Raw genomic sequence first — 72,089 nt, 5'->3', positions numbered from 1 at the left:
TATCAAGCCAGTGTTGATCTTAATTGCTTTTACTGAAACAGTAAAATTTAGTAATGAGAATGCATTGTAACATACTCGAATATTTCTTGCCTTTTTTTTCTTTTAAAAATTGTATGGCTGTAATTTTTTACACAGAGCTGTCTGCAGAATAAATCCTATTTATTTTTAACATTCTTGAAACCCTTGATTTATTGAGTCTGTTTTAGTCTGCTATGCATTTTCTTATAATCTACACAAAGCAACACAAAACTGCCAGGAGGACTTCCATTGGAAAAGGCCCTGGCCTCTATGGGGCCACAAAAAACACTTTATTAGCTCTGCTGAGCAGTAACTGCTATATTATCTTTTAAGACACAGGGTCACATTCCTGCTGAACTATTGCTGTAAAATGCCAGCATATAAAAATCCCAACCACTCCCCATGCTCTTCTGTTCAAGTTGTAATGTTTTATGTGGCTGCACAAATTAACTTAAAGAAAGTATTTAGTAAGTATAATTCAAAGCTTTGAAAATGCATGCCCTTTGTGGTATTGGGGAATTTGGCTTTCTAAGATCTGCCTGCCATTAAGACGGAAGGGTATATTTAACTGCCCTTTTTCTTGAAAGGAAAAGGAAAGTAACATATTTGCTGAAAGCTGGGCAAAGAGAGGTTAGACATTAAAGGTTTGGGAATTACTTTATGCTAATGCAGACATTCACTTGAAAATTGGTTCCTTTCAGATGACAATCCTACTCTTTAAATCCCATCTGTTCTTTATTTCCAATATTGGATTCTAGAAGCAAGCCTGTTCCATGCGTTTAAACCAGTGTTGAAGCTAATGAAGACAGAGCAGTGCTTACACTGAAGCAGATTCCTTGGGTACAAAGTCATTTTTTACAGGGCTTAATGGGTTACAAATATTGCACACTGCTTCCTTCAGTTTTGCCAGACCACTTGCACATTAAGAGCATGATCCACCATCCATGACCCTCAAAAGTGGCAGCACTAATACTTAGGGTTGCTAGGTCTGGTACAATGATGTCACTCCCAGTGCATCCTGGAAGTGGTGTCATAGCACAGGGATTATTCTGTACATTCACTCAAAACTCTAGGGTTTACTATAGAGTTTTAGATGAACGCTAGAGTGTCACTTGATGTGATGACACTGCTTCTTAATTGTGCTGGAAGCAACATTGTCCCCCAAGGTTGCAGTTACCTCTGTTTTGAACCCAAATGGTCCTTCAATGTAGGTATAAATATCTGTATGGGGGACACTTGGGAGATACTAGGGATCCCAGGTGCCTGCCAGTGTTGGGCAACCTTCCTGAGATTTGCCCACTTGACTGCCAGTTGCCAGCAACCAGTGGAAGGTTGCAAGCTGCCCAGTGATCATCTGCCACAAGCAGGCACCCTGGGCAGAAGTGCAGCGCACGTGCACTTCCGGTAGACAAAACAATGAGACTTTTAGAAGCTAGAGGCTCTGTAGCTACCAGGTTGGTACCGGCAGGGAAAGAAAAGCTGAGGTAAATTTTAATTGTAGAACAGAGTACTTCATAAGCATTAGAACAGAGTACTTCACAAGCATTAGGCGCAAGCATTAGGCACAATAATCTTCTTAAAGTGTAGTTTCAATAGTTATGGCCTTTAAAAGTGAGAGACTCAGGGCAAAGCTACAAGTGACAAATGACGCTTGAACAGCAAGTGTATTTCTCCCTGTTCACTTGCACTTCACTCAATCCACTTGCCATTCAAGTGTCATTCGTCACTTGTAGCTTGGCCCTTAGGTTAATTTAGCAAGATTCTTAGTAGATTTCACTTTACAGCTTTACAGGTGTTCTGACTTCAACACAGCACTCTTTTCCCTTTACACCAGACTGAGGATCCTCCTGAGAGCCCCTCTCCCATTTTAGACACTGGGCATGAATTATTCCTCTCCAAAAGACATAACCCTGATCATTTTGCTGAAGGGGAGTCTCCTTTCACTAACCACTTCCTCTGCCAATAACACATCCTGCCAGTAATTACACAGTTGTCTGTGTAATTAGTGCTGGCTTTCATACTTTAGTAAGAACATAAGAACATAAGAGAAGCCATGTTGGATCAGGCCAATGGCCCATCCAGTCCAACACTCTGTGTCACATAGTGGCCAAAATATCCAGGTGTCATCAGGAGGTCTGCCAGTGGGGAAGGGACACTAGGAGTCCTCCCACTGATTGCCTCCCCAAACACCAAGAATACAGAGCATCACTGCCCTAGACAGAGAGTTCGATCTATACCTTGTGGCTAATAGCCACTGATGGACCTCTGCTCCATATGTTTATCCAATCCCCTCTTGAAGCTGTCTATGCTTGAAGCTGCCGCCACCTCCTGTGGCAGTGAATTCCATGTGTTAATCACTCTTTGAGTCAAGAAGTACTTCCTTTTATCCGTTCTAACCTGACTGCTCAGCAATTTCATTGAGTGCCCACAAATTCTAGTATTGTGAGAAAGGGAGAAAAATACTTCTTTCTCTACCTTCTCTATCCCATGCATAATCTTATAAAACTCTATCACGTCACCCCTCAGTCATCGTTTCTCCAAGCTAAAGAGACCCAAGCACTTTAACCTTGCTTCATAGGGGAAGTATTCCATCCCTTTAATCATTCTTGTTGCCCTTTTCTGCACTTTCCCCAGTGCTATAATATCTTTTTTGAGCTTTGGTGACCAGAATTGTACACAGTATTCCAATTGAGGCCGTACCATTGATTTATACAGGGGCATTATGATACTAGCTGATTTGTTTTAAATTCCCTTCCTAATAATCCCCAGCATAGTGTTGGCCTTTTTTATTGCTGTTGCATACTGCATTGACATTTTCAGTGAGTTATCTACCACAACTCCAAGATCGCTCTCTTGGTCACTCTCTGTCAGTTTAGACCCCATAACTGTGTATTTATATTTAGGATTTTTAGCCCCAATGTGCATTACTTTGCACTTGGCCATGCTGAACCTCATTTGCCACATTGACGCCCACTCCCCCAGCCTCGACAGATCCCTTTGGAGTGCCTCACAATACTCCCTGCTTCTCACCACTGTGAATAATTTAGTGTCAACCGCAAACTTAGCCACTTCACAGCTTACTCCCAACTCCAAATCATTAATGAACAAAGTTAAAAAGCACTGGACCCAATACTGAGCCCTGCGGTACCCCACTGCTTACTACCCTCCATTGTGAATATTGCCCATTTATACTCACTCTGTTTCCTGTTCATTAGCCAGTTTTTGATCCGCGAGAGGACTTGTCCTTTTACCCCATGACTATTGAGCTTACTTAGCAGCCTTTGATGAGGAACTTTATCAAAAGCTTTCTGGAAGTCCAGGTAGACAACATCTATTGGTTCCCCCTTGTCCACATGTTTGTTCACTCCCTCAAAGAACTCTAACAGGTTCGTGAGACAAGATCTTCCCTTACAAAACCCATGCTGAGTCTTCCTCAGTAGCTTTTGTTCATTAATGTGCCTACTCATTCTCTCTTTAATAATGGTTTCCACCAACTTACCCGGTATTGACGTTAGACTGACTGGCCTGTAATTTCCTGGATCTCCTCTGTACTTTAACTAAAAGTCTTCTTTAAATCTAAAGCTGTCCCAGGTAAGGCAAACTTTTCCTTTTTTCTTCACGTAGAGGGTTGTTAGCCTGATCCTCCTTGTCAGACTCCAAGCATCAACCCCTTCAACAATTCTATCAGCACCAATTGCTATCTTCTCACTGGTCAATCACAGAGAGGAGGTAGCAGCCTGTCAATCATTTTTCCTTTAGGTAGTTTTTCTTAACCCTCTCCCTTCCTCTCTTGGAGTGCTGCACTTAGTAAATTTTTCATTTGAAAATCCATTCCATCACAGCTGTTTGACACAAGTAGCAACAAGTAATATTAAAAGCAGTCCTTGACTACATTTCTGAGACTATGGATTCTACACAAATATTGTCTTGGATTCTATTTAAAATACTGGACCAACAACCAGTAAAATCCTGATTCACCAAAGTTTTCCTCCCAAATATCCAAACCCTGATGAGTAAGCTCAACAATAAATACCCAAATTGAATTGCCTGAAAAATCCACATCACCCTGATGGATTTCATGGATTTCATTCCAAGTGGAATAAAACTGTCAACTGAGCAGAATTTAGCTACAGGGTTTACAATGGAATCTTTTAGTTGTATGAACTCTGGCGTAATATGGACATGAGGTACAATGCTGAAGAATACAGTCGTTCCTTGCTAAGTAGTTTATTGCCAGTATAAAGGGCCAAAGAAGGAGAGGGACCATTTAAAAATTTATTATTGAGTACAGCATTATCAATAAGTAATTGGGGATGTTTTAGAAGTAGAAGAATTAGCTTCCAGGCACAGATAGTATGAAATAGTCCTATAAATTAGATTAAAAACGGACATTAGGGAACTGTTAGAAATAATATATTTGTCTGCTTCAGTGTTTGGTATGTAAATAAATAATTAGATAGTTCCTAACACTAGATTAGTGTGAAATCCCTGGCCTCTACTTCCAATTATTAAAACATATTTAATCTGAAGGACAAGGATGCCATTTTTGTGGCTATTTCATACTATTGAAAAAAAGTGTACTAAGATGCAGTATTATTTTATTGATGTAACTGTTCTTGTACAGTGAAGGGAATAGCCTTTTATGTAGCACTTGCCCTCAGAAGGTAAGAAGGATACTCTCAGTAAAAATGCGTATCATCTTCTGTAGGTATGCTTCACAGGATTTTACTCTATGCTACTTAGCTGATAGTGTCATTTCTGGTCTTCTTCCTAGTCCGTGTTTATCGGACAGAGCCACACTTGGAAATATGCTGGAGAGGGGGAGTATCATGGGATATTCATTCCACAGCAGTTCTCATTGAAGAAATGAGAGCTGACATTCCTTGATTTAGAATAATGTGCACACTCCAATACTTCTGATTGATTTGAAATTCAATATAGAATCTGGTAACAAAAAAACTGGTAAAACAATACATGAACTGAGTCATGACATATTTTTTCTTTACAGTTTTTGCAGCAAATATCCATAATTTTATTTTTAGTTCAGGGGAAGCTTAAAGAGCATTTTAATTTTATTTATTGTTTTAATATTTATATCTTGCTTTTTTCCCTCCTCAATGAAGCAATTTCAACACAATTCACCCTTCCTTCATTTTATCCTCGCAATGGCAGCCCTGTGAGGTAGGTCAGAGACTTTACTGATACTTTACTGAGGTGACGAAGCTGATACTTTACCCACCACGATACATTGGTTCCAGTAACCTCCTTTCTCTGATATTCTTATTCACAGCAAAAATTGTATAAGTAGAACTTTGTAGGAACCAGGCATTGGTGTTGACATTCTCATCTCTAACATTGCTGTAGTGATAGTGGAACACTAAAATGCTTGAAGCTTAGTTTTCACTGAAGAAAAAGGATCAGTCAGAAATAATTTTAGATTTATTTTTAAGAATTTATGTGGCAGTTCAATATAGCCAATGTTAAACCAGTTTTATTTCTGGAGGTGGCAGACTTTGACCAAGGGAATTGCAGGCATAACTTGTTAAACTATGAACCTGATACACTGGCTAAGTATATTTAGACTATGATTATTATGAAGCTGCCTGACTCATACATCGAGAAAACAATTCACCTCTTTTTCCCAGTAGTAAAGCACAGTCTATTAATGTAGTTTTTGTTGCTAAAGTCAGCAAACAGCTCTTTGTACCCTACAATTGAAGGGCATAACTTTCTGGAGCGAAGACAGAATTGCACATGTTGCAAATGTTATTCTTGGAGGCCGTGAATATTAGAGTGATCAGCTATACCGCAGCAGTGAATTTAATGCCACACAGAAGAGAAAGTTATTAGCACAGAATAGGATGCAAAACATTCCAGTAAACATTTTGGGATTGCCAACTCAGGATTTAGAAATTCCTGGATATCTGGGAGTGGGGATTAGGGAAGGCAGGATTTAGAGAGAGGAGGGACCTCAGTGGGGTATCATGTCATAGAGTTCACCTTCCAAAACAGCCATTTTCCCCATGGAACTGATCTCTGTAGTCTGGAGATGTTGTTAACAAAGAGATCTCCAGGCCCCACCTGGAGGCTGGCAACCCTTATATATATATATATATATATATATATATATATATATATATATATATATATATATATATATATATATATTGTGGAATAAAAAAAAGTAAAGGTATTTACACATTTCTTTAATCTGTTACTCGCTTTAAAACTAGCTGAACTTCATCAAAAGCAATGAATAAGTATAATTAAAAATACAGATGTTTGAAATGGGAAATGCTTGTAAATTACAAATATTTAGTAGTTTAGCTAGTCCTGATCATTATCCAAACTTTAAGTTAAAAAAACTGTATTATCATAATTGGGTGAGGGAAATACTGATGGTTTCTCACACTTCCCTAAACTGTATGGCCATCCAGTACTTTTAAAAGGAGAACTAAAACTGCATCAAGAAAGGTAATATACCCTGGGGAAAGAGGGAAGTTATTTCTGAGAAAGGAAATAGGCAAATTTATGAAGGAATAGTGGTAAAAAGAGAGATGATCTACTATCACATGGGTCTCTGCACCAAGTGTTTTTAGAAAGAGGGCAGGGCCAGATGTGCCTCTTACCCAGCAGGGCTTCTGATTGACCATTGGAGATTTGATTACCCATGCATATTTTTTTAAATATGGAATTGACCCCATCTTGGGACAGTTATTTTCTGTTTGTTGATTTTATAATATGAACTGTTGTTTTATGAATTGTTGTTTAATATTTTATTGTATTTTTACAACTGTTGTACCTTGCCCTGAGCCTGCTTGCGGGAAGGGCGAGTTAGAAATGTTAATAATAATAATAATAATAATAATAATAATAATAATAATAATAATAAAGTTGCTTTGTCAGCAGCTACCATTGTAACACAAGGATCTTCACTGTGTGACTCAAGGTAAGTTGTGTGTATGCAAAAAAAAAAACCCCTGTAGATCCATATGCATATTTTTAAAAGGATCCTGTTAAACCCAGTTTCTGCTTGAAACATTGAAGATTTATGATTGCAGTTATCCATAATCTCACTTTCTGACATTTTGTGTTTGGCTCTGCCTCCTGCAGCAGGCATATTGTGGTTGTCCATACCACCCCATTTCAGAATGCCAAAGGTGCCCACAGGTGCAGAAAGATTGGGGACCCCTCTACTATCATAATAACAATAGCCTCTGGGACTAGACTCCATACAAAGGAGAATTCCATAGCCTTAGAAAATGGAAATGTGAGACTGGCAGAGGGTTAGAAGCATCATCTACAAAAACTGTTAGAAATCAAAACCATTCAGCCATCTTGGAATGAGAACGTTTGTCGGAGACCCGCCCCAGCGGGGTGCTCTGCCTGCAGATGATTCCTCCTCCTCTGAGGAGGGGCTGGAAGAGCCAGCATGAGACGCACCCCCAGCCCCTGAAGCTCCAGACGGCAACCAGCAACTCGGCCCCTCAGCGCAGGATAGTGGAGGTGAGGGGGTGCGCGGAGAGGAGGCAGAACCAGCGCCTCGGAAGACCAAGCCCAGCGAGCCAGCAGTGAGGTGGAAGGCTCGTGCACACGAGGCGGTGTGGGAACGGAGGAGGCATGCACGGCTGCAGGCACAGCAGCGAGCGGGGCTGACTGCCGAAGACGAGGCAGAGCAATCGGGCAAAGGCGAGACACCTGGCCCTCTTATGCTGCCCTGACCTTATAAATGGGAGCAACTTTGTTCACACTCCTTGCGCCCGGCGGCTCGCCTCGTATCCTGCCTTGCTCGGAAGGATTTCCTGCGACCTGACTTCGGCTCCATCTCCGACCACCCCTTTCCTGTGTCCGTTTGTAACTGACTCTCCGGCTCTCAGACCTCGGTACGGCTCCTTGACTCCTCGCTACCCGCACCCCTGACGGACAGACTCCCCGGCTCGTGACCTTGGCGTGTTCTGGACTCCTGCTCGCAGCCTGACACTCAGCTCAGCCCTCACCTCACCGGGAGCCCTTGCCCTGACCGTGACACGTTGCTCCCACCCTCGCTACTACTGGCAGCATGGACGCAGCCACAGCTGCTGCACTAGTAGCTCAAAACCAGACGCTGCAGCAGACGGTAACCCAACTGAGCAACACTGTGGCCCAGCTTCAGCAACAGCTCCAGCAGCAAGCTCAGGCAACGCCGCCACCAGCCACACCCAAGTGCCCGGTAAGCCTGCCCGAGAAGTTTGCTGGTAATGTGTAGGAGTTTCCTGTCTTCATAGCCCAGTGCCAGCTGTACATCAGCCTGCGCCCATGAGACTTTCCTGATGATAAGACCAATGTAGGCTTCATCCTGAGTCTTTTGAAAGATCAGGCGGCCAAATGGTCTACTCCCCTCCTCCTGGAACCATCACCGCTGCTGCAAGACTACACCAGGTTTGTGGAGCAGTTCCAGCAAGCCTTTGCTAACCGTGTCAAGGCTGAGAGCGCCAACCGGCGCATCCAACGGCTCCGCCAGGGGCGGGGGTCTGTGGCCGCCTATGCAGCATAATTCCAGCTACTGGCCCAGGACCTCGCGTGGAATGAGGCAGCGCTGCAGGACCAGTTCATGGAGGGCTTGTCTGATGAGGTTGCAGAGGAGCTGGCCCAAACAGAACAACCTGGTTCCCTTCAAAGCCTCGTGGTGCTGTGTCAGTGCATTGACCAGTGCCTGGAAGCCTGGAGACAGGCATGCAGCGAAGGCCCCCAGTGGGGAGGGTTGCGCCGGCCGGTACCTGAAGGCCCCTACTCCTCCCCAGCCGCTCCAAAGGGGGCAGAAGGCGAGGAGCCCATGCAGCTGGGCGGCACCCGACCCCGCCTCACGGCTACAGAGAAGGCAAGGCGACGCACCCAGGGGCTCTGCCTGTACTGCGGCGGGGCTGGCCACTATGCCAATGCCTGCCCAGAAAAGTGCCGCACAGGAGGTGTGGCAAAAGACAGGCCCCGGCTCGTGGCCGCCCATACGGACCGGGGCAAGAGGTCTACACCAATGGGGCCCTCGATGTCAGAGGGGGACACCTCCTCCCCCCCTTAGAAATACAGTTGCCAGATGGGCAGCGCTTGGAAACCAGCGCTATGGTCGACTCCGGTGCTTCCCGGAATTTCCTGGACCAGCAGTTTGCCCGCCAACACCACTTCCCACTGCAAGAGAAACCTGTTTCTGCCTTGGTGGAAGCCATTGATAGGCGTCTACTGAAATCTGGTCCAGTAGCCCATGAGACTGAGCTGGTGGAGGTAGTCGTGGAAGGCCACCGGGACCGAGTCCAGTTCAACATAGTCTGCATGCCGCGCTTCTCAGTGGTGCTGGGCCTGACCTGGCTCATGGGCAGCAACCCGCTCATCGACTGGAAGCGCCAGGTAGTCCAGTTCCCAGCCGGGGGACCGGATCCCTCCCAGAAGCTGCTTGCCAGTGCGGATGCCAATGCCCAGAGAACCCTGCTGCCTCCCCGCTATGCTGAGTTTGCAGACATGTTCGAGGAGAAGGGGGCTGATCAGTTGCCGCCCCACCGGGCATACGACTGTGCGATCAACCTGATGCTGGACAAGCCCCTGCCTACAGCCCGCCTCTACTCCCTGACCGAGCCAGAGTGCCTGGTGCTCCAGGAATTCCTGGCCAAGAACTTACAGTGGGGATTCATATGGCCCTCCACCTCACCCACATCAGCACCAGTCCTGTTTGTGAAGAAGAAGGGCGGGGAGCTCAGACTGTGCCATGACTACCGGGCCCTGAACCAGATCACGATCCGGGACTGCTACCCACTACCCCTGATTCCGGAGCTCCTGGACCGGCTCCGGGGAGCAACCCGCTTTACCAAGCTTGACCTGCATGGGGCATACAACCTGATCCAGATCCGGCAGGGGGACGAGTGGAAGACAGCCTTTGGGACTCGCTATGGCCAGTTCGAGTCCCGAGTTCGGGAAGAGGTGGAATTCTTGGGACACCGTGTTTCTTCCCAAGGCCTCCGGATGGACCCAGCCAAGGTAGAGGCCGTGCTCTCCTGGCATGTGCCCAGGAATCGGAAGGACATCCAGCAGTTCCTGGGATTCACCAACTATTACTGGCAGTTTATCCCGGGGTTCGCTGAATTGGCGGTACCCCAACCCAGCTTGTGAGACCCCGAGTTCCCTTCACTTGGTCCCCGGCCACCCAGCGGGCCTTCCAAGCCCTCAAGTACCGCTTCGCCACTGGTCCTGTCCAGTGCTACCCGGACATCAACCAGCCGTTCATCGTCAAAGCCAATGCCTCGGACACCGCGCTAGGTGCCATCCTGGCGCAGCAAGACTCCCCTGAGGGCCTGCTACACCCCTGTGCATACTACTCCCGCCAACTCACGCCTGCAGAGCACAACTACACCATCTGGGAGAAAGAGTTGCTGGCCATCAAGGCAGCCTTCGAGACCTGGAGGCACCATCTAGAAGGTGCACGGCACCCCATCGTGGTCCACTCCGACCACCACAACCTGGAACATCTACAGACTGCCCAGAACCTGAACCAACGCCAGATCCGGTGGGCCTTGTTCTTTGCCCAGTTCCAGTTCAACATCCACTATGTCCCTGGTGCCCAGAATAAACAGGCGGATGCCTTGTCCCAGAAACCCGAGTTCACCAAACCTGACGGGAAGGTGCCAGTAGTCACCGCCATCCTTCCGCCTGAGGTCTTCGCCATGTCGGACGAGCCAGGCTCCCTGAGACTCCGGATCCAGCGTACCCAGCAGGAAGACCCTTGGGCCCAGCGCATTGTCCAGCGCCTGTGCGACCCGGCCCAGACAGACCCACCCAGGTACCGCCTCCAGCAGGACCTCCTCACACACAATGACTGGATCTATGTACCCCCGGGCTCCCTACGTCGGGAGGTGCTGCAGTTGGTGCACGACACCCCAGCCGCTGGGCACTTTGGGCGATTCAAGACCCTGCACCTCCTCTCCCGTGAATTCTGGTGGCCTCGGGTGCAGGGCGATGTGGTTTGGTATGTGCAGTCCTGCGACGTGTGCCGCCGTGCCAAAGATGTGCCTGGGAAACCAGCCAGCCTGTTTGAGCCCCTGCCAACCCCAACCAGACCCTGGGAGTCGGTTTCCTTGGACTTCATCACCGACCTTCCCCTGTCATGGGGACACACCTGCATCACAGTCATAGTGGATCTTCTCACCAAGATGGCGCACTTCATCCCCTGTCCTGCACCACCCACGGCTATGGAAGTCGCACACCTGTACTTGCATCATATCTTCCGCTTACACGGAATCCCTCAGCACCTGATCTTGGACCGAGGAGTACATTTCACTTCCCATTTCTGGCAGGCCCTCCAGGCCCTTCTGGGCGCCCACGTCCACCTGTCCTCCTCACATCATCCACAGACCGATGGGCAAACGGAGCAGACAAACGCCATGTTGGAGCAGTACCTGCGCTGCTACACAAACTACCAACAGGACAACTGGGCCAACCTCCTACCCTTGGCTGAGTTCGCGTATAACAACTCTGTTCACTCCTCAACCCGGCAGACTCCTTTCATGGCCAATTATGGGCACCACCCCCAATATTTCCCACAAGCCGCTCCTGAGTCCGCTGTCCCGGTGGCAAACGCCTTTGTACAGGAACGACAAGCCTTGCACCAAGTGCTCTGTGAGCAATTGGACCATGCCAAGCAGGCATACAAGGCCGCTGCGGACCGTCACTGATGGGAAGGGGAGGTCCTGGCGGTGGGTGACACCTTCTGGCTCTCCACAAGGCATATCCAGTCTCAACGCCCTTCCCAGAAACTGGACCATCGGTTCATCGGGCCCTACTGGATAGTGGAACAGGTCAACCCCGTGACGTTCCGCCTCGAACTACCTCCAACCCTCTGGATCCACCCGGTCTTCCACCAGTCCCTGCTCACCCCGACGGCGCCCCTGCCCCCGCTCCGCGACCGGCCTCCACCGCCCCCACCGGGGCTGCTGGACGGCCAAGAGGAATACGAGGTAGATTGGATCCTGGACTCACGTCGGCACTGGGGACAGCTCCAGTACCTGGTGGAATGGAAGGGGTATGGACCAGACGACAGATCCTGGGAACCTGCAGTCAACCTCCATGCGCTGCGTCTCCTCCGGCGCTTCCATCAGGCATACCCCAACAAGCCAGGACCTCCAGGGTGCTCACGGGAGGGGGGCCTTGGGGGGGATGCTGTCGGAGATCCGCCCCAGCGGGGCACTCTGCCTGCAGGTGATTCCTCCTCTGAGGAGGAGGGGCTGGAAGAGCCAGCGTGAGACGTACCCCCAGCCCCTGAAGCTCCAAACGGCAACCAGCAACCCAGCCCCTCAGCGCAGGGTAGTGGAGGTGAGGGGGTGCGCGGAGAGGAGGCGGAACCAGTGCCTTGGAAGACCAAGCCTGGCAAGCCAGCAGTGAGGCGGAAGGCTCATGCACGCGAGGCGGTGTGGGAACGGAGGAGGAGTGCACGGCTGCAGGCATAGCACCAGGCGGGGCTGACCGCTGAAGACGAGGCAGAGCAATCAGGCGAAGGTGAGACACCTGGCCCTCTTATGCCGCCCTGACCTTATAAGCAGTGGGAGCAACTTTGTTCACACACCTTGCGCTCGGCGGCTCGCCTCGTATCCTGCCTTGCTCGGAAGGATTTCCTGCAACCTGACCTCGGCTCCATCCCTGACCACCCCTTGCCTGTCTCCATTTGTAACTGAATCTCCGGCTCTCAGACCTCGGTACGGCTCCTTGACTCTCCCCTGCTCGTGCCCCTGACAGACAGACTCCCCGGCTCGTGACCTTGGCGTGTTCTGGACTCCCGCTCTCAGCCCGACGCTCAGCTCAGCCCTCGCCTCACCGGGAGCCCTTGCCCTGACCGTGACAGCGTTTTCTTCAGACAAGGACTTAAAGCCACAAACAGGCTGAAGTTTGATGTATCAGCCCTTGCATAGTGAGGCTCCTTTTTAAAAAAATCAAATAATTAATGCAACATTTCTCATAATATAATTAATACTTCCTCAGTAGATAATCCCAATCAGGAACATTAACGGCAATACTGAAAATAATAAAAGGTTTGCTCAAGTCACATAAATTATTCAGAAAGGAATATTAATGCATTCTATATATAATTAGTCTCCTTTCTAAGTGCAAATGCCAAGAATTATAGTCACAGCAACCAAATTTCATCCCCAAATAGCTCCTTTATTAAGTCCAGCCCATAGTAGGTTGCCAACTCTTGGAAGGCACAAATCTGACAGGGATTGTGGAGTCTCCCCACCACCAAGAGATGGGATTCATCTACCATTAAGTGGCTGCAAAACAGATGTAGGAAAAAGAAGGGGACAGGAAAAGCCAAGCCTGCAGTAGGAGTAAAGACTTGGTAAACCTGCCTGCCATCCCTGCTCATTTCCATTCTGATCAAACAAACATGGATGGTTTGAGGTGAGATTGAAGGGGACTCTCTGCTCTCACCCCAAGTGATACAAATTGATTTAGATATGAAGAAAACAATAAATGATACAGAAATAACTGGCCTCCCTGATATTCCCTCCATTATAAGGGAAAATACTCATTGGCAGGCTACCAGACAGAGGGCAGGAGACTTATCATGCCAGTGGAAAACTAACCCATTGGCTATCTCAGACCATGGAACCTTTCATAGTAAATTGCAAAATTGCCTGGAAATCAGCAACTGAATTCTACAGAATTAAGGATTACCAGGAACTGTCAATTTCTTTGTCTGCAACACTGATGCCTTTGTTGATGTTCTTCTAGTCACTGGTTAATTTGTTATTTATTTATTTTGACTTAGATACAATGAGCTACAAGAAAAGGTTTGCTGGTGCCATCCCACAAATGCTTATGCAAATTCTAATGTCAGCATAACAATATAATAAACACGCTTAATAATAGTTCTCGAGCTTCTACTCATGTGCAGGTGTAAGAATGCTCATCAGCTGTAGCATAAAAGAAAGAAGTCTGTCCATCAGTGAAGATACCTTCTATATTCAGAAGGATACTCTGGAACTAATCTATTGTTTTTATAAACGTTCTGCATTATAGCCAGGTTTTTAAAAATGATGCTGTTGCTATTTTAGAGTGTGGTTATTTTGGAGAATTAGCTCCTTTATTAAGTCTGAGGCTGAAAGAAAGAGATTTCTTTTGACTTGACAAATGCACAAAGACATTAAGGAAACCACTGCAATGTGGTTCCCAGTCTGTAGGGCTGGGACTGATTTGTAGCAGTCCCAATTTTAAATAAGGCACAAAAGCACTATTGGCTTTTGATGCGCCATTTACCCTCTTCTTGTGTTGAGCTGACAATCAAGAGGATGCTGGATATGTTATGTGTTCTGCCTTACTTTCTGCAGCAGGCTTTTGCTGGGAGTTGGCAAACACATCCTTTCTATGGATAAAGTGGGGAGTAGCTTGTCAACTTTTGAGGGGCCAAGCAGGAATATTTTTGGCCCTCTTGCAAATTGGCTGTGAAGGGGGCATTTTTTTTGCCTCCTACACAGTATCCTGAAGAGTGGTGGTATTCTTTAAACAGGCGTGGTCTTTTAACTGGTTCAGCCACATCGTAACTAGACATGGGCACGAACAGGAAAAAACCCCAAACACTCTGTTTGTCATTCGTTGCCATCCACGAACAACGAGCATAAACTGTTCCCGGACATGTTTGTTGTTCGTTGTTCCTGGGGGTCAGAACCCCCCCCCCTTAGCCCCTCTCCCCTCAAACCCACTTACCTGGCCCTCTAAAGATCCTTTAAACTATCAGCTGGCAGGCAGTGAGGGGGATTTCCCCCTGCCCCCTGCCAGATGATAGTTTAAAGGGCCCCATCCTGGCAAAAACAGCAGTGTCTGCTGGCAGCTAGTTTGAGGGGTTACAAAAGTGACCTTCCCAATGTCCAATACCCACCAAATTTGCAGGGGACATATTCCTCAGTGTCTTCTGAAGACCACCCAAGTTTCAGAGAGATTGCATCCCGGGAAAGGCATGATCCACGGGTCTCCCCATTGGCTGTCATTTTCTCTTCACAGTGGCAAAAACGGGACTCTGCTGGAAGTACTTTGAACGGTTAAAGCCAGAAGAAAAGCCAGAAGGAGTTCAGACAGAGTTCCGTCCCTCCCAGTTGCCAAGGGGATTGATTGCAGGTGCCAGACTGTCTGGCTTGATGAACGGCTGCTGAAGGCAATGAACGAGGCTTGCAACGACCACCTGTTTGTTTAGAATGGGGCCTCACGAACAGCTTGTTCGAGAACAGCAGATTAGGCTGTTTGTGGGGGTTTTCTGTTCGTAGTGCTGTTCATGCCCATGTCTAATTGAACTTGTCTGGTCAGGATTAGTGCAAGTTGATACAATATAGGTAGGGATAACTGGCAAGCATCCTGAGCCATGTAAGGATGGGAAGGGGAGCTGTTGCCAAACTAGCTCATCATTGGCTCAGGAGTCCTGGAGAAAGAATGTCCTTGACATCATCAATCAAACAGCATACAGGAGATGAGGCTTAACACCTCTCAGCACTGCTTTACATGCAGGTGACGATAAACAAAGCTATGTTTGGAGCTATGGAGGGCTTGCCCAAAATGCTAGTAGCTGTGGAAAGCTGCTTGTTATCAGCAGCTCACATTAATTCAGGGATGTCTAACTCATCCAAAAGCCATTGATAAATTAATTAACCCATATATTGATGTCTTGTGTCATTTGGAGATACTGGTACAAATGAACCCTACTTTCTAGTCCTGGTTAGGAGACTTCTATCCCAGCACTCTAGAGGATAGTTACATGGTACAAAATATATAAAAACACAGCTTAATGAGAATGGGAGTTGACAACAGCAAGCATCATCCCGTGCCTTGGAAGGGCACGGGATGATGCTTCTCTACAGATAGAAACTGGACGTTTGAATTTGATGGATATTTATTACATAATTGGCCTGAAGAAAGAGAAACTCTCTGAAACGAGTGAAGAATCGAGGCTGGCACGGCTCGTTGCCTATATTATTGACTTTGGAGCCTAATTTATTAACTTGTTGATCTTGAAAACCACTGACGACGCTACTATTATTTTTCGTCAACACCTTGACGTTATGCAACCATCAAGCAGCGTAATCTTATGTTGGAATCATCTTCTTTGAACTTACTTGTGCGAACTTAGTTGATAACTTATGTTTATGATATATACAGCACTTGCTTATTTACTAATAATATAATTCGCATGGTTCATAAAATTTGGTGTCTATTGCCTTTTTGGCGCGCTTCCTCAAGCCTTCTTCGGCTCTCTCTTGTTTTGTTGCTTGCTAGAGGAAGCCTTTCCTGTTCAATGCCTTTTTCATGCCACTGGAAAAGATCTCCCCCTTCCTGCTTGGACTTATGGGGTAAACACATGATGCAACAGGGATGGTGGGAGGGCCATCTTGTGACATAAATCAATTGGGCTTTTCTATTATGGGGGAACAGAAATCAAAATCTCTTCATTTTCTTACAATATTTGAGTATTAGAATATATCCAAGTTAGTGCTAATTGTTCTATCGGAGTGTGGTGGTAGAGAGTGCCCTCAAGTCAGAGTTGACTTATGGCAACCCCTGGTGGGGTTTTCATGGCAAGAGACTAACAGAGGTAGTTTGCCAGTGCCTGCTTCTGCAACCCTGGTCTTTGAGGTAAATATTAATTGTGCTCTTGAATGAAAAGCATAGGTCTTATTTAGTTGCCTAGATGCATACACTTTGTTGTGGACTTGACATTGTTTACTAAGATTCAGAAGAGCTTGGATTCTAGCCAGAAGAATTTTTCTAAATGAAGACTTTTATAGAAAGTAAATGATAACAAAACAGGACTGGTTGACTTATAGAGACTAAGAGCAGAACCACAAGTGACAAAAGGCACAGATTGGACACTTGTCTGCTTCCCTCAAGTTTTGATGGGAAATGTAGGCATCCTGGTCTCGCAGCTTCGCTCTCTGACTGCTGTCCAATGGACTTTTCAACTGTCACTTGTCCAACATTCTGCCAAGCTGCCTACATTTCCCATCAAAACTTGAGGGAAGCTGACAAGTGTCCAATCTGTGCCTTTTGTCACTTGTGGTTCTGCTCTTAGTAGTGTTTTTGGAAACTGAAGACAAGGGAAGAACTATTAGCTAAAGGTTATAAGTGTAAATGGTTCTTTTATGTGCAACTGCTAGAAAGGTTTAAATTGGATTAAAAAGAATGGGGATTTCAGCAAGAGGGCAGATTTTGAAAAAGAAATATGTACAAATGATGATCATATAATTACAAAAATGTATGAATTGTTGCTGAAACTTGATGCGGAGGAAGAATCTGTCAAAAAATGTATGACAAAATGGGCAAAGATTTTTGGGTATAACATACAAATGGATCAATGAGAAATATCTGGGCTAAGGGCCTCAAATTTACTTTGTATTCCACTCTCAAGGAGAATTTTTATAAAATGATATATGGGTGGTATATGTCTCCAGACAAAATTGCAAAAATGGCTAAAGGTATCTCAAATAACTGTTGGAAATGTAAACAATGTGAAGGAACATTTTATCGTCTTTGGTGGACCTGCAACAAAGTGAAAACAAATTGATTACAATTGCATATGTTAATGCAGAGAATCTTAAAGGTTAATTTACAGTTTGAACCAGAGTTCTATTTATTGGGAATTATGGATAAAAATTGGAAAAAGAGTATGGTATTTTAATTCTATATATGGTAACAGTGACATGGCTTTTATATGCTCAAAAATGGAAGTACAAGGATCTACCTTCATTGGAAGACTGGAAAGATAATCGACTTTGCTGAGATGGCCAAACTAACAGCATTAATCAGAGATAAAACATTCTCTATATTCATGGCAAATTGGAAACCCTTTATGGACTATCTGCGAGAGACGAAGAAAAATGAATTAATGATTTGTGGTTTTGATTTTTAAGAATAAGGATCTGAGATATCAAGAAGAAGAGATGTAGAAAAAAGATATTAATTAGACCACAAGCTGATTGATACTAAAGGAGGAAGTGTTGTAGACAAAAAACTACATACTTTGTATGTAGGCCACTGTTGGTTCTTTGTAGTTGTGTTTTTGTTATGTTTTATTTTCCTTTGCTCTATCTTTTAACTTTTCTACAATAGAAATAAAAAAAACCCTAAAAAAAAAGAATCTTTCTAAATGATTTAAGACTGAGAAAATTCCTTTGGCAATCCCTTCAACTATGGAAGATAGTTTAGTTTGAACTTAAGCCCCATCATTCTTCTAATGATGGTTGAAGGTTACCTGTGACAGTACTTAAGCACAATGCACTTCTTAGAAATGGTTGTTCTAGCTTCGTTCATCTGTGCAAACTGTGCCATTCAGAAGGAATATTTCCTTTTACAATATATGTTTATAACTGATGTCCTTAAATGTCTACCCTTCTGTCCTTGACTGAACCTGAGAAGCAGATGGTACAAATGGTTCAACAAATACTCGCTGGGTCATTGAAAAAACCTGCCAGACTGCTAAATTCATTGGCAAAATGCCCTGTGGCATCAATGACTGCTTCGATGGAGAGCTGCTGTGGTCTTCAGATATAAGGTAATATGCAATATTTTATCCTTTTTTCTTAACAGCCAATGTCATAATCTGTCAAAACTCCAGAATTAGAATTTATACTAAATATATTTTAGAATAATTATTTATTCTTTCATAGAAATCAGATGAAGATATAGGCAGAGAAGGGGCAGCCTGTCTATGAATCTCCATGCATGCCTGAGTTTTTCTGTGGTTGCACATTTTTGTAGCATACAAAACAGACAGCAATAATCCAGGAATCTAGACTCACAGAATGCTATTTACTGTGGTTGCACATGGCATCTCTGTAGGGAATGTTCTGATACAAGACACTAGAGTGAAAAAAAACCCTAGTATAGTCTTTTGAGTGGTCCGTTCACTTACATGCCTGTGCCTTGTGATCTGTAAAAATGTGTAGTGTTGATGTTCCATAGGCAAAACAAGCACCGAGCAGGAAAGCGGGGACCAGATGAGCAAATTATGAAAGGACTGAAAACATCTGCTCTGAGTGAGAAGCCAGACCAGAGGCTGACGAAAACTTGCTTATCCACTTCTGTTACCTAACAACTGCAGCAGCTTTCTTCTGGCAAGCCATCATACCGGCACTAAACGTAAGGCACTTGCCAGAGTCACTGGTTCATCTCTTCCTTACACACAGTTTATTATGTGGTATAGGTAGATCTTTTAGGTTTAAACTATTAAGAAATTATGGTTGCAGTCTGATTTTCTTTTCACAAGAATTTGAGTCTTGAATCATAGAATCATAGAATCATAGAGTTGGAAGGGGCCATACAGACCATCTAGTCCAACCCCCTGCCCAGTGCAGGATCAGCCTAAAGCATCTCTGACAAGTATTCATCCAGCCTCTTCTTGAATCAGAACAAAGGTCCATCTAGTTCAGCATCCTTCAAATTTCAAACAATAGTTGACTCCAACTAGCTTTTCTGCTGATGAAAAATGAAGTAGTGAAGTATTGACTACTAAAAAAAAAGGCTAAACTGGAGATCATTGGACCAGCATATATAAAAGCCATGAAGGATGAGGGCTGCAGAAATGTAGTAGTAAACTTTCATTGATCTAGCATGGTTAATAGTTGTTGATAGACATGTCCGTGTTTTGTTTAATCCTGTTTTAAATTTACTGTTAGTAGCTTATCTTATCCCATAGCAATACATTCTATCAATTAACCATGAGTTGCATGATGAAATAGTGTTTCCTTTCCTTCATAAAGAATCTGCTGATGAGCAATTTTTTGGATGATTATGAATTTTAGCATTATTAGAGAAAGGTCTTCCCACCCATCTTTACAAAACCTTTCATAATGTTTTTGCAATCTTTATTTTATCTCTGTCTTAAATATCTAAGCAAAAAATTTCTAATGGCCTTTTTTTAGGGCCCTAGAACAACCTGTTTTTTCAGAGCTGGCCAGTCTTTCTCAACAAATTAAATTAGCCAACAAAGTCTAAAGCACAAGTGGTTGGATGAACAACTGCAAAAACCTATTCCACATCCTCAGGCTCTAACAACTGAAACTCATCCAAGTCACTGGTATAAGAAGAGGCTCTGGCAGTTCAGAAGACTGCTGTGAAACCAAGTGGAGTTTGACTTAGTGCGAGTGATTTAATCTGAACCATGCTTGGTAAATACATCACAATGTGTGAGAGAGAGAGAGTGGGAGAGGAAATTGTATCACTGTCTTTTCCAATGGCTTCTTAACAAGTGGCAGCTCTTTTCTCTCTTTCTTGCCTTGTGTGTTTATAAGAATGATGTAGATTCATATATTCACACACACACACACACACACACGAGATCTGGAAAATGGTGATACACAAAGCACGTTGAAAAATACTGAAGATTTTATGGCAAAAATTCCGTACAAGAAAACAGAAAATGACACAAAAATGAAAAACAAAAGCAAAGTGGAAATAGAAAATTTCAAATCAAAACAGTAAGGATTAGTAATTCAGAATCACCCCTACCTAAACTAGTAAAAATAAAACTCATGCATACTTTTGCACCAATAAGCCTATCAAGAAATTTCACCAGTATAGTTTCCATTGAATTCTGTTAGAGTTAGTGAGGAGAGGTCCTAGAGCCTGTAAGTTTTGTTTTGTTCATAAGACTGGCAAAAGTGTCATCAGATGCAACCTTAAGAACACTTTCCTGGGAGCAAGCCCCATTAAACTAAAATGGGACTTGCTTCTGAGATGATCTACTTAGTATTGTTCCCTGAGTTCTTGTAAGCTTCTAGTGGCTATGGTTAGTTATACTTTAGTGCTAACTAGTTTGAGACAGTGAGACTTGCCAAAACTTAAATTTCTTCAAACAGCAGAGTTTCTTCAAAAGCAGGCGAAAGATGCCCTTCCTCATCATAAGATGTGAAACATACATAAATTGTTTATTTCATGCTCCTATTGCCTTGGGATTATTAGCAAAATTAGATTTCATGCTAGCCTGACCAAGCAGTTAGTGCCCAATTAAGAACTTGATCACATAGGTTGGTGGATTTTACATATATTCACACAGTCTATTGAATATATTTATATCAGCCAGCATTTTTATCATATTTTGGTGGTTTTTTAAAAATTGTCTAGATCTCAAGAGATTAAAAGAAAACATACAGGCTATGATACTATAACAAATACAGTAGATAAATGAATAAAAATGAGCATGTCCACATACTCTAGCAGAAAATGGAATTTTCATCAAAGCAGGAAAAATAGAACAAAGATCTGTCTACTATTTATCCACCTGTCTATCCACCTTTCCATCTTTACTCATTTTATTGTGCAATCCTAAACAGCATTAGATCATTCTAAATCAGTGAGCTTAGAAAGGCACTCCTCTGGTTGAGATGGCACTTGTAATGTAGGGAAAATGGCAATATTGAGACAAATGAAGGAAATCTATCTGACAGTGTACTCTTTAGAAAGCTGTACTATTTTTTCTTTGTTCTTATACCAAATTATCATGAAATAGTACTTGAAATCAACGTGACTTTAAAGAGCTGGACTTTTTCTCATTCAAGTCCAGAATAAATGTCAAAAAATAGCTTATTGTGAGAGGGTTTGGGGCACCTCATCCCCTTCTCTATGATTTGCATTCATTGCCCATTTTTGTGGGCCTTGGAGAGGGAAGGAAGTGGGTTAGGCCACATCCAAATGCTTCTTTCCCCAGTCTTGCTCCTTCTGCCCAGAAGAGAAGGGCTGAGACATCCCCACTGGCTTCCTCTTCCACCAGTCTTTTCAATCCAGTCTGTCACTGTTGTTAGCTTCGCTCCTATAGCCAACAGTTTACTATGCGAGAGGGGGGGGGGTCTTTAACATGTCTCCAACCGAATCAGAGTTTCCCAAATGAGAAGAGAGCAAGGATACAACACAGGCCTGGACATAAATTTCAATAAGTTTTATTTGAATCATTCTGCATAGGTTACATAGACTCTAAGTATCATGATACAGCATGGTCTTAGCATTGCAATAGCTTGATCAACAATACAGCAAGAACAAGACATAGTGAATCATCTTACCAATCCTGGAGATGTCCCAGAGATTCTCGTTGATGGAAAGAATGGGTGAGCACCTTACCCGACCTGCAAGGAAAAGGAGAGAGCCAGCAAGGAGGTGTTCCTTCCTTTCTCTCCTCCTAGCTTCTTAGACTCCATGGTTTTCTTGCTCATTTTTATACTGTTTTGGCTCACATCAACCCATTCAAATTCACCAATGAGATTCCTCAGAGTCATTCCTGGCATTGGAAATCACCTAAAAATTGCAGCATTTGCAGATTTTGCGCTGAGATCGTGACATCTGTAAAACGGTCAGGTCACTCTGATCCCTTAGTATTTGCTATCATTACTCATATGAATATCATGTATCAGCGAAAATCACCTAGATCTTAGCTTATTGCCATGTCTCCATTCAAAGTTCATTTAGACTCCATTTTGTTTGGTTCAGTATATCTTTGGTTCCTTATGATTGAGCTTTTGTGATTGATATATGCATGGTGATTGCTGAGTTATTTCATGTAGAGATATAGTGAGATTGATTGAACTGTGAATATATGGATATATGCATGCATGTGTATATGTTTTCCAGTAATGCAATCATGTAATTCGTGTCAGCGTGATGTTACAGCCAAGACAGTGTCTCTTAAGTGTCTCTGAATGGTTTGAGCTGAGTCTGAAATCGGTCAGTCAGTGATTCTTTTCCTAAAACCAAAAGCTCTTTAAAAGAATCTCTCTTGCTGTGGATTTTCCTCATGTTCCTTTCTTTAATTGTGTTCCCATGATTGTTAGTGTGTGCATAGTGTCTTCCTTCTTTGGACATAAGAATAGATGTATGAATTACTGTGTTTTAACGTCTTTGAATCTTAAAAGAGAGAAAAGTTATCCGTTTAAAGCAAACCTCTGAGTTTTTGGTCTGTCAGCCCCTCCTTTTCTGCTAGGTTTCTGTGACACTGAGCGTGATCAGGTTCTGGCCGACTGACAAGATACTGACCTGCTATCGATTTTTGCTTCTGTACACTGGCTAATGCAAACAGCAAAAGCAAACACTTCGTCCTTTCACGTTCAGAATATGTCATATTGGAATTCGTCCAAATGAGCATAGCTGTATGTCAAGTAAAATAGTCTGATGCCTTCCATACTTAAAATGGATTCCAGGATCTCAGAAAATAGGCCGGTTTCACTCATACAGGAATACAACTGTGCATATTCCCTGCCTTTCTACCTGTGCATATTCCCTGCCTTTCTACCTGACTTTCCATGGGAACTGGCCTCTCATAGGCTGATCACCTCTCTTCCCCCAAGCCCCACCCCAGGGCCTAGCCCTTCCTGGGCTTCTGACTGGCAATTGCTTTCTCCTGCCCTCTCATCTGTGGGTGGATCAATTCTCCTCCTCTCCATCCTCAGCTGATGTTCAGCTGAGTATCAGCTGTACATTTAAAGGTATGAGCCCCAAAGCTGTGATGACACCTGGCTCTAACCACTGTTCCTCACTTTGGTGATCAACTCGATAGGCTGGGTCTTACCATGGTGCAGACCAGCCCCCACCTTCCCTGGGTCAGCTGGGCCTGGGCCTTGGGCTGGAAAAAAGGAAAACCCACTTGCAAACAATTGCTAAAGTGCATTGAAAGTACATTATCCAACACACATGAAAGTAGCCTTTATCGTTGAACAGTATAGTAATGAGGTACTTACTTCTAGGAGTACACAATTGGCACTTGTTCATGGAAGGCTGCGCTAATCAAATGATTGATTACTATGGCCCAAGTCATCATGGGATGCCCCTTTTAAAAACAGCTAAATTGTGTGGTGCTTTTGCACCTGCACACATGGCAGCAATACACCCTCTTCTCTTCCCTTGCTGTTTACAGCTAACCCTTTCCTCTTTTGTTTAGAATATTTCTATATATCCTGAAGTGTGCAGCCCCAAGAGAAAGATGTGCTTAGGTATAGAGCTGTGCCTTGAACTAATACACTGCCAATGCAAACCTAAACAGGGTTACACCCTTCTAAGATCCAAAAGAGACATGATGAGTGACACAACTTGAGGTTTGGGTGCCCAACTTGACTCTCTGTCCCACAGAACAACTTGTATAAAGTGGTTTATTCACCTAAAAAGTGATCCCTTGCTCTTTTTGGTTCTGGGGTGCTACAAGGAGGGGTGAGGAGCTTACAGCTTCCCTACTGTACCATTTTTGCTCATAGAAAGAGCTACAAGAGGGCCTGTTTTCCTCTTTCTGTGGCTTTACGTGTCCTGACTAGAGATGGGCATGAACCAAAATACGAACCAAAGTTCATGACAAACCAGGTCGGTTCGTGGTTCGTGGTTCGTGAACCAGCAGTTCATCAGAACCCATTTCGGATGAACCGCCACAAACTTTACGTTGGTTCATTTGGTTCATTTTTTAGTTTGTCATTACAGAGAGCCTGGTGCTGATCAATCAGTTTCCTAGGCAACAGGATCGACTTCCTGCAGACCTTCTGCTGACATGGAAGAGGCTTTCTGCTGCCTGGAGGTGACATTCTACTGACCCAGAATTGACGATTTGCTGACCTGGATGTGACATTTTTACGAACCAAATGAACCAGTTCACGAAACGGGCCAGGTTCATGAAAGTTTGTGGTTCATGGTTCATGAAATGCAATGAACCACGAACCACATGGTTCATTTTTTTCCGGTTTGTGCCCATCTCTAGTCCTGACTCGTGTCATTCATAAAATCTAGTTTGGTTCTAAGTCCATTGATGTAGATTGAGCAAATAGATTTCCATTAAAGAGTAAGAAAGCATTTGTGATGGAGCATTAGGACAAGCAAGCAGAAGCATACACAATCTAGCAACAGACTAAGAACAACTTTGTTATGGTGTCTCCAACATTTAGAATCAATAAATAGGATTTAATGAGGCTTATACCTGCAGAGCACTTTGAGAACTAGTATATAACTTACTCCTTCCTGTGAACACCAAAAGATTGTTATTCTGTATTCCTTTGTGTCTTCTGGTTTAAAAAATCAATGAAAAGGGCAAGGAAAGCTTGTTCTATTTATAGGGAACACCATCAAACTTGCTTTTAGGATCTCAAATCAGCATTTTATCTACAGAGTATCAATGAAAGGGCAAGGTGATAAGCACAAAAATAAAACATCATGTCCTTAATTGCATCATTAAGGGGCACTTCTGTTTTTTTAAAAAATTAAAATTTAATAAGGTTTTGTTGCAAAGACGGAAACAATTGTTGACTTTGGGTTGTCCGTCGCTGCTGAGTATTCTGTTTAGCTGCTGCATTTGGGAGGGGAATGTACTGGAAGATAAAACAATTCTAGCAGCTGTACTTTGATTTCCGTCCCCACCCCTCCCCGAGCAAAAGGCAACATAAAGCTTAACATTAAACGTGTTGGCTCATAGTAAGTTCCATTTTTACTAAGATCGTTTAGGGTTAACATGTTAGCATATACAGCAGTGTGGCAAAGAAAAGGCATCATGTCTATTGGAAGGTCAAATGGAATTTCTGATGATTATGCTTATACACGTATACTACTTCAGTAAATGTAATATTTTGGTCCCTTGCCCATTCAGCCAAAAAGATGCTGAGGTGCTGTGAGTCACATACTATAAGAAGAATCTTGACTTTTGCTTCTTTATATTGTGATCATATAACCATAAACCACATGATTCCCACTTTAAATTTTGGTAGCATTAGCTGCTTGGAGGGACAGTAATTTGGTCTCATAATAAGCCATGTGTTGCTGGTTCCCTGTGTTTCCAGATTTCCCTGAAGGCACATGCTGCAGCCCTATTGTTAAAAGATATGAAGATCTGAACTTGTAAAACTGTTTGAAGAAAGGTTGGAAATCACAAGTAAACTACTATAATAGAACTAAATTCCTTGATCTGCAATAAATAAATAAACAATAGAAAATTATGGTCAACTTTCTGTGCATAGAACTATCCATTACGTTTTGAGGCAACTACCTTAATGCTAATGGTCATCTGATTACAATCTCTGGAATTTCACTCATATGCTGTAGAAAAGTATATTATTAGGAAATGAGGATGGAAATGAGGAACCTGAACTGCTTGTGAGAAGATTCGAACTTCTACGAAGTTACGCTGATCAGCCTGTACTTTTTTTCAATTTCATAGTTACCATTAAAATTTTTCTCCCTTGTCCGGATATCCTGGCTTCCGTCAACTCCTGCTTTACCTGCTTGCAGGCTCTTCAAAGGAGGGGGGAACACTCATGAAAGATAGAAATTACTGAACAGTCTCTATTTTTTTTGCTATAAGCAATACATAAATTGAGAGTCAACAGAACAAAATTTTATTTAACCATTTTATTTGCACATAGTGCTCTAGATTTCTAATCTGAGATTAATTTTACTGTATTGGGTCTGAATGTCCTATGCCCTTCAAAATGCTGTATACCCACAAATTCTTAGCAAATTAGCTGACAGCATATGATTTGCAAGAAATTTTGAGTAATTTAATTATAGAAGCATTCCCTACCATGCAAGAGAAGTCTGAGAGTTCATCAAAAAGTGTTTTCTTCCTTTCTTTGTTTCATGAACCATTCTGAACACATATCTGACAGGTAAACTGCTGAACTTTCCATATAAACAGAGTACGATATAGGAGAAATAGAATATTAGATTTAGATTTCAGATTCTAACAGTGCAATCCTAAAACTCACCTCCCTGTTGTTGTGTGGGCACCCGTGGAACCTTGGTACTGCTCATTCCCTCCCAAAGGACTTTTGCAAGTATGCAACGCTGGCATGGCAAGCTCGGCTAGGCATGGCGAGCAGAGAATGCTCCCTAGTTTTCCTGGCAACGCCAGCAGAACCCACCAATTGCAGGAGGACAACAGTGAAAATGGCAAGGAAAATTTGACCGAGGGGAGTCATGAACTCCTCTTGGAATTATATTCCAAACTCCCCTTGGGATTATATTCCAAAAGGAATATAATTTTTTTAAAAAACTGTGAATATTGCTAATGTATCCAGCTGGTTTGTTGCCCATCTGCATAGCAAACAGATGGTCACTTTTGGTCAGTGCAGACAATGAAATCTGATTGATGATTTATGGCATTTGCTTGGGGTTTCCTAACACCTCACTGTGACAGCTTTATTCAGAAACACTTCCTGTGATCCCAGTTTTGCTATGATGTGCCAAACCAGGAACCCAAGTAACTCCAAAGCAGATGTACAATTATATAATGGCAGCCTGTCTCTGTGTGAGGGACATAAAAAAGAGAAAGGAATGGAAGTGTGTGTGTGTTTAGTTCCTATAGAACAAAGCAACACTCCTCCATTGTAATTATAGGTGTATTTATACAGCGAAAGAGGCATAACACAATGCCCATGAACTCAGTATTACAGCTTTTACTTATTCTGTCTTTTCACAAGTTGTAAATAAAGGATGAAATGAGAAAAATATCTGGCCTGCTAGCAAAGAGAATATTTATTCTGCACTTGCTCTTGAACTGATTCATGGTATATTATTAACAATATAAGCCAGAAAAGTCAAATAAACCTATGTGTTAATAATACAAGAAAGGAAGAAAGAGTGCTGAACTGTTTTGCTTTTTATCTATGCTTAATTATTTCTGTTATCTATAGGTTCTAGTTCAAAGCTAAAGCTTTTGGGACTATGTTTCCCCCCACCTACTCCCCAAAACCTCTGTTTTATTTCAGTTTATATTTGTTCTTATCCCAGAGGCTTTGGACTAGTTTATTTTAAGTTATTAAAATATTCAGTGTTTTAGGAATTCTTAGCTTTTCATTCCATATCCCCTTGTTACAATCACAACATGTCCACAATTGTTTCTTATTAAAGCGAATAGCAAGTTAATTCAGTCTCTTTTAGCAGGAGACCTCTCTCCTTATGGGTTCTTCTCCTGCTTACGGACTCTGAACTAACATTTTCCACTGCATAACAATCCAATAGATTTTCACAGTTGTTTTCTCCATTTCTATTTTGTTGGGAAGTTCAGATAGGGTTGAGGTCCCCGTACTCTCCCAGTGGAAGGAGGAGGGGGCTGACACTCACTTTTGTTGTTGTCTTTGCACATGCAAAGTGCACGCTCCCTGAGTGGTGCAATGATGTCAGTTCCAGGAGTGATGTCATTGTGCCACCCCAGGAACACACCCAGAAGGCCTGTTCCCCTGCCTCCTCCCGCCAGCCAGGTGAGTGATGATGGGGGACAGATGGTGGGAGTAGGGGATCCCCCGCTCCCACCAGGAGACTTGGCAGCCTTAAGTTCAGATGACTCGTACTGTTCAGTGATGTAATCAGTAGAGAACTGGTGAAAGCTCCAGTTATGGCCAACATGGCTGCTCTTGTGCTGGTCCCTTTAATTTAAAAGAGGCACAAGGAGGTCCCTCCCCAGCTCCCTATAGGAGAGCTTATTAGTGCCCCTTAGGTGAGGAAGTCTGTCCTCTGAGTGAAGGTATTTACTGCTGCATGTTGTGGACCCACCAACCATCTTGTAAAAAGAACGTGGGATTATTCAATCATCTCTGGGGCCAAGCAGGAAATTTTGGGATCTCCTATGATTGGCTTAGGTTGCTTCATGTTGTTCCTGAGAGATGTTAATATATAGGCTTGGGTTTTAGACTGGTTAAGCCATAAGTAAATATGACAAGAACAGGAAAGGTTTCTTATTATGGGTAGGGCAAATTGGCAAATACTCTGATGTATTCTTGGGTGAAGGGCTTTTCTGAAACAGCCCATCATTCATTGTATGGTGGGGTGAGGTGGGAAAAGGAAGGGAACAGCTTTGGTGCTAAGCACTATCAACCAAACCCTCAGGTATCTGTATAGCACTCTGGAGAATGCAGGTGATACTTGTCATCTCTTGGCACAGCTGGTTTAGGCAAGGATAAACAAAGCTGTAGGTTATCATTATGATGTAAATCTCCCTGCAGTTATGGATTAAATGCATGATATGACTAGGCCAATAGGGTCCTACACAAGTATAATAGGCTCCTCAACATGGTGCCTTCTGATGCTTTTCCTGGTGCCAGCCAAGAGTTTTTTGAAATGTGGCTGGGACTATGTGGGGCTCTTGGCTAGCAAGGCTTCTGATTGACCACTGGAGATCTAATTGTCTGTGCAGATTTTTAAAAGTGGTGTTTCAGCAGCGGCTGTTGGTTTTATTCTCCTTCATTCCCCTTATCCGGTGCATTCTTAAAAAAATTACACCTCCCCCCCACACACTTAGCCTCTGTGTGTGTGAGAAAGCTTGAGAATGAGTAAGAAAGCAATATCCTTCCCCCTCCTATTCAAGAGAACTTCAGCCAGAAATGTTAAAGAGCTGCTATCAGAGTTATACATAATCTCACTCCCTGACTTTTTGTGGTTGGTTCTGCCTCTTGTGGCAGCCATTTTGTGGCTGCGCCCACTAATCTCTATCAGAATTCCAAAGGTGCCTGCAGGCTAAAAAAGGTTGGGGACCCCTGAAATATACAAACATTCTGTCTTTAGTGTTAAGGAAAAGAGGCTGGGGACTGAGCTGTCATGTACATTTGAGACTTTCTGGAACAATGTAAGTTGGAGTTCTATTTATCACAATCTATTGTGACAACTTTATTCATCTATGTTTCTTGACGTGCACTATTTTTAATCAACATTCTGATCCTGTCGAAGAATCCTACCTCTTATCTATCATGATAAACTACATTCCTGAAATGACTTTTCACTAGGCCTTCTGAGAAATAAACTACAAGGAAAAAGAAAGGGATTGTCCTGCTGACACTGGTGTCATACTGAGCTCTAGTAAAGATGGAATCCATAACACAGAGGGCCATTTCACACAGTACGTGGCAGAACACCCAAGTATGCCATTGAACAAGTAGCTATACTAAGAATTGTTTCTCTGTAGTAGACAAATGATGACAAGCATGCATTTGTTGCACTTCCACTTTATATTTCTAGCTATAAGAACATAATGCATGAAGAAACTTTCTATACTCCCAGGGCCAGACTGGAGGCCTAGGCAAAAGTCCAGGATGGGGCCTCAGAATCACTGCCACCACATCACCAGGGCAAAACAAGGGGTGGCAAAGCAGGTGGAAGCCTCTACCACAGCATCACCGGTTTCCAAAGCCCTGCATGGAGTGGGTGCAAGTGGGGAGTGGGTGAAGGCTGGAGTTGTCCCAGAATAACAACTGATCTCCAGATGACCAAAATCAGCTCCCCTGGAGGAAATGACAGCTTTGAAGAGTGGACTCTATGGCATCACATCCCTGCTGAGATCCTTCCCCCCCCCTAAACGCTGACCTACCCGGGCTCCACACCCAAATCTCCAGGAATTTCCCAACTCTGAGTTGGAAGCCTAGTGAGGATGTGGGTGGATGCCCTCTTCAGTGCTGGATCTGGGCCACTGCCCTGGTTGCCCACTGGCTCAGACTGCCCCTGAATCATCCGCAAAAGCTTCTATTCTTTGGATCCTAAATAACAGATTTCAGTGGATCGTCATTACTCAGCAACTTCTATTAAGACATGGATAGACTGACCTTATCTATATTCGTTGCCTTTTCTCTATTTTCCCCCGAGCTCCCAGTGCTCATCAAATACTAATCTTCATACTAAAACCTCCACTCCCTTGTGCTATTTCTTATCTTCATGATTTCTCTCTTGTGGCTCCTTATGTACAGACCTCTCTCCCTAAGGATATTTATCAGGCCTCTTCTTTTTCCTTTTTAAAGAAATTATTAAAACCCCTTTTTTCCCTCTAGCATATCCCTCTTGATGTTGTTCTGTTTCGATCCTTTTTTTTCTTTATCTTTGATTCAGCTATTGTACAAATCTCTTTTTATTCTGTTCTTAGTATTTCATCTAGTATCACCCAGCAAGTGAAAAAATTTCCTCTCTCTTCCTATTTTCATATTTTTATTTAGTAAACAGAGATGTGTTTATTTTAAAGTTCAGTCAGTAAAATTTAGTTTTGTGATATAATCATATTTTGAAATGTTAAATAGTTATCTCTCTACATTGAGACAATCTAGTTGCTTTGTCTTTATTATCTCTTTCCAATATTTTCTAAAACATATTTTGGTTGCTGTAATCCTATAAATTAAGTCTATTTGTACAAATGGGAATTTTGACAGAATTTTCACTCCAGCCCTTTCGCTGTATTTTTCTTTTCCTTTACTCACCTGGCCAATAAATGTCATATATTTAAAATTTATAAAGGTAAGGGGAAGATAAGACCAAAGAAACCAAATGAGCTCAATAAAGTGAGGGAATGGTGTAGTGGTTAGTGTATCAGACTAGGATCTGGGAGACCCAAGTTCAAATCCTCACTTTTGCTGGGTGACCTTGGGCTAGTTATACACTCTCAGCCTAACCTACCTCACAGGGTTGTTGTGAGGGGAAAAATGGAGGAGAGGAGACTGATATAAGCTGTTTCGGGTTCCCATTGGGGAGAAAGGCATGGTATAAATGAAATCAATGGCCATTTCCACACACGTTGAATAATGCACTTTCAATGCACTTTCGCAATCCTTTGGAAGTGGATTTTTTGTTCCACACATGGAAAATCAGTTTCAAATGTTCACTAAAGAGTATTGAAAGTGGATTATCCAATGTGTGTGGAAGCAGCCAATAAATAAACATAGCAAAATTATGATCCAAAAACCTAACAGCAGTTATTAAAAAAAATCGGAATATTTAGGGACCAATTACTATGTGTCATGAATTCTAGATAGTCTATTTTGGACATTCTGTTACAGATTTTGATTGTTTAAAATTGACAATTTGAAGCACTTATTTTCATATAAATTTCATGACATTATAATATTATGAAACTAAAATATTTCATAATATTTATGATTTAAATATTTTTATATAAATATATATTGTATGAGAAAAGAATAAAATTTTTAAAAGTTGTGACATCTTTTCAAGAAGGAAAAGCTGATGAAGCTGTGACCTTGTCATTCGAAGCAAAGATTACATTTAGGTATAGATTACATTCATAACATTTCTTTAAATCGGGTTCAACCAGTTTTTGCACTGTTAAAAAAGGGAAAAAGCAATCCCCTATGATGTCCAAAAAATGATCTAGGAGGAGTCATAGTTCGGTGGTAGACCATCTGCTTTGCATATGTAAGGTCCTTTGTTCAGTCCCGGGTATCTCCAGTTAAAAGAACAAGGCAGTTGGATTGAAATACCTCCACCTGATACCGTGGAGATCCGCTAGACAATACTGACTTTAATGGACCAGTGATCTGATTCAGTATTTGAGTGCTCAGCTTTGAGTGCTCAAGGCACCTGCATGCACAAAAGTCATGAGGGATACGGCTCTATTAACAGAGGAGAGACTGGCTGGATATAAACCTATGTTTATTATTTATTTGTAAAACATGTTTTGCTTTTCAGTCAAACAAAGCTGTACCAATAGCAATATAAAATCCCTAAAAACCATATAAGCTAAAGCAATGGTGCTAAAGAGAAGCATGACAGCACAACTGTTTAATATTTTAATAGGCCTTCCTTAATCAATCATTCTTTATTACAGCTCATAAGCCATGTATACAGTAAAACATTACTTCCTTATTCATAACAATGCGCAGAACAGTAAAGAGAGAAAATATTATCTGCAAAGGAACTGGAACTTGTGGCCATCCTGTGAAATACTTTTCATGCAATGGCAACTGACATTCATTACCCTAAAATGTGGTGCTGGCTTTTTAAAAAAAGGATTGACATAATCAGATTGATATAATCATAAAGACAGTGCTCAAGGGGCAGCCATGCCTCTCCTCGGTAATCTAGTAATCTAGTAATCTGTTATGTGACATTATCATATTCTGAATTTCTCCACCAATGGCTGCCAAAAAGTAGAGGGGTGGGAGGAGCAGTGATACTTGCAGTATCATTTGTTTTACATTACTAAACATTACAGAAGTGAGAAAAGGAAGAAGAAACTGTAAGGCCTCAGATGTGACCAGGAAGGTGGAAGGTCACCTTTTTCTATACACAATGGAAAAACATTATGAATTGTCAGGAATGGTTTATTTGAATAGTGTAGCATGAGCTTGGGAGAGGAGGGAGACAAAACCTTTGTGTTGCTGGTATAATATGAAAATTTCTAGATTTCCAGCAGCAGAGACCAAGAAGGGGTTATTCTGAGAAAACAGTTTCGAATCCCCAGATTCTCATTTGAGATATTTCCCATTTGATATTCCTGCTTTCGGGATGTTCTGGGTGGTCCTGGCTCTGCCCTGTTTTTTTGTTTTTCTGGAGGACCTTTATCTTTGTTCAAATCTCCACACTGCCATGAAGTTCATTGTTAAACTATCTCAGTCGAATGCACCTCTCAGGGTTGTTATTGTGAGGGGAAAGCTCTATGACCTTCTAAAAGGAAAGGCAGGATAAAAATGATATATGTGAATTTTTGTTTATTCTTTCAAAATGCTTCTGTTCTCCCTCTATGTCCACCCACCAAGCAGGATCCAAGGTGCCTTAGTCTAAGTCACAATCAATCAACAAACCAGTACAATAAAAGCTCTCACCTTTCAAATATAAGAAGGCTCAGGGAGGTCAAGTCTGAGCCCTTTCCCCAAGCGCAAAGGAGAGTTCTGCATAGGGTTGCCAGGTCCCCCAGAGATCAAATCAGGGGGCCTTCACTTCTTTGTCGCACTGGGGGTGATATCATTCCTGGCATGACAAGGAAGTCCTCCAGAGCATGCATGCATGTGCTGTGGGACTCCTAGGGCCATTCCCCATGCCTTCTTCCCTCGCTGGCCAGGTGAGAGGTGGCAAGTGTGGAGGTTGGGAATGGGGGGTCCCCAGCCCCACTAAGGAAATGGTAACCCTAGTTCAGCAGCCATGGCTAGAAGGAACACTCCTCTGAAATCAACAACAGGCATGTTATAATGGCTCAGGCTTCTAAAATACCTTAGATGCAAGCAAAAGATGGACTTCATCAGTCCAGGCTAGAAACACTTTCTCTCCTCAAAGCAGCCATGTTCACTTTGCTTTACTATACTGGTGCACAGTGGAAGAAAGAAATAATTTAACCTCTCTCCTATATTAGTCAGAATGGATACACATCAACCACGGATCATGTTTAAATAAAACTGAAATACTCTTTATGAACAAAAATATACAGGAATCTAATGGTATCTGAAGAATCAGGGACCACAGGAGTTGTTGAGAAAATTGGTAGATGAAATGTAGGATTTGCATAATGCTGTAAAATTTGCACCTTTCAGTGGTCACTTGCAGGACATTTTCCCTTGAATGAAAGTAATTGCTGCAATTCCAGGTTTGTTATTCACTTATTTTAATTGGGATGAGGGAAAGGAGTGTAAGCATGCTGTGAGTATTCACAACAACAATCAAGAAAAAAAGACTCAGGGTTCTATTTCAGTCCCACTGGTGACATCTATATGAGGACTACGTAGGGCCATAAAGACAAAAACACTTTCAAATCCCAACTATTTAAATTGAATGGTGAGTTCCAATTCTTCGTTTAACTCCCCTGAAAAGTAATGAGAGGTTAACGTAACTTTTTCGACTCTACAAAGTGATTAGGAAGATCAATTAATTACAGATCCTACATCATTTTACAAAATGGAAGGCACTAGATGACTTCAAACAGCTATTATTGGAAGCCTTATTAGCAGAAGTGGTTAGTACAAAGCACTGTTTGGCTTCACAGTTATTTACAAACATTAACTAATTAAAGCATACACCTGCAGGAGGACAGCTAAAATCCCCAAAGATACATAAACATTTCTCTAAAATACAGGCTATGTCTGCACACTAAAAAAGTGGAGATTTTCTACATTATAGGGAACTTTTCCAGAAAGGAAACAGCTAAGGCACAAACCAGTGCAAGCTGAGCATTTTAAAGTCCTCATTTCAAAAGAAGAGCTAAGCACTTGCTGAAATCTACCCCACTGACAAAAATGGGACTTGACAATGCTTAAATCTGTCTGAATTGGGTAGAGGTTTTAATCCATCCACTCCCAGGATTTAAGGAATTAGTGTTAAGTCTAATGGCTCTGTCAATATAGGATTTCACAACACGGCACTGTTTCCCAGCCTCCCTTCAGTGTGATAGATCTAAGCTGAAGACGTAAAACTATAATCAAGAATGGGAAAATTGTTGAGTCTTTATTTGTGTGTGCGTGTGTGAAGTAGGAACTACAATGCTTGGGCAAGTGGAAGGGACGGGAAAAAATGCCAGAAAGAGAGAAAAACAACAGTTTCACTTGACTCCTGACACAAGTAGGTGAACCTTAATAAAAGAGAAAAATTGACTACTCATTTTGATTTTGTGTTGAAGCATTCATAGTACATTTCTAATAATACTATTTGACATTTAGTAACAAGAAGTGAACAGGAGAGAGAATAATAGTTCAGCCAAGTGTCACATCCATGATGCAAGTGAATTTTGAGGCAGACAAGTTGAAAAGGAATGAGCTATGAACTGAGTCTGCTCCACTGAGAGATGTGACCACCGTCCTTCTAGTTCAGAAGGCTTAGCTCAAACTCTTACAAAGCTTTGACTAGACCCAGGATCAAGACAAGAAAATCCATTGAAGAACAAGCAAGTGCCTTAAAGTGCATACTGGAACACATTTAGAATATAGACAGCGCCGCTTGTTATGTGCTTAGAACAGCCTATGGCTTTCACTCTCGGCTAATGGATGTTGTTTCTCTAATGCAGAATCCATAATTTAGAAGGTTGACTGACACCCTGTTTGTCAGTCAGTTGCTCTCAGTTGCTCTGGGGATAACATTGATAAAGCTGGTGTATCACACTCACAATGAAATCCTAAGCAGAGTTACTCCAGTCTAAAATCAGTAGGTTTAGATTGGAGTAACTCTACTTAGGATTTCACTGTCAGTTATACTTCAGGGAAACCAGAACATGGGCTGTAAAGCTGGTAAGCTGAAAAGAAAGTACAGGAGGGAAGAGATGTAAGAAACCTGTTTTAAAAGGTTCTGTGTTGCAGGCATTTTTCTTTTGAGTTACTAACAAGATCATAGGCACTTTAAAAACCATCCTTCCTCCATATTAAGAGAACTGACTATCTTCAAAAGATTTGCTAGTCTCATAAATTCTTTACAGTGTTTAAATCATAACAGAAGTACCTACATTTCTGTACTCTTACATGCCAAATTCCATCTTCTTACCTTCTTCTTGTCTTAGTCCCATTCCCTGGACGCAACATTCCATGGATATCTCAGTTTCTCATTTCTTAAGCCCTGAGATAAATCCTCTCCTCACTTCCTTGGCCTGTTCACTCCCAAGACCCTGTGTCTTTCTACTCTCTTTAAAACAAACATCAAAAATCCTTTCTCCTCTTTGGTCCTGTGTGTGAAGCTTTCCTCTAAATAACCTCTCTGTTTCTTATGGCACCTGTGTTGATTTTTACAGTTCATAATAAATCCCATTCCCAAGTTTTACTGATAACTTCATCCAGTTGAGAAGTGTATCACAGACAGACATTCTCATAACAGATCCTATCTACTATAGAATCATCCAATAGCAAGACTAAAATCAATGTTTAACTCCAATAATTGCAATTAAGCACAACTGAGTTCAGTGGTGCTTACTTCTTAGTAAGTGTATTTGTGATTGCAATCTAAGTATATTATCTCTAATGAATAATCATTGATAACACAGAACATTTCCATTCAACACTACGGTTGCCAGTCCCCCACCAGGGGTGGGGGATCCCCTGCTCCCATTGTCCACCCCCACCCCCACTTACCTGGCTGATGGGGGGAACACACCTCCCGGGTGTGCTCCTGGGTAGCGTGGCACACTCCCATGCACCACTATGGCCCAATTTGGGCTGGATTCAGACTGAATTGAGCTAAATTGGGCTGCTGCAAAGCCTGATTTGGCCCCTTGCAGAGCGTGAGAGCACTCCCAGGGGCAGCTGCCACCCTGCATGATGACATCACTTCCTGGACATCATAACTTCCCGGAAGTGACATCACCACACAGGGTGGGAGGGCATGCATGCACAGCACACACACAAAGGGACACCAGACAGTGAATACCAGATCTCCAACCTCCTACTAGGAGGGTAGCGAGAACCTGGCAACCCTATTCAACACACTTGAATTTGGGGGGGGGGTCTATATTTTATGTAGGTACTGCCAATTTTGCAACAGACATGTTTGACATGTTCTGTTGTGGCCTCTGAGTCCTCCCCGAGGTCTTCATCCTCTGAGTCCTCAGAGGATGAAGACCTCGGGGAGGACTCAGAGGCCACAACATGTTCAAAGGTATTGATATCATGTAAGTAATTCATTTGATCTGTTTAATTTATTCCAAACAGCCCTAAATACCTGTCAAACAGATTTGTGTTCAGTTTTTGTAAAACTGCATACATAAAGTCACTGACAATTCAAACTTATCATTAGCCATCAGCCATTACCATTCATAAGATGAACACCAAAGAGTAAGATTTTTTATTAAAACACAGCATTTATTTATGACTGATTTATATGATTTGTGACTTATGTCATTGATTACTTAAACAACTGCTTGTTTAACAGAGCAGTCATACATAAAGGATGGGGGATTAAAACAACTGGGCTGAATGTGTATGGGTACAAAGCTGATTGTGCTGTATTACATGATTACATACAGCCAAACAGTCAACAACCAGTCAAACTGATAATCAAAAAATCTGCTTTTTGTTCATGAATGGCATATAGGATGTGAGCCAATATGGTATGGGTTCGAGCATCTCTAAATAAGACTTGAAATAATGAATCAGACAAAGGCCTATTTCTACAGTGAGTAGCCAGGTGTCTCATAAGCAGTGCACTGAAATAATAATCTTGTCTGTCTTCACCTGATATTTAGAAATATATTGCTTGTGCACATGGATGCTACATTTAGCTGTAACGGCTGACAGTTGGTGATAGAGCCATCCTCTACGTAAACTCTGCATACCCTCCACTAAAAACTCCAATAAAATCTAAATAATGGATAATAGTTATAATTTCTTCTACATATAGGTCATCAAATTAAATTTGACATTAGATTTATGTAAGGTAGACTTCATGGAAAATCGGCCATCTAGCATGTTGTTCAGAATGAATGGAAACTAAACTTCAAAGCATAAGGTTGTAAGGCTCCTTGATCTATTGTCAAGGAACTAGGAATGAAAATAAGACTTCAAAATAGTACATTTGGGCCAGATGAGTAACATGGCATTTTTCCCTTTCAAACTCAGTCAGAGCTTTCTTTATAACACTCAGCAAGTGGTTTCACTTCAAAGAGGAATAGCAGATTTCTCAGCTTCTTCCTCCTACTCACCTTGCTAGCACAGAGCAGGCAAGGCAGCCATTTTCACGGTTCAAAATGTTTATCTAAAAAATGTTACATGTGAAATATATTAAGTTTTGCTTATAACTGCTTAAACAGATGCTCAGAACACAGTGTGAGATCTTCACATATAAAGAGCCAGTGGTAAGACAGTTCTTGAAGATCTACTTGTAAATGAATAAAAAGGTCACATTTAAAATCTAGCTATATTATTATTCCATATATGCTAGGTTTCACCATATCTGATTCAGTCTGGGCCTTATCTTCTTATACTCCATCTAGTCCCAACATTATGTTTCTCAAAGTGATTCTGGGAATTTCATTGGCTGGTCTTTAGTTCTTTTGTTATAAATCTCTAGAAAGAATGTCTCTATTTATACTCAGTTTTACAAGCTTTCCTCATATTTCTTTCTTTCTTTCTTGAGTTACCAACTCTTAAGTTGCAAAGTTCCTGAAGATTTATGAGTAGAGTCTGGGGAGGGAGACATTTAAGAAATGGAGGGACCTCAGCAGGGTATAATGCTATAGACTTCACCGTCCTAAACAGCCATTTAGTTAAGCAAGACTACTACATTTTGTGCCTTCAAGCCATGCCCTGGGTCCAACTGAGTCAACTAAACCAAATGCTTTAGTTTTTTGTAGGGAAAGTTACCTAAACCTTTGATCATTTTGGTCACCCTTTCCTGCAACTTTTTTACAACTCTATGATGTCCTTTTTGAGATGGGTTATACAAATGCAGCCATGTTACAGACAAAGGCTATTATTTTCAGTATCATATCTAATGATCCTGAGCATGGAGTTTGCTTTTCCATTGTTGCTGCACTCAGGATTGATAGCTCTGAATCGTTTGTTGAGGTTTTCACCATGATTTCAACATTCTTCTGGTAAATCTCTGCCAGTGAACTATATGTGGACTTTAGGAGGATTTTTTTTTGTTTTAACATTTATCTATCACTTTAAACTTACACTGAAACTCATTTGCCTTTTAAAATCATTTTTACCAGTTCAGAAATAGTCTTTTGATACTTGTTGTAGCTGCTGCATTTTTCGCTGTCTGAGGTAACCTGGGCCCTTTCTAACCATCCTTAAAGGGATGGCCCACTCACCAAATGCTGGTGGCTTTTCTCCTTGACTCCAGACATCTCTGTTTTCAAAACTGTTACAGGCTGTTTGGATTCCATTTTTTCGGTGGTTTCAGAAAAGGCGTCAAAAAAAATGGAAGACAAACAGTCTGCAACCATTTTGAAAATGAAGATGTCTGGAGTCAAGGGGATAATCTGCCAGCATTCAGTGAATGGGCCATCCCTTTAAGGACACTTGGAAAGGGCCCTGGTGTCATCTGTAAACATAACCACCTCACACAGAAAATTTATTGAGAGTGTTTTTGAACAATTTTAATACCCGGATAACATCCCTACTTATTTCCTTCCATTTCAAAGAACCATTGCAAAGAACCATTGGAAAAATTCCACTATTTCTCATTTTAATTTACTGCTATGTTTTCTATTTTTTAGTTCTCTGGAAGAAAGTCAATTTTCATGACAAGTTGCATATTTTTGTTAGGAGATCTGCAATATCTTATTTGAGATATACATTATACCATCTGTAACCACTAACTTGTTCATCTTTCATTTGTAAGTTAGGCCTAGAACTTTGCCTCTTTTTAGTGGATATTTAGGTAGATCATCTACCAAAAACCTATTCAGATGTTGAAAGCCAAAATACTGGCAATGAAAACTAATAAAAAGAATTCATTTACCTTCTTGGCAATTTCTGCCTCTCTTCCTTAAATAATTTTTCACTCCTTTGTTGATAAATGGTTTAACAATCTGTCTCAGAGTTTTGGCTTCCTGCTTCCATTGTATTTAAATAATGCACTTCACCTTTTATACTTTTTTTCATGGATTTCTATGAATGACTTTATCACACTATGTCTGCCTTGGGCCTTTGGTCTGGCAATGTTCTTTAATTGCAGTGGATATTCCCTCAGTGTGAGGGGCTAATCATTAGTGTAGCTTTTGTATGAGACACCCATCAGAACATTAAAAGGTTAACCTTCTTTGGGCTCAAGGAAAAGCCAGGCATTTGAAGAAACTGCCATTTCAGAGTTTGGAACTCGGAGACAGAGAGAGAACACTGTGGCCTGGCTGAAGATGAAGCACCTTAGGTGCCTGGCCTTTTTCTCCGGGGATCTGACATGGCCTAAGAGCTACCGCCTTGTAAGGATATTTTGTTGCCCCCATCTGTGTCCTGTAAATATTGCAAAGACAGCCTAGTCTTCAGAGCTCTCTCCTCCAAACAAAACCAAATGTTGCAAGTGTTGCCCTGGAACTTCCTAGTACTTAGGAAAATAGGGAGAACATTATTATTAACTTACATTTTGCCAGAATCTATACTTTTTTTGTTCTCAACATTTGAGCGGGAATTTCATGTTTTGAAAAGGAATATTTTGAAAATCTATCTCCTTACAGCAAACTGTTGCAACATGTGTTTCCTGTTCTGCTTTTCTTAGCCTGCTACTCTTAAATCAATAGAGAAGCCTTGAGTTACCTAGATTCACCATTGAAATGTACATGAAAGTTCTCTCTTAAGCTCTCTTTTTGGTGCTTTCAACATTTGGTACAATTGGTACTGTCATAGAAAAGCTTGCCACTAGTTATGTGAATGCAATTAGCACAATTTCAATTGGAATCATGATGTGTGAAACAATGTATGTTGTGCAAAGTTGCTCACTAAGTTTTGGAGACATTAAAGGCAATACTAGAATCCTGAAAAATATTGGATTCAAGTGGATAGAGTAATATGCTCAAACATAGAAGTTATGTTGGAATGAAAAGATTATCCTGAGCCTAAAGATAAACAAGTCTCCTTACATTCCTAAGCCTGAGAGTATCCAATCTCTTGATTTTATCGCTTAATCTCCCAGGCAGCCTTCTAGCTCTTGATGCTTCCCCTTCACTTGTCTTTTCTATAACTCCCCATCCTTTATCCCAACTGTTACTCACTATAGGTTTATACTAATGATAACCACATTCAGTGAAGGAGAGAGAATAGGTGCAAAATGCTGATTTTGTTCCTGCCACTCCCTTTTCTGCTTTAGCTTTTTCTGCTTTTTCTGTTTCCTTCTTCTCTGATCTGTGGTCAAACAGAAAAGGAGGAACAAGTCTCTCTTTTCCTATTTTTGGAACTGCTAAGAAGACAACAGAAACAACATGGTAAGATCTGCATTTTAAATAACTTTGTTTTTAAAAAACATTTATAGCTTGTCTTTGCTCTTGGCTCAAGGTAATCTGCCTTGAGTATCAGTGAGAAAGGTGAACTATAAATAAATAAATAAATAAAACATCACCGATTAAAACCAAAGTAAAATCCCAAATATCCCCTCCCTAATCATTTGTTGAACCCCATCAAAAGCCTTGGCAAACAGACAAACCTTGCATTACCTCCTGAAGATCTCCAGCAAGGGGGCTCCCCTCACCTCTTCAAGAAGCCTATTCCACAATGTGGGGACTGTGATAGAAGAGGCCTGGGTTCTGGTCAATACCAGATAGGTTTTCTTGAGTAGGGGGACAGCCAGTAGGTAGCAGTCTGAAGACCATTAACTAGTGAAAAGACCATAACTGGACCATAATTGGTCCTTTAGATATGTGGGCCCTAGGTAATGTAAGGTTTTAAAGGTCATAACCTGCACTTTGCATTGGAATCAGAAACCAACTGGTGAAAATTCTACTTTTGGAACATGCTACAGCTTCTCCCATTCAGTTAAATTGGTAGCAGTTGTCAGATGGATCAGGATCCAGGCAACTTAAATGGAACTCCTGAAGAGTAACCTTAATATATCAGTTCCATGAGAGCATTCTACATTTCAGCTTCTTCTACTTCTTTTGTTGACCTTCCCAGGACTCTGTGAACATTTGGTCGCTTGGCAAGCCATTCGTACTCTGCATTTATGTTTATGAAAAGGTAGTATAGAATTCATATAAGATGCTTGATTTTGTGCTTACAGCCACCTACCTCTTCTATAAATAGAATATAAGTGCTTGATCAATCAAGCTCCGTCTGCTGTTTTCATTGCAAATGATTTGTTCAAAACAAATACATGAGTTTCATTGTACACTTTAATGACCGCTGCCTTGTTATTGCTAAAATTATTAGCCCACGCTAACCAAAAGAAAACTGAAGCAAAAATAATTGAATGGAAACCATTTAATAACACCACCAGATTGGAGTTATTTGGGTTTATAAAATTACTGAGACCAACAGCTAATGACAACATGCAAGCATAATATATACTGTTGTATAAATTTACCCCATCAGGCTATTTGGTAACAAATGAAGTCACTGCGTTTATTCAACCCTCTGTATTTAAAACTAAAAGCATGAATTGCAAAAGCAGGACTGTTAGATGAACCTGGACTTCATTTAGCTACCAATGGTCCATCAATTGTGACTTCCTGTATATCTATTCCTTTAATAATGGACCCAGTGAATATGCAGGACCGTGAAATCCGCTGTCTGTCTTGAAATTTGTTGCCAGTTTTAATTGTTTTAGCTGTATTTCTATTTATTGTATATTGTATATTGTATATTGTATATTGTATATTGTATATTGTATATTGTATGTTGTATATTGTATATTGTATATTGTATATTGTATATTAATTGGGTTGTGATCCGCTCTGAGCATGCATTATGGGGAGAGCAGACTATAATTCCAATCAATCAATCAATCAATCAATCAATCAATCAATCAATCAATCAATCAATCAATCAATCAATCAATCAATCAGTCAGTCAGTCAATCAATCAATCAATCAATCAATCAATCAATCAATCAAAGAAGTCTTTGTAATGCATGATTCAGCCAAAGTTGAACACTTTGATTTAGATTTGTTGATTCAGTGGGAGAGATAGGAGTTAATGCTTTTCATGCACCAGAATTAGGATAAATTTGGCTGGATATACCAGTGGCAGTAAATTCTTTAATACACCTCACTTTTCTTCTCAGTGGGAACCCAAAGCATCTTAAAACATGGTTCTCTCCTTTCATTTTATCTTCAGAACGACCCTGGAGGTAGGTTAGGCTGCAAGTATGTGACTGGCCCAAGGTCACCCAGTGAGTTCCATGGCAGAGAGTGGATTCGAACTCTCCCAGAGCCTAATCCAACACTCTAACCACTGCACCACTCTGGCTTGGGTGGGGGAGAGGATGTTACCTGGAATAGGGCTCCTTGTGAGTAAGTGGGGAAATTAGCGGCAAGGAGGAAGGCTATGCGAGAGGAGTAACTATGGAATAACTCCACCAGTATTTACGAGGTCCTTTCCCCAAGGTAGCAGATGAGACTTGGTGCTTTTAAGGTCAAAGAGTATTTGTATTTAAAGAGGAAAAACCAACATACACATAAGAGTCCTAGGAAGCTAGCCGGAAATTGGAATAGAGTGAGGGGGGGAAATATATTTAGCAATCTCAGAGAGTAGAGTAGTCCGTGGAGGAGGAGAGCTTCAAACATCCAGCGTTCTTGGCCAGAGAGACTTAGGGAAGTTGCCCCAGGAGAGCAGTGCTTGGATCCTGTAAGCATGCACAGTTTGAATGGGGCAAGAGCCCTAGTTATTATAGGACAAAACGTCCTGAGGCTGGGGAGCCCCGTCAGCTGTTGGAACAAAGACCGTAAAGGTCAGTTCCGGGGAATTACAAAGGTTTGATTACTTTGATTACTTGCTGCCAGAGTGTGTGAAAGGAAATGCAAAATCTCTCCTGTTGCCTCACAAAGGGGTAGTTTGTTAATGAATCTCCCCGGAGCTGAGTTGATGAATTTAGATAGGGATGGCATCTTCCCAGGGACAAACTTATCAATGCTGGTTTATTGCTCCTTGATCTCGGGGGTGGGGGTGGGATTTTATCACAGAAGGAGGGTACCAGAATGGGCTAAGTGGGGTGACACAATGAGACCCTGTCTTATCACAGCTCATGCCCGCAGCTGAAGAGGCAGTAAATTCAATCACCATCAGTCACTCTGCATTAGCATGAACATTCCTTTCATGCCTTGGTCTCCCAGGCGGGTCTTGCAACACTATTGCCCAGCCGGCTGGAATTCCCCCTGATGCAGATCAAGCTGGATTTAATCCAGGGGCCCTATGGTTTTATATCATAGGCCTGTATCAAATATGGCAGAGGCCAGGGCCGACTACTTACAATTCCCACCCACCCCTTGAAGAAATCCAGCAGTGCTGGGTGAACTTCAAAGTGCATCCTGGCCTGAGCCGGATTCAAGGGCATGGGTCCATATCAAGGAAAGAGGGAATTGGGAAGAGGATTAGAGGAGAAGCCATCAACCATCACTATAAGGAAAACTGGGAAATTTGGAAGCCACATACAACAAAAAAATTTGGTAGCTGAATAAAAATGTTTTCCAGGTCAAAAAGAGAGAACACAGTCTTCCTCTGTTTCCTAAAGTCAGGAAGAAACGGAAACAGGAATCTAAACTAAGCATTCTATCTCTTCAGCAAGGCAAATGAAACAATTTTACTTAAACGGGGTAACTGGCAAACTAAACTAAAACATTGAATGAAACAATTTCAAGATGATATGAACTTAAATAAAGCAATCAACAAACGCAAGCACACAATAAATGAGAATGGGGGCAGAGGACTGCCAACATTGTACACGCGGGGAGGTGGAGGGCTTGTTATGCCCCCCCCCCGTAAATCAGAGCCAGAAGATTCAAACAGTAAAGCAGTTCGAGGGCTCAGGGGCCCAAGCAGCAAAATCTTCAGAACCAGCCAGCTTGAGTTTTAAAGGAGTTTGTCGCAGCTCCCCCCACCCTCGGTATCTAAATGTAGAAGGGTGGCTGTTGGCAGCAAGCAATGAGAGTCCAAAGGCTCTCCAGGAAATCCAAAGCACTGGGGCTGTAAGGCAGGCTCACTTTCCTGATCACAGCTCGGGCAAAGAAATTGTGGGCAGCAAACTACTGGTAGGAAGCAGTTAGGCTGGAGCAGTGGGGATGTGCAAGGCAGCAGCTTGGGGCAGCAGCAGGCTTGGAAAGGCAGAAGACCGAGCCTGTGGTCTGGTTAGGTGGGCAATAGGCACAGAGAAGGCATCTCAGGTCAGTGCAGCACACACTGCATCAGGGGCAGGTGGTATCGCTGGAGCGGTAAACCGCTCTTTCTCTGGGGGTGCAGCATACCAGCTGTGACTTCTCACCTGTCAATTTAAATAGCCCAGAGAAAGGTTAGGGGGGCTCTGTGCCTCCTGGGGCATGAAGTGGAGTAATTGGAGCTCTCCAGGTCGATCAGCAGCGAGGTGAAAAGAGCACCGGCTTCCGAATATTAATGAAGGCGCCTGGCACCACTAAGTCTGGGGCAATCAGGGCAGTTGTGCCAGCACAGGGCATTCTGGCTATGCAAATGAGGCACACTCCTCACTGATTACCACAATTACAAATTCCAGGGGCATTATGTACAACAAACAAACAGCATAAATTTAGAGGGCACAAAAAAGTGTACTGGGGGGTGGCAAGGAGTTTTCCGGTCACCATGACTGTCTTAGACAATGGAAAAAGAAGGGGTGCTGAGTTTTTGCAGGAGCACCTCCAATAGAGGGCCCCGGCCTTTGGAACCAAGGCTGGCTGCTCGCAGATGGGTGGCTGGTGAGGTGGGAACCCTGGCTCTATGCGGATATGGGACTCCCATTGGCAGTAGTCTATATCTGATTACTGTTTTGTTTTTTTGAGGGGCACCAGTTATATTATCAAAAATGGAAAGGACCTTGATATCAACCTCTGCTTATTGTCTTAATTAGTTCCGAAGAGTCAATGTGCTCTAAACATAGGATCCCAAATTGGGCCCTGCCCATAATAGTAAAAGAACAGAAAAACAAAAGAAGAGGGAGAGAAGCGGGAGAAGAGGGAAGGACTGGAGGCAGAACAGCAGCAGCTGTAGCCTAGGCAGTTCCCAATCTCCCATAGCAGGCTACGTCGCTCAGAGTCTCTATGCCATGTCTGTACCCCTGCACCCATGCCATTGTCCTATGTGTTGAACCATTGCTAATGCTGTACCTTGATTTCTTTTTACAAATACTCTAACCATCACTTTCATTTCTTCCTTTAGCAGTCTGAGAATGCAGCTGTGTTGTCTGTTCTTTCTTTGAAGCTCACAGAAGTGACCTTGCACTGTCTGAAATGTTACAGTTTACTCTCATGCATTCCCAGACCCTTTCCTGCACAAACCTGTGGTCTAGCTGGGAGGGGGAAAATGAGTGGGTATTTAGAGTTGTACTTTCCTCAAGTCCCTATTCCTATCAAGGAAGCATGTACTACTGAGATGCTTTTTTGCCTCTGAGTAACTCTATGGAAATATATATGGAAAAGATTGGATTTCTGAATAAAATCATTAACCAAGAGCTTGGAATTCTTGTTGCAATGGTACAGGGACCTGTCTACCATATCCTGTCATCCATAGTCTGACACTCTAGACAGATCATCGGGCAGCAAACCCAACAAGTTTAAGTGATGAGACCAATAACAAGCAGAATATCAGGATTACAACAATGGCTGAGCATGCCGCTGGTGTGTTCTGACCAACCTAAAAGTGTTTCCCACCAGGCATGTTGTCTAGTGGCTTCAGTGGCAGTGGCCAGGGTGGCTACCCTGGCACCATTGTGGGAGACTGTGAGAACAGCTTTCTCTCCCACTTCTTTAATCTTTGGATGAGAACTTGTTCCTGGATATCTGTCTTAAGGATGAGAACTTGTTCCTGGATATCTGTCTTAAGGATGAGAACTTGTTCCTGGATATCTGTCTTAAGGATGAGAACTTGTTCCTGGATATCTGTCTTAAGGACGTGAGAGCCAACTATGGAGGATGCAGCTCTTTTCAGAGATTCTATCTTTTAGATCAGGGGTGGGCAATTGTTTTGGCTCGGGGGCCACTTTGTGGGAGTGGAGGTTAGCGGAGGGCCGCACCTTTTAAAATGATTGCATTCATTAGTTAACTTTGCATTTCAGAAAAGGTATAAATTGTATCATAAAAATCAATAAATATACATTAAATAAAATAGTGGTAGTTTTATTCAATTTATTTATTGTGCTAATTTCGTATCATCTATATCTCGGTTCAAGGCAGATTTTTCTGACTGTCTTGGCGGGCCACAAAAAACTCTGTAGCGGGCTGCATGTGGCCCGCGGGCCGCAATTTGCCCACCCCTGTTTTAGATCAAAGGTACGCTGGGCCTTTAATGGTATGGGAGTCAACCACTCGGATTGTGCCATAGCCTGTTCTGGGGCTGCCAGCAACATGGAAAGAGGATCCATCGCAGAACCAGCATACAAAGTGCTGTAGCTGTGCTTCTGCTAAGGAACCTCCCCAGACTGCAGACCACTGAAACTGCTTGACCGGGGGATGGGGGCACTCATGCTGCTCACCCAGGACAATGAGGCCATAGGGGGCGATAGGCTCGGTCTGCTCTCGCTTGAAGCCAACCCCTCTGTTAATTAGGGCAAGTGTCCACTGCGCAATCCGTGCATTGGAGACATGACCATTCTGGATCTTTCCAGACAAAATATACTTAAGGGGAGTGTGCATGGTCCGGACCTTCACACCTCCAATAATAAATTTCAAGTGGGTTAAACTCCAAACGAGGACAAGGAAAACCTTCTCACGAGGGCTAACCATTTCAGCTGGAAGAAAAGCCCAGTCACACTTTGTATCGCACTTTTTGCGTTATGGTATGTCAGACTGGAAATGGGACTTTATGGCCTCCTGCTTATTTTTTATGATTTTGTGGCAAATTGTATTTTGTTCTGAATCCATGAATATGAATTGTTTGCTGTGATAATTTCTGTGCATGGGCATATGAAGAGGCATTATGTCATCCGGCAAAAAGTGGAACTGAATGAAATTGATAACAGCAGCTACAAGTTATTTCCGTTTAACGCTTGACACTTGCCTATCAGCTAAAAACTCTTATCACTTAGCCTGTCAAAAAGACTATTTAACCTGTCCCAGGCTGCCAAGCTATCGGATTCCTTGTAGCATATACTTAATGATTACATTGATCAAAATGTTAATTTATGTTGATTTATCAAGACATGATGATTATGGTGATAAGCATTTTATGACTGGAACTTCCAGGATAAGTATATGTGGTGATAAATACATATTTTCCAGGCCAAAGGAATGATTTACAGCTGCAGTTAATGCTTCATACGGAATACAAGTTCATTAAACACAACTCACTCTGCTAACAGCATCATGAATTTGTTTCATTTTATCAAATTGCATTAATTAGGTAAATGTGCTGAAAGTTGATTGCGAAGAAATATACTTTCCCCTCGAATAGCCCCTCCCATGGGTAATTGTATTAATTTGTCCTTTTCATCCCGATTAACTTGGATTGTTACAGATCATTTCTTGGCTTTATGGCATGAACTGCCTGCCTTGTGTTTAACATGATTCTCATTAACAGTTTAATTATAGGGGTTTAAAATAGGAGTGCTCATTGGGTGGCCCTGTGTGGCATCCCCCTTTTCACTATCACAGTAAATGTCACTAATTCAAAATCACTGGCATTAGCTAAAGACTTGAATTACTATTTTTCTTGCCCATGGCAAACAAAACGACAACAAAAGACTCGTCTCAGAGTTACATAAAACCATCTTTCACCAGGATCTCTTTTATCAAAGCCAAATGTTTTGAGCAATATTGTTGTTGTCCCAGAAGTTCCCTTCTGTATAATGTTGCTCGGCAGGAGATGCGTGATTCACAGTGATGCCTCCATGCTCTTAAAAATGTTGTACTGCACTTAATTATACGCAGAGACTGCTCAAACAACTTAAAATCATGTCATTTGCAAGTAATTATGGATATTATGGAGAATGGGAAGGGATAGGTAGCTTTCATTAGGCAGAAAGCAGAGGTCTTTCACATTTTAAGGTTTTGTGGTGCTTTGTTCCTAGTAGTCAATCACATCAGAAAACCAGCTTGATACAGGCAGTCTCACAGTTGTTATTAGTTTATTCTGTTTCAAGGAAAGAGAGACATTGTGCTTGCCTGTGATGTCAAAAACAATCTTTTCATACAGTAAAGATAGCTATGGGGTTTAATGCTGAGATGATGGCATTGAAGACGTGAGACCGAAAAGGTTTATTATGCAATAATCCCTATTAAATGCTTCTCGTTGCTTCAGGGAACTAAATTACTGATCGCTTTTCCTGCACCCAATTTCACTACTTTTAATTTAATTTTCCTTCTGAAGGCTCATATGGAGTAACAATGAAAAGGGCATATAAAGCCACCAAGAATGCCTCTCTGTGAACCTTTCCTCTCTAGTCCATAGGCAGCATTATTAAGTGATGTTCTGAGTTAATCCAATTTTAGTATTCAGGGATTCCTGGTTTCAGAGTAGGGTATCCCACTTCACCAGTGGGGTTTTCCCATGGCTACACAGCTAGGCAACTGGGAAAATGGCAGGAAAAAGGGGGGAATGCCAGCAGCAGCATACTGAAAATGATGTCACTTCCCTTCCGCAAGGAAATGATAGTACATTGAGCTAATATCACTTCTGGGTGCACAAAGAGTGACATCAGTGCATCAATGGAGACATAATGACAAACCAGTGAACTTCGCCCCAATCCAGTAAGTTAATCTGTTTGTTGTCTACTTGTGGGTCCTCAGAGTGATCAGAGCCCCTGGAAGCTTGTTCCCGTAGTTCTTCCTCCCAACAACCCTGCCTAAACAGACTACAGCTTGACAACCCTGAATATCTTGACTCATTCCCTATCCCAGTTTCCAAGTGTTCTGGTATCTCTTCTTTCTCATCTGCCCAGCCCTCAGCCTCCTTTAAGCAACCACACAACACCTTTCAGTCATATGTAGGAACGTTCCCAATACAATTGACCTTCAGCTTCATTTCCAAGGGTTATACTCTTTGTGATCATTTTCTTATTAGCATTCTCTTTCCTCTTGAACATTCCATAATATTACAACAGTTTATCCAAAGGAATTGTAATTATATGTTCCTCTGATTTCTTTCAGCATTTGTAACTTTTTCTGTACAAATAAGAATGTATCTATGTCTTGTGTGGGTCTTATATATTATCTTCTTGTACCTCTGTATTTTTATAAATTAAAAATGCTAATATATATATTTATCATGGAATTATAATTTATGCAAAAATTCAACAGCTTTAAAGCAGATTTTGTATTCCAGGTATAAGTCACGGTTATCAGAGAACATCTCATGGCACAGTGTATTCCTTATCCTCCTAAAAAAAGATGATTGATGTGTTATTTATTTCCAGACAGATGAATAATTCACAAGAAACAAAGCAAACGGTTAACATTTGTGCTTAATGTTTCTGTCTTTTACCAGATCTATCCATGTTGCCATCATCTTTCCTAATTTTATAGTGACAAGTTTCAATGAAATATTCATGTTGACATTTTAAAAAACCACAGGACCCACATGTTGCTGAATCATCCATTTCAGAAACAGTATCTTATGATGAAAACTGTGTTGGTTCCAGAAATGTTGATCCCTTGCTCCCAGCGAACAGAAAGTTATCTAGCATTCTTAGTTCGGAAAGCAGGAATGAAAAAAAATAAGACATGAAAAAGTTAATCTTGATTGCTTCCACATGTAGATTTTTCCCTGAATGGAAAGCAGGAAGCCTCAGAATTAAATAGGAATATCACAGGACGTCCACAGGTATTCCGGATGCTTTGCCCTTTAAGCCATATGGATGCTTCCATCACCACTACAGGGAGGGCACTGTTAAGCTCTTCCCTTTTAAAGGACCTTCTCCCCTTTCCTGACTGGGGGAGGGGGGCCTAGAACCATCCTACAGGATTTTTCCTGTTGCAGTTTTTTGCGTACCCCTGTACATTAAGGTTCTAAGGGAAAATGTAAAAATGATTAAGGGGATATATTCTGATCCTGGGCATAAACCCACTCAAGCCTGGATGAACAACTGAGGAAAATTGATAGGCACAAGATGGTTTGCTTTTTAAAGTGAACCAAAATAATGTTTATCCAGAAACACACAATTGAAGAAAATGTTAACAATTGAAGGTGTGGGATGTTAGGTTTATCACAGAAAAGTTTCTCTCTGGCAGGTCTATCACATACAGATAAAGCCCTCTGTTGCAACTAAGTTATCCAACAGACCCTGCAAACCCTGCTGGAAGACTGGAACACCTCAGTTATCCTAGGTAGGAAGCTTAACCCAAGATTTGATATTACCACAGATCTTTAATTCACACTCCTGTTAAACTAACCCTTCTCTCCCACTCATAGTTTATAAGCTCCAACTCTCAGCCCCCAGGCTCTGCTTAAGGACACACAACTAGACATGACAGTGTCTCTTGGTCCGACCCAAGAATGCCGGAGCCATTTTTAGCGTCTAACTGGGTGATTGGATCTGCAGCATGGCAGGGCCAGACATTCTTGTATTCCCTTCACTCCTTTTCAAGTGCCAAAAGAGTCTCTGGGGGGGGGGTGGAGGGAATTGCACACTTGAACAGATAGGGGAAACAAGGGTGCCTGATGCTGCTGTGCTGCGTGCTCAATCAGGATCAGGTCCTCATGGCAATTTTAAATCCTCTCAACCTTAAAATGGCAGTGGTATTCCTGGGTTGGACCTGGGGATGTTATCACATCTAGTTGTGCCCTAAACCTTCTTGTGTCAGATCTTAAAATTTCCCAGTACACAGCTCCTATCGGTTTGCTTTGTTCTCCTTGACTCCTGAGTTGCTGGAGTACATTGGTACCTATTATATCCTGCTGAAAGGAAAAGGAGATTGTTGCTTTGCCTGTACTTTTGTGCAGATGTGATGAGGGAATAAGGGGAGGAGCAGGTCTGGTGGTTATTCCTGGTTTGTGACTGATTTAAACCTCTTCCTGTAGCTCTACCTTGCTGTTATAAAGAACCCAATGTTCAAAATCTTATAGGTGATAATATCTAAATTCTATTTCAAGCAAAGCAGAGGAAAGTCTAAGTCAGTACAAGGAACACACAAAAAGGAAAAAAGTGAGGGAAGTAAGGCTTCAGGCAACTGAAACCCAACACTAATGTCTCATCATGGTACAGGCTCCTGAAAAATTATTCTTAGAATTTCTTCAAAAAATATGTGAACACAATACCAAGGGAGATGGTGCCATTTTCTTAACCTAAAACATTATCCTGATTCTACTATTTTGCTAAGTGCAGCAAAAGAGGCTCACCTTCTGTTTTTATTATATCACTATACAGACATCACTCTTTTGATGTGTTTCATTGACATGTAAGGAGGTAAGTCAAGTTTATGTTCTGTTGGTAGCTGGTCTTTTCCAGAATTTACTCTGGCTACAGCTGGAAGCTATTTATCAACATAAGATTAATCTGCTTCAGTCAGGCCTAGCACCAGCCTGAGGCAGTACAGATAAATAAAACCATTATCCATCCTCTAAAAGGGAACCATAGCTGATGTAGCCCATTTTATTTGAATAATGCTAAGGGTTATTTCCCATCACCAAATATTTCTCAGTTCTACTCGCTGGTTAATTACTGTTCTTGGTCATCTCAATGATGGTCATCTCAATCTCTGTGGGGCTGTTTCCTTTGTGAGGATCTTTTCTGGCTCCAACTATCTTCCCACAATTTCTAGAGCAACACTGCTAGTGCAGGATACCACCAATTCTGTGAAATGTAATTTATCTGCCTCCTGCCCATTCCAGTCATAAATACATAAGGTCCATCTAGTCTAATTCTGTTTCCATTGGAAGCCAGCCAGATGCCTCTAGGTACTCACAAAACATGATCATACTTCTTGTGGTGAATTGCTATCAATGCAAGATCGATTACCACTCAAAACCTTTTGTGGTTAGGATTGCCAACTCTGGCTTGAAGAAATTCTTGTAGATTTCAGGGCAATACCTGGGGAGACACTTCTGCTTCTCCTAAACTCTATGTATACCATAGAATCTGCCCTTCAAAGCTGGCATTTTCTCTGAGGGAAGTGATTTCTGTTGTCTGGAGATCAGTGGTAATTCTGAGAGTATGAATGAAGTGAATGAAGAGAGTTTATTCAGGAACTATAACTTTGACAGAAAGGAGAGAAACAGAATAGATACTAACTCCCTCTGTAAACAGGGAGGAGGGATTTCTGGGAAGAAGCAGGAAGTAGCCTAAGACTACCAATCTGGAGACAAGCAGGCAGGACTGAAGAGAGGAGGAAAGAAGGATCCCACTCTGCCAACTAAGTATCAGACCCTCTGCCTCCTGCAGGTATTCTGTATCTTCTGCCTTCTCTGTACACAAGACATTGTATTACCAACACAATATACAATTAAAATGCTATGATGATATAATTTTTGTATGTTAATTCCTGCATCAAGACACCAAGAGCTGAGAGATTCAGGAACTGTAAATAGTTGTTAATAGTCATGGTTGAGGGGGAGAGGGTACTCTGATAGTGGAGACACAAAGCAGAGAAAAGTCATTTTTTTTAAGTTTTAAATTTTATTTGAAAGAAAACCAATAAACAATAAAGACAATAAACAATAGATGAAATAATGTAAGCAAGATATATAACAATGCACAGAGACAATAGAAGCAGAATATATAACAGCCTATTATACTACCAATCTACACAAAGTCATCACTCTGCATCCTCATAAACCACCGCAAGTTCATCAACATTTTGATTGCAGAGACTTCTACTGGTAGCATGATGACCAATGACACCTTCATGCATTATCCTCTTCCTGACATTGGTGACATTGATAACAATGGGAGAGGAGTTTATGATAGTTGGCAAAGTTTTGAAATCTCCTGCCTCATCAAAGGTGACAAGGAAACCAATAATAAGATCTGCTATCTTCCAAGCAGCAAGACAAAGCTGGATTGGGCCAAGTTCTTCCTTTTGAAATAGTTGAGAAAAGATAATACCAGGCTTGTTGTCCTTGCATTCCTCAGAGTCATGATGGCAGAAGTGGCAATAACACAGGCAGTGATTCTCCAAGGTTAAGAACTAGCAGATGCTGTAACAAAGCATGGTGTAATATGAACTTTGGTAGTGGAGCTGAATCACTCAAATACATAAAATAGAGAACGTTTTTATTGTTTCTTATTAATCAAAAGAACACACACTTTCAGGAGAATTTAAATGATCTATTTGCAATTTGTTCTTTTGCTGAAAAACAACTGTCAATCACGTGTATCCAGGCATGCAGTTCATCCAACTGAATGGCATTTCCTGTGGAAAAGAGGGGTGGGATTTCTACCAATCCCTTTCCCCCTTGCAGATCCACACTTTGCGGTTCTTGAGAATTCACTGATCCTTGCCTCCTGGAATAAACTTTCAAGGGGCTGAGTGGACTGAAGTGGGAAGTGGAAGCACCAAAGTCACTCTCTACAAAGTCTGTAGAAGCTTGGGTAATGGGGTACTGACTGCAGTCAAAACCTCATTATTTATTTAGTTAGTTATTTATTTGTGTCATTTATAGTCCACCTTTCTCACTAAAACTCAAGACACATTATATACTGTGAAACAATTTAAATCAACAGGAATGAGACATCCAATAAACAATACAATAGAGGTTTAGATTGCAGAAATCTAAAAATGACCAGAAAATCGGAAAACAGCTGAAACAAAGCATAAGCATTATGATATGTGAAACACATGCAGAAGTTAATAAAAGCATCATACACACAATATGTTCTAAACACCATAGTAGGTAAGGTAAAGGTAGTTCCCTGTGCAAGCACCAAGTCATTACTGACCCATGGGGGGATGTCGCATCTCAACATTCTCTTGGCAGACTTTTTGTTACGGGATGGTTTGCCATTGCCTTCCCCAGTCGTCTACACTTTACCCCCAGGAAACTGAGTACTCATTTTACCGATCTTGGAAGGATGGAAGGCTGAGTCAACCTTGAGCCGGTTACCTGAACCCGGCTTCCACCAGGATTGAACTCAGGTCGTGAGCAGAACTTGGGCTGCAGTACTACAGCTTACTACTCCATGCCACAGGGCTCCTTAAACCTTTACCTAAACAGTATAGTACAGACCACATTTTTAACCTGTTACCAAAACATGTTTCTGAAAACATTTCATTACCATATAGTCATATTACTTGTGTAAAAAAGTCCTCCTGAATAATTTAGTTTTGCATAGTTTCCAGAAAACTAGGCGGGTGGGAATTTTCCTGACCTTATCAAAGCTTCTGTAACATAGTGGTTAAATGGCTGAGCTATGAATTAGCACTCTGCTAGTTTAACTCCCACTACTGCCATGAACTCTGCAAGTGGCATTGAGTAAGCCATTCCTCTCAACCCCAGCTCCCCAGCTGTATTGTGGGGATAATAACAAGACTGACTTTGTTCACCACTGTAACTGTGACACCAATCTGTTTGGAAGGACGGTATATAAACACACTGTTGTTGTTATTGTTGTTGTTGTTGTTGTTGTTGTTGTTGTCATCGTCATCAAGTAGGCCACTCCACAATGTGGGTGCCACAACAGAGAATACATAGATTTTGCCCATTTGTAGGGTGGCACCTGTAGAAGGCCGTGCTGAGTGAAACTGTTTTAGTGGAGCACACTGGGAGAGACTGTCCTGTAGATATGATGGACCAAGCCATGAAGGACTTTGTACATGGTGGACAATACCTTGAATTGAGTCTAGTAACTGATAGGCAGCCAGTGGAGTGACTGCAAAATAATAGTGATAGGGATGCTTCCCCTGGCTCCTGAAAATAACGCAGTCATAACATTCTGCACCAGGTAGAGTCTCCAAGTTGATTTTGAAGAAAGATCTATGTAGAGTGCATTGCAGTAGTCTAGTCGCAGAGTTATCATAGTGGATCCAGGTAGCCAGATCAGCCATGTCAAGGTGAAGGGCCATATTCCTGGCAAGACTAAGTTTAAAGAAAGTGTTTCTTGCAGCTGCATTAACTTGCTTCTTTAGCAGTAATGCTAGATCCACTATAATCGGAAATAGAAAGAGGCTCCTCCACCAAATGGGGAACAACAAACGGGCAAAACAAACTGCAAATGGAGGGGGGAAATCACAATCCTGAAATACAAAAATCAAATCTATTATGAAAGTCAACAAATATATACAAGTAATTCTATAATAACATTAATCCATAACTATATGAGTGAATAAATATCCAAGGCAGGCAAGCCACTCCAAAATGCATAAATGTAGTCCAACAGGTGAAGTCCACCAAATGACTGGACTCCACTAGAAAGAATCCATGAGGTAAGAGACCAAGTTAGTTCAGGTGAGTGCAAGGAATCGGTGTTCAATAGGGATGTGCGTTTCGGCATTCAGAATGCCGAAAGAATGCCGAAACAAAAGTGTTTCGGCTTCTTTCAGGGAATGCCGAAACGTTTCGGGGAATCCCGAAACGTTTCGGGTAGCCGAAAGAAAAAAGCCGAAACGTTTCGGGATTCTTTCGTCTTTCATTCGGCTTTTCAATGGGAAAATGCCTCCGTCTTCCCGGACGTCTGGGGGAGGCATCTTCCCACCGAATAAGCCCAAAATTGGTGGGGACCTTCCTCTAACCCTTCTCTAACAACCACCCAAGTTTCAGACAGATTGGACTTTGGGGGGCCATGTTATGGCCCCCCAAAGCAGGTCCCCCCATCCTCCCATAAAGGAGCATCTTCTTCATTATTTCCTATGGGGAAAAAATGAAGAAGCAGGCTTCCTTTGCCAGGGGTGGCATTTTGCATGCAAAATGCCCCCTTACCCTCAGGGGCCCTTCTCCCACCCCTCCTCCCACCCCCCACCAAGGCTCAGCCTGCTCCCACTTGGGGGGGCCATTTCATGGCCTCCCCAAGTAGGTGCTCTAATCTCTACCACTGACAGCTGGGGGAGGCTTGTGTTGCCAGGGGTGGCATTTTGCATGCAAAATGCCCCCCAACCCTCTGGGGCCCTTCTCCCACCCCTCCTCCCACCCCCCACCAAGGCTCAGCCTGCTCCCACTTGGGGGGGCCATTTCATGGCCTCCCCAAGTAGGTCCTCTCAGCCCCTAAATTCCACCCCTTACAGCTCCACACAAACCCAATTCCCCCCAGCTGCCACACACAGACCCAAATCCCCACATTAGCCCCTCACAGACCCAAATCCACCCCCACCTGCCCCACACCCATAACCCCAGGAACAGGCTGGCAAAGGCCAGCCCTCTCCCTTTGTTCCCTATGCTGGGAACTTCTAAACTCTCTTTCCCTGGGCAATTCTGCACAGCCCAGGGGTGCCACAATGGTGGGCACACTTCTGAGTGCCAGCTGGTCCCTGTGAAAGAGCACCTGAACCACAGACACCCTCCCTCAAATTCCCCCACCACCTACAGAGATGGCTGGCCAGCCAGCCCCATTGTTCCCTATGATGGGAACCAACTGCACAACAAAGAATAAAACAAGAACAACACAAAATAAAGTTTTTTAAAAATTATTTTCTCCCTTCCAAAGTACAAGTAGGCAAAGCATTATGACACATAACACCAGCAGTCCCCCACACAGAAAAATAACACAACTCACTTAACATCAGAGAATCACAAAGCACGATTCCTGTCAAAAACACTTTATTTCTTGAACAGCTTTAGGCTACACAGCAGGGGGGGAACACCAAAGGGCATGGCAGCAGTATCTTACACAAAAATAACACAACTCACTTAACATCAGAGAATCACAAAAGCACAATTCCTGTCAAAAACACTTTATTTCTTGAACAGCTTTAGGCTACACAGCAGGGGGGGAACACCAAAGGGCATGGAAGCAGTATCTTACACAAAAATAACACAACTCACTTAACATCAGAGAATCACAAAAACACAATTCCTGGCAAAAACACTTTATTTCTTGAACAGCTTTAGGCTACACAGCAGGGGGGGAACACCAAAGGGCATGGAAGCAGTATCTTACACAAAAATAACACAACTCACTTAACATCAGAGAATCACAAAAACACAATTCCTGGCAAAAACACTTTATTTCTTGAACAGCTTTAGGTTACACAGTAGGAGGGCACAAAAGGGCATGATAGCAATGTACTACAAAAAATAATACAACCCACTTCACCGTTTTTGACAGCAATTGTGTTTGTGTGATTCTCTGATGTGAAGTGAGTTGTGTTATTTTTGTGTAGTACACTGCTTTCCTGCTCTGTGGTGCCTTCCTACTGTGTAACCTAAAGCAGTTACAGAAATAAAGTGCTTTTGACAGCAATTTTTTGGGGTGATTCTTTAATGTGAAGTGAGTTGTGTTATTTTTGTGTAAGATACTGCTTCCATGCCCTTTGGTGTCCCCCCCCCCTGCTGTGTAGCCTAAAGCTGTTCAAGAAATAAAGTGTTTTTGACAGGAATTGTGCTTTTGTGATTCTCTGATGTTAAGTGAGTTGTGTTATTTTTGTGTAAGATACTGCTGCCAAGCCCTTTGGTGTTCCCCCCTGCTGTGTAACCTAAAGCTGTTCAAGAAATAAAGTGTTTTTGACAGGAATCGTGCTTTGTGATTCTCTGATGTTAAGTGAGTTGTGTTATTTTTCTGTGTGGGGGACTGCTGGTGTAATGTGTCATAATGCTTTGCCTACTTGTACTTTGGAAGGGAGAAAATAATTTTTTAAAAACTTTATTTTGTGTTGTTCTTGTTTTATTCTTTGTTGTGCAGTTGGTTCCCATCATAGGGAACAATGGGGCTGGCTGGCCAGCTATCTCTGTAGGTGGTGGGGGAATTTGAGGGAGGGTGTCTGTGGTTCAGGTGTTCTTTCACAGGGACCAGCTGGCACTCAGAAGTGTGCCCACCATTGTGGCACCCCTGGGCTGTGCAGAATTGCCCAGGGAAAGAGAGTTTAGAAGTTCCCAGCATAGGGAACAAAGGGAGAGGGCTGGCCTTTGCCAGCCTGTTCCTGGGGTTATGGGTGTGGGGCAGGTGGGGGTGGATTTGGGTCTGTGAGGGGCTAATGTGGGGATTTGGGTCTGTGTGCGGCAGCTGGGGGGGAATTGGGTTTGTGTGGGGCTGTAAGGGGTGGACTTTAGGGGCTGAGAGGACCTACTTGGGGAGGCCATGAAATGGCCCCCCCAAGTGGGAGCAGTCTGAGCCTTGGTGTGGGGTGGGAGGAAGGGTGGGAGAAGGGCCCCAGAGGGCTGGGGGGCATTTTGCATGCAAAATGCCACCCCTGGCAACACAAGCCTCCCCCAGCTGTCAGTGGTAGAGATTAGAGCACCTACTTGGGGAGGCCATGAAATGGCCCCCCCAAGTGGGAGCAGGCTGAGCCTTGGTGGGGGGTGGGAGGAGGGGTGGGAGAAGGGCCCCAGAGGGTTGGGGGGCATTTTGCATGCAAAATGCCACCCCTGGCAACACAAGCCTCCCCCAGCTGTCAGTGGTAGAGATTAGAGCACCTACTTGGGGAGGCCATGAAATGGCCCCCCCAAGTGGGAGCAGGCTGAGCCTTGGTGGGGGGTGGGAGGAGGGGTGGGAGAAGGGCCCCTGAGGGTAAGGGGGCATTTTGCATGCAAAATGCCACCCCTGGCAAAGGAAGCCTGCTTCTTCATTTTTTCCCCATAGGAAATAATGAAGAAGATGCTCCTTTATGGGAGGATGGGGGGACCTGCTTTGGGGGGCCATAACATGGCCCCCCAAAGTCCAATCTGTCTGAAACTTGGGTGGTTGTTAGAGAAGGGTTAGAGGAAGGTCCCCACCAATTTTGGGCTTATTCGGTGGGAAAATGCCTCCTCCAGGCGTCCTGGAAGACGGAGGCATTTTCCCATAGAAAAAAGCCGAGAGAATGCCGAAATAATGCCGAAAGAATCCCGAATCCCGAATCCCGAAAGAGATTCTTGTTTCGGCTTTCAGCTTTAACGATAGAGAATTTTCTTTCGGCTTTCTACTTTCGGCTATAGCCGAAAATTTTTGGCTTGCACACCCCTAGTGTTCAACTATCCGTGGTGCCAAAGATGTTGACTCTTCTCTCCTTCCTCTCAGTACAACTATGTTGCAAGAAGAATTCAAGGAGCACTCGCTCCTCCGCCCAACAACCAGGGCCAGCTGTTGCCAGTTGTTTTGTGCCAAACACCTCTTCAGGAGCAGACAAAAGCGTCACTAATACAATAGAACAATTAAGTCATGAATCCATTAATCAAAGAAAAAGTCAAGCAAGTAGTCAAGGCGGCGGGTGGCAAGATCCACTATAATGCCTAGGCTCTTAACCGAGTCCACAGCAGAAGCCTATCAAAAATGGGAAGCACAGTGTTCTTCATGATATCTGCCTTTAATCTTATCTGGGTTCAGTTTCAATTTGTTCACTTTCAACTATCTGACAACAGCAGTAGGGCAGTGGCTCAAAACCTCAACAGCGTCACTGGGGGGGTTGAATAGAGAGAGATAAAGCTGAATGTTATTTGCATATTAATGACTTCCAATTACAAGGCTACCGATGATTTCTCCTAAAGGCTTTATGTAAAGGTTGAATAACATGAGTGATAACCTGAGCCTGCTCACGGGGAGGGCGGAATACAAATACGATAAAATAAAATAAAATAAAATTACACTCATAGAACCCCACAAGACAGCTCCCATGGTGAAGATAGCTGGTCTCAAATAGCAACCCTGTGAGTCCGATCCATGAGGAACTATTTGAACTAGTCCAAGGCACATTCCCTGAAGCCTACTTCTGCCTCCAAACACCACAACAGGATAGCATGATCTATTGCAGGAGTCTCCAATGAAGCGCTCCTGAGCACCATGGAGCGTGCCAATACCATTCCTGGCACCATTCCTGCTCAGTGTTTTTAGAAAGTGGGCAGGGCCAGGTCAGTCTTTTGTCCAGCAAGGTTTCTGATTGGCTGTACAGATTTTGAAAATGTTGCTTTAGCAGCAGCTGCCATTGCAGCACAAGAACCTTCACTCTGTGAATGAAGGTAAGCTGCAGCAGCCGTTGTGTGGATGGCTCCACCTCCTGCAACAGCCATTTTGTGGTAGTATTTTTTTTGGCTTTGCCCATCATACTATGTCAGAATTCCAAAAGGGTCCTCAGACTCGAAGAAGTTGGGGACATTTGGTCATCTCTTGCCTTGAATATCCCATGGTTGGGGTCATGGAGCAGCTTGGGGCTGCAATTTGACAGCACATTCTTCTTCATATGGAGGGGTGGCCATAATGGCTGTTGTGGCTGTTGGTGGCCCAAATCACTTTTACCACAAAAGGCAGATTTCTCTACTAAAGAATATGGAAATGTCAAATGCAAAACAAAGCATGCTGACCATTCAAAAATGCCATTTCAAGGTTATTTTCTAAGAGAGTTATTGTCCAGCAAGGGATTCCAAGGGATGAACCACCACAGCTGCAGCCCTGGGAACAGCATGTCAGCAACCACATTCAGGAGGCTGCTGAGGATGGTGCCAATGGTGGCAGAAGAGTGGGCTGGCACCCCACCAACATGGCCTTTTCCAGCTGAGCCAAGATGGCATATGATGATATCTGCAGGAACAGAGATGTCTGGTCAGCCTGGCAGCATCCTATGGAGGAAAACAAAGCAGCTAATGAGCTCCATGAATCATGGAAGGATCTGCCACAACAGGCGGAAGAGTCAGCCCATGGAGAGGGCCCACCAGTCATCCAGGGAAAGAGTTCTCCCCTTTGAGGGGAGACATGACTGCAGGAGATTTATATAAGAAAGGCTCGCGTGCAGGCCAATGAACACACCCCAATCTGCATCAAATGAGGCTGGAAGTCATGGAGAGAGAGAGAGGAACAGGGTGGAGCAACCACTCTCCTCTCAAATCTGCGGCCTAGCAGGGCAGCAGAGGTCGCAACAGTGGAAGGAAGGATGCAGGGGACACCTCACAATTTTTTTAAAAAAAAAATAAATGTGTAATTAGTGATTCTGGGTTGGGAAATCCCTGGAGATTTGTGGGTGAAGCCTGGGTAGGGCAAGGTTTGAAGAGGGAATTTAGCCTTGTATAATGGTATAAGGTCTACCTTACAAAGCAGCCATTTACTCCAGGGAACTGATCTCTTTCATCCGGAGATCAGTTGTAATTCTGAGAGCGCTCCAGGCCCCACCTGGAGGCCAGCAACCCTATCCAAAAGAGATGCCAGAGCAGAAGCCCCACCTTTATTTCCTTGGCATTCTATTACTGTTGGCTACTGAAACAGGATTCCGAAAGCTGATGACAGAAATTATTACGATGGTGTGTGGTGCTGGTAATCAACCATTTGTGCCAAATCTTAGAAGCACACCTATTGTTATGAACACTTCAGGAATTCACCAATAAAGGAGAAAATCCAGTAATTCAGTAACCAAATCAGACTGCCGGATAATCCACTAATCTAGCCAAATGAAAGAGAGGTGCAGATGTTATGCCCTCTTGTGGATGGCAGCCTTTCAAGAGATGGATCATTCTGCTTCGCTTGCCAAAATGCTCTATGCAGTGGGGAGGGGGATGTGCCTTATTTGCTTTCTGAGGCACACATACCCAAATGACAATGTAGCAAAGCAACATTCATCAGCCTTTCTCAATTCAACAGGTGATCATACCTTGAAGGAAGAAAGGAAGGATGCTGCTTGTGGGAGAAAGACAGAGAATAATTGCTCCAAGCAAACAAATAATATTTCCCCTACAATACAAGGTAAAATGGTTTAGAGACACAGCTTGCAGGCACAGAATGGGAAAGAAGTTGAAAGCTAATTCCATATGTTACTTTTTACTATGTAGTATCTGCTCCTCAGTCCTTGGGAAAATAATTAAGATGCATACGCTTTTCTGCTTCAGGTAGGAGCAGTGTGATCCTAGTCGTGTTAACTCAAAAAGGAGGTCCTATTGAATTTAATGCACTCAGTCCCATGGAAGCACACATGGGATGGCAGTTTAAGCTTTTCACCCCTTGGTTTGCAAAGGCATAAATACCTCCTGCCATCTGACAAACTCAGGGAAAAAAAAGATGTGCATTATAATAATATGCTTTCACTAAAGATGATGTATCTGACATAAATGCCAACCCTTGATTTCATAATTATAGTCATTGACAGTTAGTAGAATATTTTCTGTGAGCAGATATACTGCTATTGAAGGAATAGGAATTTACTATCCTTCAGCCATTTTGATTCCACATGAAAAAGTGCTTCATGTCTGTTAAGCAAAATAAATTTGTGTTAAGCATTTATTCACAAAGATCTTGTTCTTGCTTGTGCATGAGTGAAGAGGTTGAACGATTCCACCTGATTCACTCTTTTTGCTTTTGCCTTTCCCATGCTTTTTGGTATATTATTTTGAGGGTCTCCTGACCATCAGTTGTGGTTTTCTGGGCTCCCAAAGAAACAAAAGTAGGAAAGATCCACTTCTTGCATCGAACCTGCTATTTTAAAATTGATTATAACCTGCCCTAGATATCAATAATAGGAAAGATAAGTTGGAAATAAAGATTTTAACAGGAAGCATGAGGGCTCCCTCTATCATATGTGGTGGTCGTGTGAGGTAGCTAGGCAGTACTGGGGGGAAATAATAAGAGAAATGAGTGAAATTTTGCAATTTCAAGTAAATAAGAACCCAGAACTCCTGCTACTAAACTTGGGAATGGAGGGAATTCCAGCCCATCATAGGACGTTGATATTTTACATGACGGCAGCAGCTAGAATTTTGTATGCGCAAAAATGGAAAGTACAAGAAGTGCCAACTATTGAAGATTGGATCTACAAATTGCTGTATATGGCAGAAATGGACAAGATGACAAGAAAACTGAGAAATCTGGACTCAGGGCAGTTTAACACAGACTGGGAGAAGCTGAAACAATATTTGGAGAAGAAGTGGGAGGAGAACTGTGGCAGAACTATTGAAGTACAATAAAATGTAGAGGGGGGTGACTTTACCGGGGGGGAGAAGAGGTAAACGTGAATCTCTAAGCAGTTAGGTTAATAGATTGATATATATAGAATAACAAATAGAATATTGATAGAAAATAACTAACCATAAGGGTTAACTATAAGGACTGATTAACTAATAATATTTTCTTTCTGGTAAGATTTGTATAATGTACCAAACTGAATATGTTTATTTGAAGATATATATGAGTCAAATTGATTGATTATATGATGATAGTTATATAGATTTACTATTGAAGGGGAATAGAAATATTAATGTAATTAAATATAACTAAAATAGAAAGAAGAAGATAGAATGAGTAACATATAGAGTATAAGTCAAATTGTTTGATTTATATGAATGTATGATTTATATGGTTTATGATCTATAGAAATATTTGAAATTGGAATTATGAAAAATGGGATAAATTGTCTATCCAATATGGAAATAAGGACTCATAGTTTGGGTACAGAGGCCGTCGTCACATGGGCATCTCTTCCGTTAAATTTACAGCATATAGCGTCCTACCTGTTATCGGCACAGTAACGTTTCTTTGGGTCACCTAACGGCTCTTTGCGCCACCAGCTGTCCACACCGAAGCACTCTGTTCTGTTCTCTCTAACCGCACAGAAGCAGCTCCTCCCCGTTTTTTTTTTTAGTATTCTGGCGTTTAATTTCGCTATAACGGAATAACAGCATATAAACATTCCGTTAGAGCAAAACATTATGACCCTTTTGTTTTACCAACTTTGAAATTATATAAATAGCCCTTTGCCCGCAGAAAACTCCCTGTCTGACGTGATCCCCATCGCTGACGACTCTGCCATGGCGATTGAGTCATTTTTACTTCAGCAGAAAGTTTGCATTGTGTTATGTCGTTATGGCATTATAAGGACATAATAAAATAAAAAAAGGGGAGTCGCAGGAAGCAATGGATTCTGGGATTGAAGGGAGGGCATAGGACGTTGCGAGGCGAAATACATCGATGTGAGGCATTCACACTGAGGCACAAAATAGCGCGACTATCAAGCACAAAGCAGAAGAGAGAAAATCGCTACAGTGTTGGAATAAGTTGGGTGTTTGCCGGGAAATAGCGCCATTTTAGCGCTAAATAAAAGCCCGTGTGACGACGGCCATTGTATTAAAAATAGTTAAAGAAGTATTGCTTAGAATAAAGGGAGAATATACATTTGTTAGATAGAGGAATTTAAAAGGAGTAAGGGAAAAGGGACAAAGTGTTGGAAAACTGTTGGAAGTCAACAAAAAGGGGGGGAAAGGGAGGGGGTTAGAAATTGGAAAATGGGAGAATTGATTGTAATGTGAAAATAATTGATCCTAACCCAATAAAAAATTTTCAAAAAAAAAAAAGATTTTAACAAATGATTACCAAAGAATGCACATTTCAAATGAACAGAATTACATTGTGACAGGAAGAAAGTGTGCTTACAATAAGGGCTGTATGCATTCAGATTTGGAGCCAGTTTGGTGTAGTGGTTAAGAGCAGCCGGACTCTAATCTGGGAAGCCAGGTTTGATTCCCCACTCTTTGACTTGAAGCCAGCTGGGTGACTTTGGGTCAGTTACAGCTTCTCAGAGCTCTATCAGCCCCACCCACCTCGCAGGGTGATTATCGTGAGGATAATAATAACACACTTTGTAAACCGCTCTGAGTGGGCATTAAGTTGTCCTGATGGGCAGTGTTTCTTTGTGTTTGTTTGTTTGTTATATCATTTATAGTCCACCTTTCTCACTGATCCAGAGGAGTTAGCCATGTTAGTCTGTAGTAGCAAAATCAAAAAGAGTCCAGTAGCACCTTTAAGACTAACCAATTTTATGGTTGACCAGTTCGGATCATGCATCTGACGAAGAGAACTTGATTCTCGAAAGCTTATGCTACAATAAAATTGGTTAGTCTTAAAGGTGCTACTGGACTCTTTTTGATCTTTCTCACTGAGAATCAAGTGAGATTACATAGTGTGAGATTAGTACAATCAGTATCAAGGACATTTCCATACAGTATCAAGGACATTTCCATACAGTGTCAAGGACATTTCAATAAACAATATCATAGGGTAAATAAATACAAGTTTACAAAAACATAGCATTAGCAAGGATCCAATACAGAATTGAAGAATTGCTGAAACAGAACATAATTAATTCTAGGACTGCCAGAAGATAAGACGAAGCACAGGTGGTACATAGGAGTACATATTTAAAGCAACAGATAATATGTAAGGCAACATAGTGGTGAAGTTTATAGTTCCTAACTCATTAGCGAAGCATCTGAGAACCCCTCCCTACAATACCACCCTCCTATCTGAATAAAAAGCTCTTTTGAATAATTCAGTTTTGTATTGTTTGTGGAAAGCCAGGAGAATGGGGGCTCTCCTGACCTCCTCAGGCAGGCCATTCCACAGGGTAGGGCCACCATAGAGAAAGCCCGTGTATGGGCCCGTGTTGATTTCACCCATATGCAGGGTGGTAACTGAAAGAGATGAGCAAAGCTGCTGTGGAGGAACATAGGGAGGGAGGTGGTCCAATAGGTATTCTGGGTGAAGGAAGTGAAGAGTTTTGTATGTAATAACCAATACCTTGAATTGAGCACAGTAACTGGTAGATATCCAATGGGAGTGGGAGGGGATGGGAGTGATGTTCATGCTCCTGCTTACTCCTGCTAACAGTCGAGCTGCAGCATTTTGCACCAATTAGAGCCTCCTAGTTAACTTAGATGGGAGACCATTACAATAGTCAAGTTTTAATGTTACTATGGCATGGATCCAGGCGGCCGGGTTGGCCATTTCAAGGTAAGAAGTCATCTTTCAGGCTAGAGTGAGATTGTAAAAAGCATTTTTTGTGGCTTCCTTAACTTGTTTTTCTAGTAGTCAAAGATTTATGTGATCTGAAGAGAAACCAGAGTATTTGTTTTTCTAGTAGCAGCACTGGAACCAGTATAACCCCTAGGCTCTTAACTGAGTCTGCAAGGGTCAGATGAACTCTATCAAAAGTGGGGAATACAATGTCTTTCAAGATCTCTGCCTTTCCAAGAAGCATCACTTCAGTCTTGTCTGGATTCAATTTCAATTTGTTATTTTTCAGCCATTTCACCACAGCTGTCAGGCAGCGATCTAGGATTTCTACTGCATCCTGTGGGGACCTGGATAGCAAGATACAGAGTTGGATGTAATCTGCATATTGATGATGTCCAACTCCATAGCTGCAAATGAGTTCTCCCAAAGGGATATTCAGCTGTTTGTGAGCAGCTCAACTTGTTTGTCACATTACTTTATGCATATTAAAATATTACAGCACAACAACAATAACAAAGAATTGGAAGGGAATCTTAAGAGAATGAATCAAAAGGCGTTCGAAGGCGCAAATAAACCTGGGAAATATTTGGCATGGCAATTGAAGAAGAGAAAGGAGAAGAAAATAATAAATAAAATCTGTGAGGACAATAAAGTGTACCTGGAACAGACAGCTATTAGCAGAGCCTTTTATAAATTTTATGCCAAATTGTATAATAAAAAAGACGTGAATAAAGACTCAATAGCGACATATTTGGAGAAAATGAAGCTCCCAGTAATTTCGGAAGCTTGGAGAGACAAATTGAACAATGAAGTAACAGAGGAAGAAATAAGAAAGGCAATACAGTCAACAAACTTGGGAAAGGCGCCAAGACCGGATGGACTTACAGCCAAATTTTATAAGGCAATGGCTAATGAACTGGCACCATTCCTAAAAGATGTGATTAATGGTGTTTTAAAGGATCAACGGATCCCAGACACTTGGAGTGAAGCTAATATATCACTGATCCCCAAAGAGGGGCAAGATCTGACTAACGTGAAAAACTATAGACCTATATCGTTACTTAATAATGATTACAAAATTTTTGCGAAGATACTGGCGGAAAGAGTGAAGGGATGGCTTTCTGAAGTTATTGAGGAGGAGCAAACTGGTTTTTTGCCAAATAGACAAATCAAAGACAATTTAAGGACAGTTATAAATGCTATTGAATACTATGACAAATGTTGTGATAAGGAGGTTGGTTTCTTCTTTGTGGACGCTGAAAAAGCATTTGACAATTTGAACTGGGACTTTATGTTTGCCACCATGGAAAAGCTACAAATGGGAGAAAGATTCATAAGAGCAGTAAAGGAAATTTACAGAGACCAGAGTGCAGCAATTGTGGTGAATGACGAGGTGACCAAGAAATTGACTATAGGTAAAGGAACAAGACAAGGTTGCCCGTTGTCTCCACTGTTGTTTATTTTGGTTTTGGAAATACTGATGATACAGATACGAGAAGACAATGCAATCCGTGGAATAAAAATAAAGGACTTTTCCTATAAGGTCAGAGCATTTGCGGACGATATAATGCTAATTGTGGAAGATCCAATGGAGAATATGCCAGAAGTAATAGAGAAGATTAAGGAGTTTGGAGATTTGGCAGGATTTTATGTAAACAAAAAGAAGTCAAAGATATTATGTAAAAATATGACTAAACAAAAACAACAACTATTAATGGAAATAACAGACTGCAAAGTAACAAGTAAGGTGAAATATCTGGGAATTGAATTGACTGCAAAGAATATAGATTTATTTAAAAACAACTATGAGAAACTGTGGACTCAGATAGAGCAAGACTTGATTAAATGGAACAGACTGAACTTGTCATGGTTGGGAAGAATTGCAGTAATTAAGATGAATGTGTTGCCAAGAGTGATGTTTCTGTTACAGACAATACCAATTATCCGAGACTCTAAGCAGTTTGAAAAATGGCAGAGGAAAATATCAGATTTTGTTTGGGCAGGCAAAAAGCCTCGAGTGAAAATGAAAGTGTTACAAGATGCAAAAGAAAGAGGCGGAATGCAACTGCCCAACCTAAGACTTTATTATGACGCAATTTGTTTAGTGTGGTTGAAAGATTGGATGATGCTGAAAAACCGGAAATTACTGGCCTTAGAAGGATATAAAAAAATATTCGGATGGCATGCATACTTATGGCATGATAAAGTAAAAGCGGACTCTATGTTCTTACATCATTATATTCGGAGAAGCCTATTCACAACTTGGAAGAAGTACAGAAATTACCTACAAGATGGAATCCCCTCATGGGTGGTTCCATATGAAGTAATAGATCCGAGAACTGACGATAATGAACAACAGTGTTTAACATACAAGGAGATAACCCGAATGGAATTCTCTAAACCTAAAATAAAGACACAGGACGAGTTGTCTCCAAGTTACGATTGGTTTCAGTACAGACAGATCAGAGATCTTTATAATTCGGACTGTGTGAAGGGAGGGATAAGAATGGAGAATTCGGAATTAGAACCGGCACTTTTACAAGAGGATAAAAAGGAAATCTCTAAGGTATATAAAGTGCTGCTGAAATGGTATACTGAAGATGAAACAGTTAAAGTGCAAATGGTGAAGTGGGCTATAAACTTTAATAAGGAAATAACAATGGAGGCGTGGGAATACTTGTGGAAGAATACAGTGAAGATCACGACATGCACCAATATTAAAAAGAATGTCTACAAAATGATTTATCGTTGGTATATGACACCAAAGAAAATTGCGCTAGGGAATTTGAACATGTCTAATAAATGCTGGAAATGTAAAAAGCATGAGGGATCTTTGTATCATATGTGGTGGACTTGTGAGGTAGCTAGGCAGTACTGGGGGGAAATAATAAGAGTAATAAGTGAGATTTTACAATTTCAAATTAATAAGAACCCAGAACTCCTGCTACTGAACTTGGGAATGGAGGACATTCCAGCACAATATAGGACATTGCTATTTTACATGATAGCAGCGGCTAGACTTTTGTACGCGCAAAAGTGGAAAGTGCAAGAAGTGCCAACTATCGAGGACTGGATTTACAAATTGCTGTACATGGCGGAAATGGACAAAATGACAAGGAAACTGAGAGACCTTGATCCAGGACAGTTCAACACGGATTGGGAGAAGCTGAAACAATATTTAGTGAAGAAATGGGAGGTGGGAGGAGAACTGTGGCAGTTTGAAAATTACTGAAATACAATAAAAGTAGAGGGAGGTGACTTTACCGGGGGGTGGAGAGGCAAATGAGAATTTCTAAGCAATTATTTTATTAGACTATTATATATAGCATTAAGTATTATAGGTGTTATTACAAGAATTATAATGATAGAATAACTAATTATAAGGATAGAAACTAATTAATTTCATTTCTGGCAATAATTGTATAATGGAGATAATTTTATAATTGCAATGAAGGAATTTAAGTAAGGTGGGAAAATATATATTAAGGTATAGATCATGTATTAAATTGATTGAATTGGTTTGGAGGTATATATGGGTCAAATTGGTTGACTATTTTTGGTGGATAGTCGCATAATGGAAGAATAATATAATTATATAATTAAAACAGTATGAAGATATGTAGAAAAAGTAATATACAGAGTATAAGTTAAATTGGTTGACTTATATTGAATGTACTGTTTACAGAAGTATCTAAAATTATGCTAAATGAGGGATAAATTGTTTGTCCCATATTGAAGATGAGATTATAAGATAGAGAATAGAGTACTAAAATTAGCTAAATGATTATTATCAAAAGAAAATATGCCAAGAATGTATTATTTAGTTATGTATTATTTAGTTGTTAAAGTAAGTAGGAAGACAGAAGGAGCACTGTGTTATATAGATAAGCTTAGAAGAAAGTGAAAGTTTACGTTTGATAGATAGAATAAATTTAAAATGAGTAAGGGAAAAGGGACGAGGGGTTGGAAAACTGTTGGAAGTCAACAAAAGGGGGGGAAAGGGAGGGGGTTAGAATTGGAAAAATTAAAGGAAACTGATTGTAATGTATAATTTAATGACATCTAATCCAATAAAAAAATTTAAAAAAAATATTACAGCACAATGCTATTGGCAGTGTTTTTTATATGAGAATTGACACATAGTCTGAAGGAAGTCCTACTTGCTCCCTTCCCCTGCTGGTTTGTCATTGCTACTCACTAGTTAATTACATAAATAAATAATAACTAATGAGTCAGCGATCATTATAAATAATCACTGTATTAAAAAAATCTGGCTCTCCCAGCCAGTGGCAACAGCCACTCAGGCCGGTGGCTGCTCTTTGCCTCCTCGGGAGGCAGAATGGCGCGCCTGGGCATCTGGGGCTTTCACATGGGGGGCAGAGTCAGTTATGCTTCGTGCTCGGCCCACTCACCTCACCCTATTGCAGTGCAGGATTAGCTGGTCGTCTTTTGGGGCCAGGTAGGAATTTTTTCTCTCCTTATCCCTGATTGGCAATTGGAAAGGGAGTTGTTTTTGCCTAACTTGCACTGTGAGAAGAGGGAGATAACTGGCATGGTGGGGCTGAGTTTATTCCTGGGTTGCAGGATTTAAGTTAGGGGGGAATTTGAGTGGGCTGGTGAGCACCCTTGGCACCTCCCCATTGGTGGGGAATAGGGATCTGTCAGGAGAGGCTGGCTACTGTATGGCCTAGTTGTAAGGACAGATGCCCTGGGGAGCCCCTGGACAAGCCAATCTCCCCCCACTGCTGTATGGCCACGTGAGGGAGCTTTAAAGGGGTGAACCACTTTGCCTGGCCAGGCCGGTCCCAGCCATACCATGGATGGCTCGCACCTGGGGCAGCGGGTGCTCACCCAGACAGGTGAGGGTGGAAGTCCAGGACCGACCCCCAGGGCCTGACCTGTACTGCTAGTTAGGCCCTTGCCGTAGTTTATGTTTGATTGTTGTAATTTTAATAAAGTGGCCCATTTTAGAACCCAAATACTGTGTCTGCCTTTCATTCCAACTGAGGGGGAAAAAAATTCCTACCACACGGTGAATGAATGGAAGAGGTTGCTGTAAATTGAGAGGGATGTGGCAAAATCCTGTGCACATGAATGTG

This window comes from Eublepharis macularius, chromosome 1, assembly GCF_028583425.1.
Source record: "Eublepharis macularius isolate TG4126 chromosome 1, MPM_Emac_v1.0, whole genome shotgun sequence".
Classification (NCBI taxonomy): Eukaryota; Metazoa; Chordata; class Lepidosauria; order Squamata; family Eublepharidae; genus Eublepharis; species Eublepharis macularius.
This window is presented reverse-complemented; position numbering follows the sequence as displayed.